Source organism: Trachypithecus francoisi, unplaced genomic scaffold (genome assembly GCF_009764315.1).
Source record: "Trachypithecus francoisi isolate TF-2019V2 unplaced genomic scaffold, Tfra_2.0 Lachesis_group10, whole genome shotgun sequence".
Lineage (NCBI taxonomy): Eukaryota > Metazoa > Chordata > Mammalia > Primates > Cercopithecidae > Trachypithecus > Trachypithecus francoisi.
Genome location: NW_022681455.1, coordinates 72,270,739 through 72,323,256, shown reverse-complemented (window position 1 = coordinate 72,323,256; position 52,518 = coordinate 72,270,739). Strand labels below are relative to the sequence as shown.

General features: G+C 38.1%; 2 protein-coding genes across 2 annotated transcripts; both read left to right on the top strand.

Moving 5' to 3' along the window:
* Positions 1–4,475: 4,475 nt before the first annotated feature.
* TMEM30A (transmembrane protein 30A) lies at positions 4,476–37,554 on the top strand. The gene is made up of 7 exons (XM_033217692.1): positions 4,476–5,031; positions 22,798–22,905; positions 25,195–25,302; positions 29,581–29,668; positions 31,014–31,157; positions 31,519–31,725; positions 34,196–37,554. The coding sequence occupies exons 1-7, from the start codon at positions 4,510–4,512 to the stop codon at positions 34,387–34,389; spliced, it is 1,371 nt and encodes a 456-aa protein (XP_033073583.1). The 5' UTR covers positions 4,476–4,509; the 3' UTR covers positions 34,390–37,554.
* Positions 37,555–46,438: 8,884 nt separating this feature from the next.
* On the top strand, positions 46,439–52,277 carry LOC117087463 (cytochrome c oxidase subunit 7A2, mitochondrial). The gene is made up of 4 exons (XM_033217693.1): positions 46,439–46,729; positions 49,124–49,213; positions 50,003–50,087; positions 52,080–52,277. The coding sequence occupies exons 1-4, from the start codon at positions 46,565–46,567 to the stop codon at positions 52,136–52,138; spliced, it is 399 nt and encodes a 132-aa protein (XP_033073584.1). The 5' UTR covers positions 46,439–46,564; the 3' UTR covers positions 52,139–52,277.
* The last annotated feature ends 241 nt before the right edge of the window (positions 52,278–52,518 follow it).

The window sequence follows — 52,518 nt, the reverse complement described above, 5'->3', positions numbered from 1 at the left end:
CACTTCATGAATATGTTGGAGTTATTTTAATGACTCAAGTGACTCAAGTGTTAAAAAAAAAAAAAATCATGATGAAATGAAATCCCTCTCACGCTGGCTTTCTAAAACTTGGAAAAATAGAAAACTATAAATTTAAATCAAGTCTAAAAATGATCCAAACATATAATTTATAAAGAATTAACGTTTTTAGGCTGGGTGTGGTGGCTCACGCCTGTAATTCCAGCACTTTGGGAGGCCAAGGTAGGCGGATCACCTGAGGTCAGGGGTTCGAGAGCAGCCTGGACAACATAGAGAAACCCCGTCTCTACTAAAAATACAAAAATTAGCTGGGCATGGTAGTGGGCACCTGTAATCCCAGCTACTCGGGAGGCTGAGGCAGGAGAATTGCTTGAACCCAGGAGGCGGAGGTAGCAATGAGCCGAGATCGTGCCATTGTACTCCAACCTGGACGACAGAGCAAGACTCTGTCTCAAAAAAAAAAAAAAGAATTAACATTTAAAAAACATCTACTTTCCTGTATCTCTTGACGATTCTCTTGGCGTAAACTAAGCCTCTTTCCTCCTCTGTTCCCCTTTTTAAAGAAATTAACTGCTATATGTGTAACAGATGTCAGTTGGCTGTTAACCTAGAGATGGCAACATCATATTTGAAAAAAAGACCTTATCTATAATTGATGGCACCTAATGAAAAAATAGGTGCCATGGGGATGTAATCAACTGAGAGATTCTATGCAGTGGAAGTCATGAAGTCTGAAGTCTTGTGAGAATTACATTCTTTAATTTAAAGTATATGATCGGCTGGGCACACCTGTAATCCCAGCACTTTGGGAAGCCAAGGCGGGTGGAGCGCCTGAGCTCAGGAGTTCAAGACCAGCTTGGGTAACATGGCAAAACCATGTCTCTACCAAAAATACAAAAATTTAGTTGGCTGTGGTGGCACATACCTGTGGTCCCACGTACTTGGCAGGCTGAGGTTGGAGAATCGCTTGAGCCTGGGAGGTGGAGGTTGCAGTGAGCCACTGCAGTCCCACTTGGGTGATAGACAGTGCCTCAAGAAAACAAAAAACCAAAATCAAAAAGTATGGAATTATGAGAAATGAAGCCTTATTTCCATCCAAAACAAAGTTCTTAGGCTGTCTACTAAAGTATTTTGGTGTAATTGCTCTTTCCTCTAATGACACTAACCATTAAAATATCTTGTTAGACTCGTATTTCTGATTACTGACTGGCTATTCAAGAACTTGCAAAATTTTCTATCACAACACCAATGACCTCAGGCTAATCAGTCAATCTCTCAGTGTGAGAACAAAGGGAGTTTCTTAAATATCTAACTGAAAGTATTCAATAAGTACACTACATAAAAATCAGGAAAAGGTCAATTTTAAAAAGTAATTTTTAAAACCCAGTTTGAATCAATATCTGATGCAATAAATACAGGAAATGAAGTTTATTATACAATTTCTACATCACTCTTTCTCCTAAAAGTCCTCTGAGATAATTAAAAATGAACATTTTGCAGTTCCACCAAGCTGCCATGGTCAACTGAAAAGGAAAAGATATTTTTTTTGTTGTTGTTCCTGCAAAAATATGACCCAGCCACTGAAAATAATTCAAACCATTTCCAGTCACTAAGAACTTTCTCTGAAACTCATGGTGGTAAAAACTATGACACATTTCTCGGCCCTCTTCAACTTTTTAAAATATCCTTGTTACAGATGTGAATGAAATAGTTTGAATATGGTTAGAAGCTAGAGAGCTACAGCAGCATCAAACATAAAAGGAACCCAACAATCAAATTTGTGTGGCAAATCTACTTTGGTTAGGCAGTGAAAAGACCAGTTGCAGTTTCCTCTTCCTTGTTCCCAGAGATACCCAATAGTTACTCTTCTGTATTTTTTCTTAGATGTTTCTGGTTACTGAATTCAGTGGCACAACACAGCAATTGAACTAAAAAATGAAAATTGTATAAAACTTCCCATCCAAAGGCTAAACATATACACCTTTTCAGATTGTTGGGCTTGCATCTGTTCTATCATTTTGGATTCACTTTTGTATTGGGGCTCGTGCATTGACTGCATACTTAGAATGTTAATCTGATAGCATTAATAAATGTCATTTAGCCACACAAATTCCACTTTTACCAAGAATCAGCACATGAACAATCATTTGAACAATATAAGTGTAATCTAAATGTACCAACATACATACACACAAACACACACCAGTCGCTCCTAGCAATCAGTTTGAAAATGTGTAAATGGTAAACCATTGTGAGAACTATTCTCTTCTGTTGCCCTAGAAATGCTGAATGATACTTTCTTTTGAAAATTCCTACTTCAGCAGATTAAATGAAAAACCACCTAGTAAGGACTATCATAAAATAATGTGACCAAGAAAATCACAAAATTGTGAGTCCCCTGAGATAATAATGTGGAGCTGAAAAAAATGTTTCAGCTGGTTAAAGATGCATATTGTGGTGGCAGAATACAGTAGTAGAAAATGAAATGGAGGGATATCAAGACATCTGGAAAAGCAATTTCATCCATCTGGACCTCATCTGAAAATGTAAGTTTTAGAGAAGAATCTCAGGAGGTTTCAGTTCTATAAATGTTTCAGTCAAAATGGAATTTCTAATAAAAAAAGAGACAAGGAATTAACTCATTTTCCTATGAACAAACAAAAATAAAGAAAAAGGAAGCAGATAAATACATCACAATCACTCAGGTCACTAGAACAAAACCAAAAAATGAAGGTAAAATGACCATTTATTCAGAGTGCTGGAATAGCAGAATATTAAAAAAAGATCAAATTTAGTGGGCATGATGATATAGGCAGAAATGGGGAGGAAAAACCTGCCTTATATGTACTTTTGCAATATGCCCATATTTTGGCATACATTTTTACCAACAGAACTTAGCAAAATAAAAGGATTCCATGCCTTCTCCATTAACTGTGATAGATTGTTTTCCATTTGAGCCTGGGGTTGAAGGTAAACTTAACAGATCAAAACAAAATATAGACCTAAGTATGTCAGCAGTGCTAAGAATTTGAGCATGAATGTCATGTAAGGGCAAACCCAAGCAAGTTGGTTATTAGAGGGCAACAAGCATTGTATCACTCTAAACTCTGCCTAGTAAATATGTGATTGGCTCACATTTTTTAGATTTGTCATTTTGAAAAAAAATTTAACTGTAAATTTTTTTTTTTTTTTGAGACGGAGTTTCACTCTTGTTGCCCAGGCTGGAGTGTAATGGCGGATCTCGGGCTCACTGCAACCTCTGCCTCCCGGGTTCAAGTGATTCTCCTGCCTCAGCTTCCCGAGTAGCTGGGATTACAAGCCCGGCCACCACACTCGGCTAATTTTGTATTTTTAGTAAAGACGGGGTTTCATCATGTTGGCCAGGCTAGTCTCGAACTCCTGACCTCAGGTGATCCACCCGCCTCCGCCTCCCAAAGTGTTGGGATTACAGGCGTGAGCCACGGTGCCCAGCCTAACTGTAAATTATGAGGACCAAGCACTCCTTATTTTCTCTTTCCTCAGTTTAACTTCTTTAAGGCATTACTGCAGACTAAGCCTAAAAGTAATTTGTTTTCAAATGATGTGACTTAATCTCTGGCCTGGATTTCAAAGATGTCAGTATAATGTGGATTGTATATAATTGTTTAAATTTTACAAATAACATACGCCTATTATAGAAATTTTGGAAAATACAGAAAAGTGCAAAGAAACAGAAAAAAAAATCCTCCATCCGGTCAACAGAGTTACCATTATTCACTTTTTAGTTCCGCTCTATATTATACTTCTACAGTCGCTACACTACTCTAATATCCTGACTTACTTTTACATCACGAGTATTTCCTTGGGTCATTAAATACCTGGCACTTTTAAAGTGTTTACGGGGTATCTCACTTTGTAGTAATGCTATATGTCCTGGTTTTTACAACAGTAAGAGAAAAAGCTACAGCCTATTACAAAACACTTCCTATATCAATGCGCAAAAGAGAAAGGTGGACACAGAAAAGGGGAAAAGTAACGTGAGAATCAGCAACAGAGGAAAAATAACTGAGAATCGCTTAATTAGAGGCAAGATAATAGGGCTAAGTCACATTATTGATTCTTGACTTTAGGACAAAAGGGGTACATGTCACGCACCTCTGTTCCAAGTTTATACTTGCACCATGAATGGCGATTTATTTAATTAAAGTTGCGGTTTTACAACCTAAGCAAATACTGCTAATTCTCCCCCGACTCAATCCCCCTTGAGGCCGCCTTTTAAATGCTCCCACTCCCTTCAGAGAAAGCCTCGAGGTAAAAAGAAAAACCTGTCTGGCAATCCAGACCTGCGGTCGCCACGATAACCAGAGTAGCAAGCAGGTGTGTGCTAACTAAAGCCACGGCCAACAGAGCGAAGATACGCCTACAGCGCAGGCGCGGAATCCCCGTAGCCCTAGGGCCGCGCATGCGCCAACGTAGCTTTGCGATCGGGTGGCTGAGCCAGTCACAGGACAGATGATCAGGGTGCGTCCGCCTTTTCCTTCCCCCTTCTCTCCTCCTCCCCTTTCCCCTCCCCTTGTCCCTCCTTCTTCTCCCTTCTCCCTCTCTCCCTCCCTCTGGCGTCTCCAGCCGACTTTCGCTTCCTGTCAGCGGCCATTGGCGGAAGAGTGTCCCGCCTCTTCCGCCTTACAGCGGAGGCGTCTGTGGCGGCGGCGGCGCTCGAGCGGTTCCTGTCAGGGTCAGCCGGCGGGCTCCCTGGGTGGTCCACCTGCAAGTCGCGGAGCGGTGCCCTGGGGATCGATGGCGATGAACTATAACGCGAAGGATGAAGTGGACGGTGGGCCCCCTTGTGCTCCGGGGGGCACCGCGAAGACTCGGAGACCGGATAACACGGCCTTCAAACAGCAACGGCTTCCAGCTTGGCAGCCCATCCTTACGGCTGGCACGGTGCTACCTATTTTCTTCATCATCGGCCTCATCTTCATTCCCATTGGCATTGGCATCTTTGTCACCTCCAACAACATCCGCGAGATCGAGGTGAGGGGAGGGAGCTGTGGTGGGAGTTGGCGTTGCTCGGGAGGACGGTCCTACGCGCCCGCCCCACTCCTTTCCCAGCGCCCTGAAGCCAGTTGACAGTTGGACCCCGCGCCGCCCCCCACCCTCTTCCATCTGTTCCTCTGTTTTTTCTTTCTCTTTCTGCGGATTTCCTGAATTTGCAGCTTTGTCCTAGCTTTGTCTTGCGATTTACGAAAGAGCAAATCGACAGAATGAGCTGAGACGGAATGAATGTTTAATGCAGAAGATGGGTCAGGTGGAGAACGCTTCTTCAGTAGGCGGTTTGTATGGTTCTGTGGGGGATTAGCGGGGGTTGTTCACCGAGGTAAAAAGAGAAGTGGGGGCGGGGGCCAATTGTAGCTAGGTAGATGCAACCCTGAGTGAATTGACAGGGTCAAAAGTGTCATTACCTTTGTGTGCATCATCCGAAGACACAGAGATGAACACCTGGGCCATTGCTGGGAAAAGAACCAGAGTCGTAGAGGTATTGACGATTCTAATGTAAAGAAGCTGTCGCATGTTATCAGGTCACGTATGAGGACTTACTACAAATGTGCATAGTACTTTTCATTTTGAGCTAATTCGATATTTTCAGTTGTAGGGCAAGATACACAGGAAAGATCACCTGAAACTTCAATTCTGGTTTTGCTTTTAGGCTACGTTTATTAATGGGCCCTACATTTGCTGGTCTTTTTTTTTTTTTTTTACAAAAAGAGCCAGTGACCACATTCACGGCGTAAATTGTCCACCGTCTACCAAACATTTTACTGATAGTAACTTTGCTGAATATGTAAGACATGACAGGAAAACTTGGGGAAACATTTCTTTGTCAGAAGCACAGGATCTTTATCTGTAGGGGTGAAGCTGGTTGATAGTACACTGTATTAATATATACTGTATAGGTGTCCAGTATTAAGCATCTCTCATCTTTTCTTGCGTATCTGAGAATGTTGTTTTCTAAATCTATTTGAAAGGGCAGGAACTAATAAGAAGTTCTCTTGATTTCTTCTGTTCTGTTTATACACACACACACATTTTAATAAATATACTTACGTATGTGATTTAATGGGACTTTGAGAGTAATTTTATTTTTAACTACTGAAATAGGGATGGGGTTCCAGTTTAATTTGCAGTGTTCTCTCTAAAAGCAAGATTGATGTGTTTTGTAATTCTACAGTGCTTACTTCAGTGTTGATGACAGTAATAAGAATAGTATCTATAGCATAACTAGTTTAAAATTTTTACTAAAAATTCATTCTCAATTTAATAAAGAGTTACAGTATTTTTTTTCAGCATGTATTTTAGTTTGTTTTATCACCTTAATCTCCCTAATAATCCTGCAAATGTAGTACTTCTTGTTCTAACCATACTAGGATCACACATTATATTAGTATATGGGCAAAGTCATGTCATGCAAGGAACATGGGCATTGGCTGGGGTCAGGCAGAGCTGGTTTTAAATTCCAGCTCAGCTACTAACCAGCTCAGTTTCTTGGAAAATTTCCTTAATCTCTGTGAGCTTCAGTTTCCTGCAAAATAGGTAGAATAATTCATATCTTCTAAGGTGTGAGAATTAGAAGCAATGTAAATAAGATGTCTATCACTAGGGATCTGTCTCCTGATCCTTAATCAGGAGATGAGAAATAGAGAGGTTGAGATTTGACAGTAAACTAGTTAAGAGTATTGTAAAAAATGAGACAGAAACTCAGGTGTCTTGATTCCCAGCTTTAAGCTTTCACCCTACACTAAGATCCTTACTGCAGTGTTAGTAAAGTAGAAGAAAATAATTTAACATCTGAAATTTGAATGATTTTATTTAAACTTCTTAAGATAATAAGATGAAAATAGCAATAATTTGGAATTGTATATAAGTATTTTCAGAGCTCAACTTCCATTAATATTTACCATAGTATAAAAATAAATGTTTAACTTTTCTTAAAATCGTTGGGTTTTGGAGTAAAATAAGGTTCTTCACACTAAGTAGTAGACAAAATAGAAATTTTTCAAATAGCTCTCATGTGTAATTCTGATTTCAAGTTGCCTGAAGAATCTGCTTGCAGCTTAGCCTGGTTAAAACGGCACTGAAGAGTCAGGGTAATTTAGGGTTGAAATCCCACCTCTGTCACTCTGTACTTTGTGATCTTAGGTATAATTTTGAGTCCAGTTTCTTTACTTGAAGAACCAAAAGATTCAGATTAAACTGCCTCTAAGAGGCTGTTCGACTCTAAAATTCTATGATTTCCAATTCAAATGTGATTTCTAAAAAGCTGGATGTGTTTAAATTGTATTGCCTTTGGAGCAAGAGGAAATGAAAACTAAGAATAATTGGGAATTTTTTACTGACACTGACATACAGTTGTGCAGACAGAATCCACATATGTATTTTTAAAGTTTGGATGCTGGATATATAGGGAAATGCTTCTGAATTGTGTCTGGAGTTATTAGAAAAACCTACGGAGATTCCCCAAACACACATACTTGTTTCCTGCTTGTTCTCTACTCTGTTAGCCACTAGCTGTAATTGTGTAATGAGAAGTTCTTACCAACATTCACTTTCATACTGTAAGTTACTCACACTTTATTTTTTATTTAAGAAAATCTTCATTGCTATATTAGTTCAAATTACTAGGGCAAAGGAGACTTGTCAAATCCAAATGCTTTTGTAATATAGTTTAAAGTGCCAAAATCAAAAACTTTTTCAAGTATAAAATCACTGGATTTTTCTCATTCCTGCAGAAATGTTACACTAAAAATTATTACTTTTGAAAAGTGTCTTGGATACCCCTGGAAAAAGATATTTTCACATTTTACTGCTTACATTTGGTAGCAGATTTCCTCTACTTGTTAGGTTTATGTATCTTGTTTAGTTGGTTTTTAGATTTTCAATAATCTAAATAAAATGAGGCTAATAGAAAATCGTAATTCATCATTCATGAGAAAATATTTTAAATATTTAATATCTTCATTTATTATTAGGAGCAAGGAATGAGGATTTCCTTTAATTTGGCAGTTGTGAGTCAGGCACATCTTTCAAAGGCACTGATTTTCTAGTCTAGGGCCCTTGTTGGTGAGACTGAGATACAGAGGTTACTTGAAAAATAGTGAGGTTATTCTTAAGTTTTGTAAAAGTGTGAAGTTACATAGTTTTAAATTTATGATTAAAGTCAGATTAGGTTGTTATTCAGATTAAATTTAAAAACTAAACATTTACTTCAAGTTAGTGTTGCCAAAAGCATTCAAAGTACATTTTCATGAAACCTTAGTGAATTAACTCCCCATTCCCCACGTTTAGTAAACTCAACTTTCTTCTTCACCTTATTATTTTATTGCCCTCGATTATTTAATCCTGATTATTTGCTGTTGTCCTAGTTTCTGATAAAAATTTTTATGTATGTTTTTACTCCTAAATTGAATTATTAGATTATAAGATTTTTAAGGAGATTACATTTCTCATCTGTATTTAGTAATGTTTGTTATACTTAGCCTTTAGCTAAGAGTCAGGGAAGAATAAGTTTCTTTGTATAAATGATTGTTAAAGATTAGGCACTTTTATGTTAAAAAGTTTGAAGTTTTAATATTCAAGTTGATTTTAGTTACTTAGAAGCCAACTTTTGGAAATTAAGGTTTGTGGTGTTGGTGTTTTAACTTGTTTCTCAAGTAATGTTAGTACTAAGAGCAAGGAATGCGAAAGTAAATATGGCCAGCTGGAATATTTTACGTGGCCCAGGAGCATTTTACAGATGAACATTTGTAATCGATTTGATGATAGGAGAGCACTAACTTTGAATCCCAATTATGAGAAATGTTTCCTCCAAAGTTTCCATTCTTCGCATTAGTATTAGTAGACATATGTTACCAAAAAATTGTACATATTATTGATGCATTTTGAATTTTATCAATAAAAATTGTTGCAAATTTGTTTTCTTTCTTGTTGCATAAGAACCTACACACCTAATATCCTGGTCCATGCTTCTGGGTCCGCAAAGACTGATGTATTTACTTTCTGGCCTCATGCAGAAAAAAATTGCCTGCCCCTGACTTGGAGTTTTAATGAATCATACCACCAAAGTTAGCATTTGCTACACAAATAGCTGTGTTTAATTTACATGATCTAGTCCTCAATAATTGTTCAAGGTAGGTGTAATGATCCCTGGCAATTGCTTAGGTTCTGTCTTTGTACAGATTCAGTAGATATAAAATTTACCATTGATCTTGGCTTAGGAACATCATTCTTCATCTCTTTGTCACAGATAAAAATCAGGCAGCCTAAAGAAAGTTGCTTTTGAAAGTTTTATTTTAGTTACCTTTTGTGTTCATTAAGGTCTCTCAAGATAAATTTTTTAGTGTGGAATAATCAGTTCAAGGGGGAGTACTTAAAATATGATTTTTAACTTAATTTGACTAATACTTAAAATGATTTACCTTATTACTCAGCATTTTGTTGAATGACCTTTTTAGGTCTTATATTGATTTCTTTTTCGACAAATTTACATTCAAAATGGAAGTTTTCCAGTCCTTTTCCTAGATAGTGTGAAAAATGCACATCCTTCAAATTCCTCCTTTCCCACTGCATTAAATTCTGAGTCTGTTTCTTACGAATAGGAGGTATTTTTAGAATTACCAAGAAGAAATGCCAGTTTGATTTGGGTGAACAATTACAGTGATAGCAAAACAAAGCTGAGAAATGTGATATCTCCTATCTGCTCATCTGCATCTGTTCTATTTTGCCTCTGGTTCTTTGTCTTGGATTTTAGCTAATGGCCAAGTCTCCAGATTATCATTGTATTTTGCACTGTGCCTTGTATGCTCTTGATGTTAGTAAGCATTAATTTTTCAAAATGAGGGAACTGTAGCTCCTCTTCCACTTGGTAGCCTCTTTTGTTTCCAAAGATAGGAACTATGTGCTTTAGTGTGAACTTTATTTTTTGAATAAAGTTGTTACAACCCATGGTAACAATTTTATTCAAAAAATAAAGGATTGTTAGGCCCAGAAGATTTTGTTAGGGTTTGGACATTATGTCTGGCTACCCTTGAATTTTAGCTGATAAAGGGTGTTGTGGTTTTATTTGATGGTGAAAACTCATAAGCTGAGTGAAATTTACAAAGGATTTTTAATCAACACTGGACATTTTCTTCATACATTTTCTTCAAAGTGCATGTCTGGGAATAGTAGGAGATAGGGAGAGTTTGGGAACGGGACTTCCCTCCCCCACTGCCATCTTTTTGGAGGAGAGGGCCTTCTTAAGGAGCTTGGCATCTTTTGGGGAAGATGAGACACAATAATAAGAAAACTACGTGTTGCTAGGTGAATGGCATAGTCAGAATATCCTTTGGTAGTTCAAAGGAGGATGCAATCACATCTATTTCTAATGACCATGGAGAGCTGTGTGGGAAGTGGGCTTTGAGCTAGTACTTGATAAATAGCACTTCTTTAGGGGAGGTTCAGATGCATTCCAAGAAAGGTGATTAATATGAACAACGATCTAGTGGCAGGAAATCAAAAAGTGTATAGATAAAATAGGAGTAAAGGCAAATTAGCTGGTGCTAGATTGTGGATAGTCTTGAGTATTTGATAATGAATATATTAAACCGGGGAAGTGACATGATTGCTACACTATCAGTTAGGAGTGGGTTCAGCAATGAGTAATTACGATTTTCATTCTCATGTGAAATGCCTTAGGAACATAGTATGAGGCAGCCGTGTGGGTTCTGTTTTACTGAGTCTTCACTTGATCGAATCATTTACTACCCAGCCATTCTTAGGAATTGGCTCTCATGTTCACAGTTTGGCATAGAGGCTAGGGTTCTAATTGCTTTTTCATGGAAGCAGTATGGAAGAAGGGGTGAACAAAGGGATAAAGGCCTTTTAAAGAAGGTTCTTGAAAACTGCCATGTACCACCTCCACTTAGTAATAAGGCCACACAAGCTGCAAGGGAGGCTGGAAAATGTTTTCATTCGGATAACAAGGTTCTCAGTAAGTGAGAGTTTTGTAGTGTGGAAGAAGGATAGCATAGAAATTGGGGTGAGGGGTTGCAGTTAGCAGTCTCTGCAACATGGTTAGAGGAAGATTTATCTGGTGGTGAAATGGTACGTCATTAGGATGAGAGCTCGAGCTCATATAGATATGAGAGTAGTAGTTTAGATGCTGGAATTAATGTTTGCATTTTTATATTGATTATAATAATATTGAATCAAACCTGATTTCATAGTAAAAGGCATTAATGTGTTTTTTTATGTGAAAAGTGAGTTAGGTATGTGGCTTTGCTGATACTTAAAAAAAAAGTTACAGGAATATTGAATATCATCATCTTCCTTTTGTTTTCTTCAACCTCTTTTTTCCATCTCTGTTCAGCATACAAATGTGTTTTGGTTTCTCCTTTAAAAACAAAAATATCCTATCTTTTTTTTTTTATTTTTATTTTTATTTTATTTTTCTTTTTTAGAGACAAGGTCTTGCTGTGTTGCCCAAGCTGCATTGCAGTGGTACAGTCATAGCGCACTGCAACCTCAAACTCCTAGGCTCAAGCAGCCCTTCCACCTCAGCCTCTTGAGTAACTAGGACTATAGGCTCATGCCACCAGGACTGGCCAATTTTTAAATTTTTAGTAGAGATGGGGGTCTCGCTTGGTTGCCCAGGCTGGTCTTGACCTCCGGACCTCAAGCAGTCCTCTTGGCATGTCCTCCCAGAGTTCTGGAATTACAGGCATTGTTAGCCATTGCACCCGGCTTTCTTTTTTTTTTTTTTTTGAGACGGAGTCTCGCTCTGTCACCCAGGCTGGAGTGCTGTGGCCAGATCTCAGCTCACTGCAAGCTCCGCCTCCCAGGTTCACGCCATTCTCCTGCCTCAGCCTCCCGGGTAGCTGGGACTACTGGCGCCGCCACCTCGCCCGGCTAGTTTTTTGTAGTTTTTAGTAGAGACGGGGTTTCACCGTGTTAGCCAGGATGGTCTCGATCTCCTGACCTCGTGATCCGCCCGTCTCGGCCTCCCAAAGTGCTGGGATTACAGGCTTGAGCCACCGCGCCCGGCGCACCCGGCTTTCTTTTAAAAAAATAGAGATGGGGTCTTGCTTTCGCCCAGGCTGGAGTGCAGTGGCATATTCATAGCTCACTGTAGCCTCAGACTCCTGTACTCAAGTGATCTTCTTGCCTCGGCTTCCTGGGTAGCTGGGATTACAGGCTCAAGCCACTGTGTCTGGCTTATCTTAATTGTATTTCATAATAAACTATTATTAATGGCTAACATTTTTTTGAGCGTTTACTCTGCTAAGAGTTTTATATACATCATGTTGGTTGATATAGTGACACTTAGCAAGGGTAACATTATTCTCTCCGTTTTGCTTTTTTTTTTTTTTGTATGAGGACGTTGAATCTGAGATTAAGCCTTCTGTTTAGTCACACAGGTGGGATTCATACTTTAGCCATCTGACCTCTTGTTTAGTTTCCTGTATTCTCTTTCCACACAATCTGTTTAAAAAGAAGGGTCCGTGCTTATTGATAATGTCCATTCCCATCTCCCTTCAACTCCTTAATTTGCTGCATTTGAAGTATGTTAAATGGTAAAAAGTCCTATGAAGAAAAATGAAGGAACGGTTGATGGTTTATAATTTTAAATAGGGAAGCCAGGGGAGGCTTCAGTAAAATGACATTTGAATAAAGAACCAAAAGAGGGAAGAGAGTGAACCATATTGATATGTGAGGGAAGAATGTTCCAAGCAGAAGAAATAGTAAGAGCATAGGTCCTGAGGAATGTGCTTAGTTAGGTGTTTCAGGAACGACAAAGAGGCCAGTATGGCTGAAGTAGAGGGGGGAGAATAGTAGAAGATGAGGGTATTGGGAAGTATTGGGGGAAATATCACATGAACCATTATAAGAACTTTTTCTTCTCAGTTTAGTGGGAAGCCATTGAAAAGTTTTGCACAGATAGGTGATATTATTTCACTTATGGTTAAAAAGAGTCACTCTGGCCTTGATGTGGAGAATATTGCCTGGCGAATAGGAGTAAATAGGGTATTTCTGATAGGAAAAAACCAAAGCATATTTCCTAGTCTCACAAACCACTCAACACATCTGACACCGTGTGTGTGGAGATTTTTCCCTACACATCATCCAGTTCTGACACCAGATTCTCTCCCACACACTGTCATGCGCGTCCATGTGAAGAGACCACCAAACAGGCTTTGTGTGAGCAGTAAAGCTTTTTAGTCACCTGGGTGCAGGCGGGCTGAGTCCAAAAAGAGAAACAGCGAAGGGAGATAAGGGTGGGGCCGTTTTATAGGATTTGGGTAGGTAAAGGAAAATTCCAGTCAAAGGGGTTGTTCTCTGGCGGGCAGGAGTGGGAGTCACAAGGTGCTCAGTGGGGGAGCATTTTGAGCCAGGATGAGCCAGGAAAAGGAATTTCACAAGGTAATGTCCTCGCTTAAGGCAAGGACCGGCCATTTTCACTTCTTTTGTGGTGGAATGTCATCAATTAAGGCGGGGCAGGGCATTTTCACTTTTTTGTGATTCTTCAGTTACTTCGGACCATCTGGGCGTATATGTGCAAGTCACAGGAGATGCGATGGCTTGGCTTGGGCTCAGAGGCCTGACACACACTAACTGGGTGTCCTATAATTTCATTAAATTCTGGCACTATCTACTAGGAGATAGTATCAGATCCCACAGGGTAAGGGCTCTGTCCCACAAGACTGCCCTTCACTTCAGATGCCAGTTGCAAGTCCCAGGCTGCAACCTGTACTTCTGGACAAATTGCTATAAACTGGTGTTCCCATGACCCCGTCCTTGAGTTTGCTTTATTTGCTAGAGCGGCTCATAAAACTCAGGTAAACACTTTACTTACGTTTACCCATTTATTATACAGGATATTACACAGGATACAGAGTAAAACCCAGGTGGAAGAGATGTAAAGGGAGATGTTTGGAGAAGGGGTTCAGAGCTTCCGTGTGCTCGCTTGTGTGCCACACTTCAGGCACCTCCATGTGTTCAGCTATCTGGAAGCTCTCTGAACCCTGTCTTTTTGAGTTTTCATGATGGCTTTATTATGTATGCATGATTGATTCAATCATTGACCATTGGTGATCAACTCAGTCTTCAGTCACTCTGCCCCCAGGGACTCAACCTTCAGTCCCTTTCTCCTTCCTACAGGTTCTATTCATGCCTTGGTCTTTCTAGTGACCAGCTTCCATCCTGAAGCTATTTACGGGGGCCCAACCACCAACTGTCTCATTAGCATATGGAAGACACTGTTATCACTCAGAGACTGTAAGAGTTTTTTTTAGGAGCTCTGTACCAGGAAACTGGGAGCAAAGATTAAATATGTATTTCTTACTGTAAATCACAGTATTACACAGGAAAACCAGTTAAGAGGCTGTTGGAAGTAATTCAAGCAGGAGATGATGGTGGTCACAGTAGAATGGTTGCAGTGAAAAACAGTTAGATTTAGAATATATTTATAAAAGTAGAGCTAGTAAAATTTTCTTATGCAATTGATATATGGGGTGTAAGAGAAAGTAAAGAATCAAAGATGACCAAGATATTTTGGTTTGTAACTGGAGGGATGGAGTTGTCATTAGACTGCAGGAAAATGAGGTTTTACGTATACAAGTAAGAGGATGTGGTGGGGGAAGTAGAATAAACAGTTCAATATTTGACTTGTTAGGATGAGATGCCATTAGACATCCAAGTTGGGAATAATGAGTAGGCGAACAAATATATGAATTTAGACTTCAAGGGGAAGGTTGAGACTAGAGTTACACATTTTGAGGGCTAATCAGCATAGATGATATATAAAGGCCTAGTTAGCATAGATGATGTATAAAGGCCTAAGATAGGATGAAATCATAAGAGTGATTTATAGGTCAAAGAAAAATGAGAAGATCCCTGAGTCACTCTAATATTTAGAGGTTGGGGAGATAAAGAGGAACTAGCAAAGAAGACTGAAAAGGAACAGCCAGTGAGGTAGGACAAAAATATGGAAACTGGTATCCTGGAATCAAAGGAAGAGCATGTGAACAACATGCCAAATGTTGTTGCTCATGGTTCACAGAAGAGCAGGACTGAGAACTGACTTTTGATTTAGTGACGTGAAAAGCAGTGGTGAACCTTACAGAGAGTGGCATCACCATCCACAGGGTTTTTCATGCCAGAAACCCTGGAAATCAACCTAAGTGTATTTGCCCTCATCCCATCTCTAGGCACTAAGTTCTGTAGATTCTACCTTCTCTTTTTTTTTTTTTTTTTTTTGAGACGGAGTCTCGCTCTGTCGCCCAGGCTGGAGTGCAGTGGCCGGATCTCAGCTCACTGCAAGCTCCGCCTCCCGGGTTTATGCCATTCTCTCGCCGCAGCCTCCCGAGTAGCTGGGACTACAGGCGCCCGCCACCTCGCCCGGCTAATTTTTTGTATTTTTTTAGTAGAGACGGGGTTTCACCGTGTTAGCCAGGATGGTCTCCATCTCCTGACCTCGTGATCCGCCCGTCTCAGCCTCCCAAAGTGCTGGGATTACAGGCTTGAGCCACCGCGCCCGGCCTTCTCTTTCTTTTGTGAAATCTGTCTTTTCTGTTCCTGCTGCCACTTTATTAGTTTAAGTTCTCAGCATTTCTCACCTGGATTATTGCAGTGGCATTCTGTCTGGCATTCTCTTTAATCTCTCTGCACATTGCTGCCACAGTGATTCTTTTTAAGAGACTAGTCTTAATGTTTCCTTTTATTTATTTAAAATTTCTCCTATGGCTGTTTCTGTCTAGCATTCAGGATACTGTTCAAACCCCTTTACATAGAGTATAATTTTCTTTTTTTTTTTTGAGACGGTGTCTCGCTCTGTCGCCCGGGCTGGAGTGCAGTGGCCGGATCTCAGCTCACTGCAAGCTCCGCCTCCCGGGTTCACGCCATTCTCCTGCCTCAGCCTCCCGAGTAGCTGGGACTACAGGCGCCCGCCACCTCGCCCGGCTAGTTTTTTGTATTTTTTAGTAGAGACGGGGTTTCACAGTGTTAGCCAGGATGGTCTCGATCTCCTGACATAGAGTATAATTTTCTTCACGATAGGCTACTTTCTTTTTTTCTAGCCTCAGCTCCTACCACTCCCCTACTTTATGCTCTAGTCATGGCAAACTACTATAGTTTCTGGAATGTGGCATGCTAATAGTTTATCTGAAATGACCTTCCTTTTCTTATTCTATCACATTTTCAAATGTAGTTCCTATTAACCTGGAAAGTCTTCCTTGATTCTCCTTTCTCCACCTTGTATATATGCTTCTCTCAGTTTCCAGAAGTACTAGCTTACAGCCTGCCTTAAAATTATGCTATCCTGTAATTATTCATAAATGTGACTTTCTGTCCCATTTGTAAATTCTTTTGTAGCATGAACAATGTATTTTTCCATTTTGTATTCTCATCCTGTAGACAGTGCCTAGCACCTAATAGGGACTCAGCTTTGAATGACTGATGGAAACTCAGTATCATCAAGACATCTTAACACAGTTTGTTGAGAGATTTTTGGTCATCTGAATGGTATTACGGGTCTGAAGCAGTTCTCGAAATTACCCAAGGAAAATATTATATACTATAAATCAAACTTCTATAACTATTATATCCATCCATATCTAAAGGCAAAACAAATTTGCCTCTTGAAGAGTAATCCAGGGAGTGCTGAAAATTTAACAAACGAGTTAATTGGCAAATGCTGCAACAAAGAGAGACAAATATGGAAACTATATCATGTTCCAAGCACCCAGTCAGGGATGTAGTCTCTCTTTGTACTGTCTCCCTGTAGAAAACATCTGCTCAGCAGCTCTCCTGGAGAAATTTGCTGACTACTAGACTAGGTTGTATTTCCATAGCAACTGTACTTTTTTTTTTTTAAATCAAAATATCTCTTCTATTTTAATATTGTTTTCTGTGTTAGATACTAAACTCCAGGAGGTGAGGTTCTGGGCTGAATCATCATTGCTGGGACCATAGAGGTACTCATAAATGTTAGGTGAATGAATGATTACATCATGATGGGCAGTCAGAAAGAAATTAAGGTCCCACTTCCTGTCTGTTTATATGCAAATATTTGATTATGTTATTCTCCTCAAAACTCTTCAGTTCCTTATTTCCTGCCGGACATTTTAACATGCAGGGTTACTTAGCTTTCTGAGGCTTTATTGTCAGCAGCAGTAACCAGCTCTGGCTAGCTTAGACAGGAAAACAAGTATTAAAGGAGGATTGGGTAACTCTCACACAAAATGGATGGGACATATAGAAATTCAGATTTGGAGACAAGTGGGAAGTAAGGGAGTTTTGAAAGTATACAGTCTGATCCAGATGCCACAGCTGCTGTTGAATTTTTCTTGCTCGACTACTGCTGTGACTGCTCATTTAATCACACCCACTCTTTGTTTCCCAGGATTCACTGGTTTATGTGGGAGTATCTGATTACTGAGTCTAGCTCTTGTACCTTTACCTTGGCTACCATGGGTTTATGGAGAGGAAGAACCCATCTCTGCGTTTGGTTTCTGAAGTGGGAGGTAGAGCCCTGCATCCTTCCAAAACTCACAGTGGACAATTCCACAAAACTTGGAAACAATTCCAACGATTGCCAGGGTAATTGTATTTTTAAAATGAGATGATGTGTGTTAGAAATAGATAATCGGTGCCATGAATAGAAGTCAGCACAGCGACAGAGGACCTCTCAGCAATTCAGTCTTTACTTTCTGCAGAAAGGGTGCTACTGACAGATGGAACAATGGCGAGAGCACACTTGAACAAGGGAAAAGCAACATATTTATCCCTTACACAATTGGGTCATCCTTACTGCTGTGTCCTGCATCCATTGACTGGAGCTGGACCTCACAGTCTTAAACTGATACCTGATTTTTAATAACCTAAAACTTTCCTAAGTAGGTAAGTGCAAGGGAGAACAAAGAAGGAGAGGAAGTTGCTTATGAAAGGTTTAAGGAAGCAATAACATTTCCAAATAAGGAAGGAGCATAAGCTATGAGCTAGGACTTGCCTGGGCCTGTCCAATCATGCCTGAGTAAGCCAAAGCAACTAACTGGGCTAAAGTGTATGAACTAATAGTTGATAGGAGGCTTTAGAGTAAGAAGCTATTATTTTTAGTGTCTATGATTTTGTTTTTAAACCAAGACAAACTTTGAAGAGGAACTTTTCTACTTTCTGCATGTGTATTAAGTACTTAGAATGCCTGGCACTTAGCATACATTCAATAAGCAGTAGTCAGTGAAATACAGTATATAGTTTTGGGTCCAGTTTACATTCTTAGCTGCCTCATTTCCTTCCAACATGAAAACGCTATAAATCCAAAATGTTTATGCTGTTGTCCTTAAATATACCTTGTGCTTTCCACCACTGTCTTCTCCATATGCCACCTCTTTCTCTCTTTTCCGTCTTTCTTTTATGGCTCTGTGCAAATCTTTGCTGATTCTCAGTAAGAAAGAAGTACTGGTCCGTCTATTTGTTATTTCTCTATGCCATCCACTTTGGCATTTAGCATTTTATGATAGTTTTCTTGGTATTTGTATGTTATCTTTGATAAAGTAGTCTGCTAGAGGGTAAAGGAGACTGATTATTTTTGGGGGAAAAACAGTTTAGTAGAAGGAACATGAAGCTTGGAGTCAGAAATCCTTGGTTCCAGCTTAGCACTAGCTATTACTACTTATGTGACCTTGGACAAGTTTCTGAATGTGTTCTTTTTTTATAAAATGGAGATAACACTATAGGATTTTGGTGAGGGTCAGATGAAATATGTATGAGAAGGAAAAGGCTGTGTAAACTGTATAACGTATGATTGCTTTTGTATGTATCTTGTACCTAATGTCATGCCTTACACATAGGCTTAATATATTAATGATAATGATTTTTTTAAACAATCATATCAGATTTTCATGGCATCAAAAGACATGTAATTTTTTTTTTTGAGACGAAGTCTTGCTCTGTCGCCAGACTGGAGTGCAGTGGTGTGATCTCGGCTCACTGCAAACTCCGTCTCCTGGGTTCACGCCATTCTCCTGCCTCAGCCTCCCGAGTAGGTGGGACTACCGGCACCCACCATCATGCTCGGCTAATTTTTTTTTTGTATTTTTAGTAAAGACAGGGTTTCACCATGTTCGCCAGGATGGTCTCGGTCTCCTGACCTCATGATCTGCCCGCCTCGGCCTCTCAAAGTGCTGGGATTACAGGTGTGAGTCACGGTGCCAGGCAAGACATGTACTTGTAGACACACTTACAAAATTGTAATCAGATTGTGATGAAAATGTTATAGCTATCTTTTATTTTGTTCATGTATAATTTAATATTCAGTAATTACTCTTGGTTCCAATAAAATGTTGTATTGTTATATTTTATACTGTAGCATAATTTATTAGATTTCAAATTCCATCAGATTATTTTTGTTCAGTTAAATAAATAATATGATTTCTCTTACAGATTTTGCCCTCAGAAACTAATTCTAAAGAGAGTGATTTGAGAGCGTTCTGTTCAAAAGCGTATAATATGGGAGTAAGTCCAGCTGGCAACTTTTTTTTTTAATGCTTAGATTAGTCTTAAAGAGGGAGAAAATGTACAGAGATTTTAAATTAGTTCGTTTTTCTGAATGGTCTTTTCTTTCCTCTCTCTAACATCATAAAACTTGGTATTTAAATGGAATATTGTGCATGAAAAGGCCCCAGATGCAAAGTTGTAGCCCAACAGGTCTAGTGAAAGATTACATAGGCTTTGCCTCTCTTCATTTAGGAGACCTGTGTTTTTAGTTTGTTTTAGTTATGTGACTAGCTCTTAGAGTTTTCAGTGAAAGAAAATTTTCTCTAAACAATTTCATCAGCAGACAAATAAGCTTTGATGGAAACCGTTTCTATAGAAGGTTATACTGGAATTTGACAAAACCAAGTTTTGTTAAGCAAATGTATGATTTTTTAAATGCAACTAAATGTTACACCTTACCAAAGAGGACTACAGTGTCTTGATCAGCTGGGTGATACCTTCCAGTGGGTGGGTTAAAAAACCAACGTTTATGTCTTGTAGATCTGGAGGCTGGGAAGTCCAAGGTCAAGGTACTGGTAGATTCAGCTCCTAGTGAGGTCTCTTTACAGGGTTGTAGATGGCTGCCTTCTTTTTTTGTCCTCAGATAATAGAGATTGAGAGAGCTGTGGTCTTTTTTCCCTGTCTTATAAGGACACTAATCCCATCGTAGGAGCTCCACCCTCATGACCTCACCTAAATCTGATTACCTCCCAAAGGTCCCTTCTCCAAATACCATCATACTGGGGTTAGAGCTTCAACATAGGACATTTAGAGGGACACAAACATTAAGTTCATAACATTCAGGTGGCAAGTGAGCATATAAAAATGCTCAACATCATATGTCAGTAGGGAATTACAAATTGCAACAACAATGACATATTACCACATACCTAGTAGGATGGTGAAAATCCAAAACCAACACCAGCAAATGCTAAGGGAGAATGTGGAGCAACAGCAATTATGATGGAATGCAAAATGGTACAGCTCCTTTGGAAGTCAGTTTGGCAGTTTCTTATAAAAGTAAACATACTCGGCTGGGTGCAGTGGCTCATGCCTGTAATCCCAGCACTTTGGGAGGCCAAGGCGGGCGGATCATGAGGTCAAGAGGTAGACACCATCCTAGCCAACATGGTGAAACCCCGCCTCTACTAAAAATACAAAAATTAGCTGGGCATGGTGGTGCACTCCTGTAGTTTGGCTACTCGGGAGTCTGAGGCAGGAGAATCGCTTGAACCCAGGAGGCAGAGGTTGCAATGAGCAGAGATTGCGGCACTGCACTCTGCCTGGCAACAGAGCGAGACTCTGTCTCAAAAAAAAAAAAAAAAAGTAAGCATACTCTTACTGTATGACCCAGCAATTGCATACCTTGTATTTACCCAAGTGGGTTGAAAACTTATGCCCACACAAAAACCTGCACATGGATGTTTAACAGCTTTATTCATAATTCCAATAACTTGGAAGCAACCAAGATGTCCTTCAGTAGGCGAACAAATCAATAAACTGTGGCACATCCAGACAGTGGATATTATTTATTGCTAAAAATAAATGAACTTGTGAACCCATGAAAAGACATATAAAATCTTAAATGAGTATAAGTGAAAGAAACCAATCTGAAAAGGGTACATAAGGTATGATTTCATATTCTGGAAAATACAAAACTGTGGAGACAGTAACAAGATGAGTCCAGGGGTTAGCAGAGAGAGGGATAAATAGAGTACAGAGGTTTCTTAGGGCAGAGAGACTATTCCCTATGATAACATAATGGTGGATACACATTATACGTTTGTCAAAACCCATGGAATATACACCAAGTGTGAACCCTAATGTGAACTGTGGGCTTTGGGTGATGGTAATGTGTCAATGTAGGTTCGTCGATTGTAGCGAATGTACCACTGTGATGTGAGATGTTGATAGTCGGGGAAGTTGTGTGTGTGTCAGAGGCAGAGGGTATATGGGAACTCTGTACTTTGTTCAGTTTTGCTGTGAACCTTAAACTATAAAAAATAGTCTATTTTTATGGCAGGAAAAAAAAAACTTTCAATTTAGCTATCAGGCCAGATCTTCTGACATCAACCAGTATACTGCAGTTCAATTCTGGAACTAACCACCCTGAATTAGTGTCAGACTCCACAAGTTTCAAGAGCGTGGTCCCCAACAGGACTGCCCCCGCTTCAGACACCAGCTGCAAGTCAAGTTCCCAGGCCACTCATACTTGTCAACTGGCTCGAAATCCAGGGGGTTCCCAAGACCCTTCTCACTACCTCGCCATAAGATTTTCCTGAATTCAGATGCCATTTGCAAGTTCAGGGATCTCCAGGTCACCCATATTTCTGACCAACTGTCTATATATTCAGAGGGGGTCCTAGAAGACACATATAGCAAGATCTCGAAGAGTCCTGAATGCAGAGTTTTTATGCCCTCTCCCTGTATACTTAGAGCACAGTTCCCTCCCAGCACATTAGTGGATTCACCAACCAGAAAGCTATTCTTCACTTCAGTGTCTAGAGTTTCTATTGGGACTTCATGATGAAGACATGATTGATTGAACACTAATTGATTGAACTAAATTTTTGGCTCCACTTTCCTCCTAAGAGGTTGGACTGGTCCGAAGGCCCCTAATCACACAATTAGTCTTTCTGGTGACTAGCTGCTATCCTGAGCCATCTTATTAACATAAACCCTGGTGTGAATCAAGGGGCTTATGAATAACAAAGATACTTTTATCACCTGGGAAATTCCAAGCATAAAGCTCCTTGCCAGGAACCCAAAACAAAGACAAATTCAGCACCAGGTGTTGAAAAAACAGTAGCTCTTGATAGCCTAATTTTTTTCAAAAGTATATCATGGAAAGCTGAGGTGATTGAAAAGTATTTAAGATTGAAAGATTTAAGAGGATCTCTATTAATCTAGTATTTTAATAGTTAGATGTTTTAGCTATGTAAATCTTTATCATGCAGTTTTGAATTTTATATATATGATTTTATGCATAAATATATTTCTTTGATAAAAAGAAGAGAGGACTTGACTTGGAAAGATCAGCCAGTAGAACAACAGAGGACCCTTTCCAGTTTTTACTACTTCACACTGTCAAACAGATGACCTTAAAAACAGTTTTTGTCTGGGCTCTAGGTCATTTCTTTGGACTTAATTTTCCTTTTAATAGCAAGTTATTTCAGAGTGTTTTAGGTATCCACTTTCTCTAAGGAAGTGCTTAGTTATATTTTTCTCTTGCAGATTGATTATACCGGAACAGAGCCTTCCAGTCCCTGCAATAAATGTTTATCTCCGGATGTGACACCTTGCATTTGTACCATTAACTTCACACTGGAAAAGTCATTTGAGGTCTGTGTTTCCAAGTAATATGCTAGAAAAGCCATGCTTTAAAAATTACTGATGTTGTACTAAATGTCTTTTACTAGGTATTTTCCTTTTATAGAGGAGTCACTTTAATTTACTGGAATTTATAGGCTTTTGAGGAAGATCGTTTTATGTGTTTGGCTGTTGGATTTTGCTGTCTGGTAATTAAATACATTTATTTGAATGGTTTATTTTAGTTCTTTGTAGACAAAATTTAAGACATTGTATTTTATCCTTTCACTAGATAATTTTATGACTGTACAAATCAATTTTTTATCAAGGTATATATACTTGTATTTTTAAAATTATTGCTCAAATTATTTTGCGTACTTACAATACTAAAGCAAGCTTTACTTTAGAAAATAATAATTCTCCCATCACTTAATTGAATTATTTTTAAGACATATGAAGCATTGTAAAAATGCAAACACTTATTAAAACCTTACTGATCATTTATGTTTTTATTAGTAGTTAGAAATCCATCTGTTTGCATTTACACTGCCATTCTGAGCACATGCTAATGGACATAAAGATTCAGAATAGGCATGTAAAGACCACTTTGTATTCTCCTGTGCCTGAAAATTGAGCTTAAAATAATTATTCTTAAGGGAGCAAAACTGCATTAATACATGCCAACTTTTTAGATTTTCTGCACTTAAGATTTTCTAAAGGTAGTGATGACTTTAATAGTCCCTAATAGTTGGTTGCCATCTAGTGGTTATAGATGTTCTTGCACTGAGATAAAGGACAGGATAATGCTGTCTTCGAATAAAACATGAAAACAAATTTTGTAGAAGAGAAATGTAATTATTTAACTTTGTTTCAGCAGAAACAAAATATACATTTAAAGCATCTTTACAAGTTCATGATTTTTCAATGTGATGGGCAGGCAATAAAGATGCAATAAGTTCTGCTTTTGTTAAAACAGGCACAATTGAAGAAATGAGAGACTAGTAGTGATATAGAAGCTCCAATATTTTTCTCTCCCATTCAGAAAACACTTCAGAACTTGTTTTTTGCAAAGGCAGTCAACCTCAAATTCAATCTCTTGTGGATTCTGTGTTTCTTCACAAGCTCAAACTTTGAATTGGACTAAACTCTTTTCAGGGAACTTCAAGTAGGTTATTTTGTCTCAGTTTTATTCAAAGAATCTCTCTTTCAGTTTGCAAATTGAATTTACTATACCGAATGTTGAGGTAATGCTTCCTTTTAAAAAAAGAATATTAATTGTCTCAATTTCTGTGATGTAATTTTGATATTCCCCCTCTTCCACAAGAAGGTTTCCATGTAAACATTTTCTTTATATAGAATGGGAAAATTTGCATGGTTTGACATTTGAAGTCAAGCATTAAATAAATGATAGTGTATATGAAAATAGCAAATCGAATGAAGTGTGCTTATAATGTTACTGAATTACTTTTAATTAAGGATAAGAATATAGAAAATAGAAGTAGCATCCAGAAATGAGAAAGTAGCTTAGTGTTGGCTACTTCTAAAAATAATCATTTAAGATGGCTTCTTAGCATCTTCTAAATACTTGTAATGTTTATAGGTTACCCTTCTTTCCCAGGTTATTTCAAAGTTTGCTCTATTAAATATATTAAAGTATTTTCTTGATTATTATAAAGTGGCTTATTATCATAGAGACTCTACTAATTTGTAGTTTATTAACTCATATAGTATCCTCTTGAGGAATTTATTACATCCCATTTCAAGTTCAGAATTCACTTGGACAAAAAAAAAATGAATGTTTCAGCTGGACATGGTGCTATAAACCTGTAGTGCATACCTCCCAGCATCTAGGGACAGAGGTGGGAGAATAGCTTGGGCCCAGGAATTAAGGGTCAGCCTGGGCAACATAGCAAGTCTCTAGTCTCTGGGATTAAAAAAAAGAAACAAGTTTGATCATTATCCCTGTGAAATGTTGATGCTAACTGGGTGAAGAACAGTTTGAATTAGAGAAAATTTTAAATTGAAGGTAGCTCAGAGTAGGCTAATAGATTCCTTGAAGATTCTTTTTTAATATAAATAGTACTTCTTTGATGTCTTTAAGGATAGTTTTAAAGTTTACTTGTGGATTTTTGTAACATACTTTCTTTAACCTTATTTACAGTTGTGCCATTTTAGATTGCTAAGTACTGGTGGAATTTACCCCACTACCTATTACAAATTGTAACCTAATAAAGTCCAAATTACGTAGCTTTTATGTACACATGAAATAAGTTTATACAGAATAGTTTTTATATGAAAATTTTTCCCTCTCTGTTTCTCTAGGGCAATGTGTTTATGTATTATGGACTATCTAATTTCTATCAAAACCATCGTCGTTACGTGAAATCTCGAGATGATAGTCAACTAAATGGAGATTCTAGTGCTTTGCTTGTAAGTAAAATGATAAATATGAAAATATGATATCTGTAAAATAAGAATATGTGGTAACTGTTCAGTTAGAATTGTTAGGATGAAATTAAAGTGTTGTCATTTATAGTTTGTATAGTGAGGATTTTTTTTTGCCCCCTGAGGCAGACTTTCACTTTGTTGCCCAGGCTGGAGTACAGTGGCACAGTTTCGGCTAACTGCAACCTCCACCTCCCAGGTTCAAGCAATTCTGCCTCAGCCTCCTGAGTAGCTGGAATTACAGGCGCATATCACCACGCCCAACTAATTTTTGTATTTTTAGTAGAGATGGGGTTTCAACATGTTGGCCAGGCTGGTCTTGAACTCCTGACCTCATGATCCGCCCACCTCGGCCTCCCACAGTGCTGGGATTACAGGCATGAGCCACTGTGCCCGGCCTGTATCATGAGGATTTTTAGTTAAAATATTTTTTCCTGGAATTTGCACAAATGCGTTGATGCCCAGACTGATTTGGAAATCTGTATGGACTAGGGGATCTTAATTTCTTTACTGTGGTTCAGTTTTTCAGTTTTCCATAGTAGTGGCTAGTGCCTAAGTATTTTTTTTTTTTGAAACAGAGTCTCACTCTGTCGCCCAGACTGGAGTGTGGTGGCCTGACCTCGGCTCACTGCAACCTCTACCTCCTGGGTTCAAGTGATTCTCCTGCCTCAGCCTCCCGAGTATCTGGGATTACAGGCGCGCACCACCAAGCCCGGCTAATTTTTGTATTTTTAGTAGGGACAGGGTTTTACCATGCTGACCAGGCTGGTCTCAAACTCTGGACCTCAGGTGATCCGCCCGCCTCGGCCTTCCAAAGTGCTGGGATTACATGGGTGAGCCATCGCCCGGCCCTAAGTATTTTATGTTACTGTTGCCAATGCAACACACATTCAGAGGCCCCGAGCGATGTAGGATTTCTTAGAATTGACGAATCTCTTAGAATACAATTTAGGACTATGTTGTGAGCAGCAGGGGCCTCCTAAACGTAAACTGTAACTGCTCTAGGTTGCCCTGATTGGTTTTATTGCTGATCATCAGTTCCTGATGTGTGGGATTTTAAGCAATACAAGTCTACTTAAAGATTCCTTGTTATACACAGGGTTCTGGTTAGGCCTATGATAGTTTGAATCTATGTGGGGTTTATTCCATAGGATCCAATCTTTAGCACTCAAATCCAGAGAAGATGATGTACTGTGAGATACACCAAGTTTCTAGACCTTTCTGAATGTGTTTTTTTGGGATTATAGATTGTGTGTGTTCCAAAACCCCAGAAATGGTGGCTGATTTACAATTATTTTATTTACACATGTGCTCTGTTCACTGAGGGTAAAGAAAACTGAAACTGATTCTTTTCTTATAAACTGCAAGCAAAGATTTCAGGCCAGACCAGGAATTGATCAACTTTTTCTGTAAAGGGCCAGATATTATGTGTAAGGCTCTTTACAATCTGGCATCAGCCTCATTATCTTATATACTATCTTTAATACATTAAACAAGGCCTGGCTGCACTGGGCCTTGTTTGCTGCTCCCTAACCATGCATTGTGACACAAGTCATCTGCTCATCTTGCCATTTAGCATTTCATTTATTTAGAATGCCATTTTTACTCTTTCCCTGGAGATCTTCTCATCTCAAGGCCTGCTATTTTTCTAAGTGTCCTTCCATGCAAAAATGTGCTTCTTTACATATTTCATTTATTTTTTTGTTCCAAGTCACTACCACGTTTTGCTTTGATAAACAAATTGTGTCTCACATCATCCAATCCTCCTCTTTTCCAGGCCATTCTCATAGCAGCTGTAGTGATGTTTTTAAAAAGTATAAATATCACTTCACTACCTAAAATCTTTTAGTGGTCATATTAGCACTTGTAGTAAAATCTCAGGATGATCTGAGCTATGCATAATCCTCTTATCTCATCACATATCATCCTCCCTCTTGGCATGCTCCAGCTACATTCACCATTACCTTCACAGAAATAAGTTCTTCTTTAGTGGCATGTGGTGTTCTCTTTGCTTCTTTACATGGCTGGCTCCTGGTCTTTTTTTATGTCTTAACTTAAATGATACCTCCTCCAGAGTCAACCTTTTCATTACCATAGATTCTAAAGCAGCTCCTCCTATCCTTTTTCCATTACATACTCACATGGCCTCTTCATAACACCTACTGTAATTTGTAATTACATATTTGCTTATCTATTATCTTTCTTTTCAGCTATACTGTAAGCTCATGAGGGCAGGGAGCATGACTTTCTTTAATCACTATTTACCAAGTGCCTGGCTAGTGCTTGCACATGGAAGGCATTTAATAAACATTTGCTGAATGAATGTAGACATCTTCATCCTGGCTCTTATTTCTTATGACAGTTGGTTTGTAAGGGTCTGCTTCCTCTGTTACATTTTGAGTTGCTTAAAAATAGGGATCGTATTCTTTTCATTTTTCTGTTTTTAGCACCTAGTATGGTACGTGCTACATATTAGGTACTCATCAAATAGCTTTGTTTTTTTTTTTTTTGAGATGGAGTCTCACTACTCTGTCACCCGGGCTGGAATGCAATGGTGTGATCTCAGCTCGCTGCAACCCCTGCCTCCCGGGTTCAAGCAGTTCTCTGCCTCAGCCTCCTGAGTAGCTGGGATTACATGCGTGCGCCACCACGCCCAGCTAATTTTTGTATTTTTAGTAGAGATGTGGTTTCACCATATTGTCCAGGCTAGTCTTGAACTCCTGACCTGGTGATACACCAACCTTGGCCTCCCAAAGTGCTGAGATTACAGGCGTGAACCACTATGACCGGCTTGTTTTTGTTTTTTTTGAGACAGGGTTGACTTTGTCACCCAGACTGGAGTATAGTGGCATGACCTCTGCCCACTGCAACCTTCGCTTCCCGGACTCAAGCAAACCACCCACCTCAGCCTCTCAAGTAGTTGGGACTAAAGGCGCACGCCACCATGCCTGGCTAATTTTTTGTATTTTTGTAGAGGTGGGGTTTCCCCATGTTTCCCAGGCTTATCTTGAACACCTGGACTCAAGGGAGCCTCCCGCCTTGGCTTCCCAAAGTGATGAAATTAGAGGCGTGAGCCACTGCACCTGACCCTCGTCAAATAGCTTTTGTAAGCCCGTTAATGCAAAGTACCTAGCATTGCTTAGTTTAGTACCTGACACATAGGTAGTAAATAATATTTTCCTTTCTTTTAAAACTTCCTTAAGAATTTAGTGGCTAGCAGATATATTTGCCCTAATGTTAATAGCTTTATCAATACAGATGGTGTAGGGACCAAATAGCTGAGAAGTCAAATATTGAAGAGACTTTATGAGATACCTGCCACAGGCTTCCTTAGCCTTCTCTTATCTTTTCCATTCACACAAGTGCTTTTTTCCAGTCTAGACATGGAGAATATAGATGCAAGTCAAGGTTAGCTGGTAATGAAATAATCCCAAGAGGTCTAATTAGGGTCTTCTTAATTTCAAATTGAGATTATCTTGGTATGTTTATGTGTTTTGAGACATAGCTTAATGTGGCGGGAGGGTCCCAGCTCAGACACCTAACCTCAGACTTGATACATCAATTTCTAGTTGAATCCCATAACTGCCACACCTCTTTAAGATCCTTAGTAGGGACTAAGTCAAAACCAAATCTGGACCACAGGCAAATGTTCTGCCTTGTAGCATTTTTGTTTTTCTTGTACCTGGATGCACAGTTTAAAGGTTGGATATATTCTAGGAATCTGCACTAGACTCCTTCCTTCCTTTCTTAGATATAGGATTTAACCCCAAATCACAAAATTTGAGATTGTATAGTTGGACATATTTATTTTGTGAAGCCCAGTTAAATTAAAGGAATTGCCCAAGGAACTAGAACTTCTAGCGTCTTTAGTTCCAGTTTAAGATTTTCTTGTTGTATCACAACTGGATTGGCAATAGACCATTTCTTAATTTTTCTTGGGCAGAAAACCCTTTGTGGTAATGTTTCTGTGATAAGAAAATCAAAAAGATGTTTATTTGATATATGCATATATGACAAAACATATGCAAGTAAAGGTTGTGTTAAAAAGGTAAGACAGTAATGTTCAGAATACATTTTGAATATTTAAATGTGGTGGTATTTATAGCCTACTTACATTACAGACCTATGTATTACAAGTGAGGAAAATATAGGTGTTGAATTCTTAATCAGTAATTTAGGGATAGCTCATAATTTAGGGATAGCTCATAGTTCTCTCAAAGGCCTGGATAATAATTTCTCTTTTCTTTTCCTTCTAAAAACCAGAACCCCAGTAAGGAATGTGAGCCTTATCGAAGAAATGAAGACAAACCAATTGCTCCTTGTGGAGCTATTGCCAACAGCATGTTTAATGGTATGATATAGATACAAATATAGACATATATAATTAGGACAGTTTGCATAATTTCATTACAGATTTGATTATTAAACATGAATGAAATTGAGAAACTCCAACATTTAAAACTAAATCGAGTATTGAATGGGGTATTATAATGCTTTGTGATTTTCTTTTGAGCATACTTACATTTTAGAATGGATTTCTGTCTCTGAGAAGAAAGAAGCAGAAACATTCTGCTAATCTTCGTATTTCATATAACTGAAAATAAAAGTCGGGCTGACCTTCCCACTGACTTTATTTTTGTCATTGAAAAGGAGCTATAATTGATCGTTTGGAGCAGCACTATCTGATAGAAAGATAATGTGAGCTGTAAATACAAGTCTTGTAGGTAATTTTACAGTTTCTTTCTTTCTTTTTTTTTTTCTTTTTCTTTTTCTGAGACAGAGTCTCGTTCTGTCACCCAGGCTGGAGTGCAGTGGCGTGATCTTGCTCGCTGTAACCTCTGCTTCCTGAGTTCAAGCATTTCTCTTGCCTCAACCTCCCCAGTAACTGGGATTACAGGCGCCCACTACCACACCTGGCTATATTTTTTGTATTTTTAGTAGAGATGGGGTTTCACCACATTGGTCAGACTGGTCTTGTACTCCTGACCTCGTGATCCACCCACCTTGGCCTCCCAACATGCTGGGATTACAGGTGTGATCCACCGCGCCTGGCCTGGTAATTTTAAATTTTCTAATAGTCCTATTTATAACTGTGAAAAGAAACAAGTGAAATTAATTTTAGTAATACATTTTATGTAACACAATATATCCAAGATACTATTATTTCAGCATGTAATGCTGTATAAAAGTTGAGATACTTCATATTCTAATCTTTTATACTAAGTCTTTGATATCTGATGTGTATTGTACACTTACAGAACATACTCATTTGGACCAACCACATTTCAAAAGACTCAGTAGCCCTGTGTGCCTAGTGGCTGTTGTATTAGACAATGCAGACGGATAAATGGATAAGCAAGAAGCAATTAGGGATGCATTATTGGAAGGAAGGAAGGAAAGGTAGATTTACCTTGCAATTATAGTTGGCTTAATATTAAAACATTTGATCTTAGTGCATGTCAGCTAGCCTATGGGTAGGTGAATTAGAACTCTGTTAAGGGAAGAGAAGTCCACCTGGCAATATAAAGTTACCATAGTTAATCCACATAGGAATAAAGAACAAATGTGAATCATATGCCTACTCTGTCACAACCACTTTTGGAAGCAAATATCAGGTCCTTATTTCTCACAGAGTTAAGCAGATGCTATGAGTTTTCAAGAGATATTTAGTAATGTCTTCCTTTTCTTGTGTTTAGATACATTAGAATTGTTTCTTATTGGCAATGATTCTTATCCTGTACCTATCACTTTGAAAAAGAAAGGTATTGCTTGGTGGACAGATAAAAATGTGAAATTCAGAAATCCCCCTGGAGGAGACAACCTGGAAGAACGATTTAAAGGTAAAACATTACTAATATCCCTTAAAAAATTAAACTAGGAGTTGTAATGAAGTATTTAAAATTTTCTGTCTTCAGAATCTTAAAGTGTATGCTTTGAAAAAAACAATTTTTCTTTCCTCACCTTCATACCAAGTTAGGTAAATGTTCTAATGTACTGAAATTCTAAAGGAAATGTATACTTTTAATTATGAATTCAGTTTCTGTGGTGTCTTATAAGCATTTCAGCTATAATATTTTAAAATTGCAGCAAAGCTTCTTTTGAATAAACCCCTATTTATTATCCAAATTTATTTGTTTCTCTGTCACTTTAATTTCACAATGTAATATTTTGTCTCCTCATCCCTTCCCCACTCCTTTTAAGGTACAACACAGCCTGTGAACTGGCTAAAACCAGTTTACATGCTGGATTCTGACCCAGATAATAATGGATTCATAAATGAGGATTTTATTGTTTGGATGCGTACTGCAGCATTACCTACTTTTCGCAAGTTGTATCGTCTTATAGAAAGGAAAAGTGATTTACACCCAACATTACCAGCTGGACGATACTCTTTGAATATCACATACAGTATCCTTTTTTGGCTGGGTATAGATTCATAGAGCTTGAAAGGAGTCTACTCCAACCTTATATGTGTTATGTGGCATGTTACCTTGGGTTTTAGTTTTGGGATCTACATTTTTACAAAAGTATGTGTGGTATATGCAAGAATGTATTTTAAAATTTATATCTTCTAGTAATGTTTTCAATTTGCATATACTTGGTACTGGGGTTTGAAGCATATTGGTAAATTACTTAAAATGTAGGTGATTGATTTATTAACAAGCTAGGTATTTTTAAAAGGGAGATTGTAATTGGGCTTAATGTAAAGGCCAATGAGAGTACCTAAAATTGGGAGTTGAGTGGTACTGGGCTGTTTTAATATGTATGTTTTTTAGGTATTAAAAATCAATGGATGTGTTAATTTGTATCAATGTAATTGTTTATAATTTTGATCTATTGGTAGTATCAAAACTCAAAACATTTTATTATTAGCTGTTTTGTTCCACATTAATAAGTTCACATTCAGTGCTGATAAATAACATTTATTCCACTCTATGTGTTAACACTGTGCTGAGTGTTCTCTGCTCATTATTTAATTCAGGCAGCAGCATATCTCCCTATTATAGACCAGAATACAGGAATATCGAGCACTTAAGTAACTTATCTGACTTTACACAGGTAATAATAATGAGTTGGGGTTCATAACCAGGCTGTTGACTCCAAAAGCCATAATTTTACTCTCAGCTACCAACATAGGCTGCATCTCCGCTAGTTCACTCAGTTACACCAACCCATATCTGCATAGATGCAGTCTTTATTAGGAGGGAAATAGTAATTTCTTTTATTCTAACCAAAGTCTTTACATCTTTTAATCTGGAGCCTATATTTTACATATACTGTGAGTGAAGAGATCTCCCAATGCTAGAATCTTAAATGTTTGCTGATCTTTGCATTTTTTATTTTCATAATCCAAATGAGTCATAATCCAAGTGGGTTTTGGTTTTAAAATGGATTAGTAAATGGTTAAATTAATAGACCCAATTTCACAATAAGGTTTTTTTTGGATTCTAGTCTCTTGATATTGCACCTGAATACACAAGTAAATATGGCCTGCTATGGCAAGCTAAAAGTGACCAAGTTTTTGAAACTAAATCCACATTGGAGCAGTTTTGGACAGACAGACCCAGTTCAAGTGCTGGTTTCTAGAACATTATCCTGAGGAGATAGTCAAACTAGAGAGCAGCTCTGTTAAAATTAGCATCCAGAAAATCTCTAGAGAGTAAGGGCACATTTAGCAACCTGTAGCCTAGGGCACAATGAAGGGAAGTCTGTGAAGCACTGAGGAATTCTTAGTTGATAGATAATTGCCACACAGGAATTCTGCAGCAGGGTCCCAACTTTGAAAGAACTATCTAAAGGAATGCATGATATACGGCAGATTGAGAAGACTTGATAAGACAGAAATTTGGACCTGCAAAACATCAAGGGTTAGTTATCAAAATTGGGCATACGGTGGGAACTGAAGACTTCTAGAATGAAGGCAGAAACCTGTTTCTTTAGGGTTGGGATACTAGAGAGAGACTAGCATGGGCAATTTGATACTGTATCCCACAGAATGTTGGGTTAGCTAGAGGTCTTAAAATCATTCCTGCCTTAGTTTAGGGTTGATTTAAGAAGTTAGCAGAACCGAACCTGCCATTGGGAGTTAGGGACCCATAGGGACCCATCTGTGGGGATGGAGAGTTGAAGAAACTAGAGAAACAGATAGGGCCTAACCCTACATTCAAAAGATGCTTTTGAAAAAGTTGTAAACTTTTTGCATGGAGACTTGGTTCTGGCTTCTTTGCTACCTTACCTCTTGCAAAATTCTACAACTGGTCCATGTAGATAATTCATCTAGTATACTGGTGCCCTATTTCCTAAATCTCCTTAACAGCCCACCCTTCACTTCCACCGTTAGCTATCAGCTGTGTCACAGAATGGGTTTTGCCATTGCTCTAAATCAGCAAGTTAAAACTTTGTTACACTTTTTGACCTTTTGCTCAGAGCCTTTTCTCTCATAACTACACTCTTGCTACATGTGCTGTTTGAGCTCACAGAGACTTCTAGTCCCTGATTTTTCCATTTTCTCCTGGTCTGTCAGTCTCCTTGTGTGGGCTTCATTGTTCACTTGAAGTATTTTTTTCACGTTGCATTCCTTTGAGGCCTTTTACCCCTTCCATGTAATGAGAGCAAAAGCACCCAAGAAACTACGTAACCTTTACATTTTGTTTGTTTTGGTAAAATATTTTGGCTTTTACTACTGACATTTAATTTGCTAAATCAGTCTTTCAAGATAATATTTTCTGTGTGTGTGTGATTTAGAACATAGGAGTAAGGTACCTGTATATCCTAGAATTACACAAATGAATTACCAACAATTAAATGGCAACTTTTAAAATTGTATTTTAAGCATCAAGTAACCAGAGATGGAAAAATCTTCCTATACCCCCTTCAGATTACCCTGTACATTATTTTGATGGACGAAAACGGATGATCTTGAGCACTATTTCATGGATGGGAGGAAAAAATCCATTTTTGGGGATTGCTTACATCGCTGTTGGATCCATCTCCTTCCTTCTGGGAGTTGTACTGCTAGTAATTAATCATAAATATAGAAACAGTAGTAATACAGCTGACATTACCATTTAATTTTATATTATGAAAGCAAATCATCTGCATGTGCATCAAGGCCAGTCCTATTCAACCTAGCTTTTGAATGCTGATGTCTGGTTAGTATGTCATTTTGAAGTTGGCACATAACTTTTCTAAAAAAAAGCAGTCTTTGTTGTTTGCTTCTTCCCTACGGATGACTTCTGAAAATATATGACGGGTATAAAAAAATTAGCTATATTGATCATATCAACACTGTAATTGCTGAAATGGCATTCTAATGTTTGCTTTTTATTGGGACAGGCCACATGATGCATAGAGCCTCTTTCATGTGACTTGTGTCTACTGCTTAAATCTTTATGCTGTGTTGATGATATTATATTGACATATGATGCTATATATGTGTATGTATTTTGTGGAGAAAGGGATTACAAGTATGAGTATAACGACTTGCTAACCTTTCAGGATTCAGAGAAAGATGAAGAAAGACCATATCTAAATAATATACTTCATCGTTTTCATGTGTATAAATGCTTAAAATACCATCTTTGTTGAGGTGGTTTATGTATCCAGTTTATCCAGTACAGTTATTTGTCAAGCTTAGCTTTGATTTCAAAGGACATGCTTACCTTATCTAGCATAAGAATTAATGCTCATGTCTGCAGTGGTTGGGTAGGTCCTGCTTAGGAGAATTAAAAAATTTCTCTTTCCATTTGGTTAAATGTTGCAGTCAGGAAAACCCCAACTCACTTGGAATGTTGTCATATGTAATCATTTCCCTTGAAGCTTATGCTTTATAAGGGAAGAAATAATTCAGGTGATATGGGAAAACTGCTTGGCAGAGCTTCATCTTCTGCCTCAACTGTAAACCACATATAAATGCTTAATGGAGACTATTTTCATTCTTGTGATATTTAACATTCAGAAAATTACTTCAGCTTTGGAAATACCTCAGGCTGTTTTTATTTTGCAGGTAAGTGTTTTGACTTAAGTACTAATATTCCAGAAATTTTTGAAAGCAGTAACCTTAATTTCCTATGTATTTCATTCTACTTTTGCATATAGGTCAAATAGCAATGTGTATGCACATTCTCTTTAGTTAATGCACCAATTGTTTTGGTTGATTTTCCTAAGACATACTTTAAAAAGATGTTCTGTAAATTTCCTAATTAAATTATGGGGATTTTGGAGTATGTACATGATAAATTATAATATGTATATGGTTGAAGTTATTTTATTTTTTACTAACTGGAATTATTTTAATATTCCTTATTGAATAAATGCTGTAACTTGTTTGCTATGGAACTTATTCTTAAAGTTCTAGTTAAAAATAATTTTTCCACATGCGTGAAAATGTATGTATTAATCAGAGGTGGCTTGATTATATTGAAATTGCTTTTTTGTTGGTTTTTTTTTTTTTACTGAAATAACTCATGTTTGTGTAGAAGAATGCCTGTTTATTCAGAGTTTATATTTTCCTTCAGTTATATTTTAAATCAAAAGGCCTGGGTAATGTATACTTTTGATTAATATATACTTTTTTAAAAAAACAAAAAGCAATGTAATGGTTAATAGTAGAAATGTGCCACACTTTTCAAGTTTTATGTAACATATGAAATTCAGTTAAAAGAATGTGTATTTCATAATGACTTTTAACTGGTAAAAATATTACTTGCACGAAGTACTTGATGTATGGTTATCCTGAAATTTTTGAGTATTTGGTGCGTTCTTTGTCTAAAAATAGTCTTTGTCAGTCCTTCAGAATGTTATTTATTCTGAAAATTGTGTCCGTCTTGCACTTGGCAGTTTATTTTCTGGGATACATTGTTGGGGGAGAGGGGTTTCGCCAGTCTTTCCAGATTGAGTCTGTGCTGTTTAAGGAGGACTACCATCCTGCAACTCTTTTTCTAATTGGGGCACAAAGAGGATGTCAGTAAAGAAAAGTTGAAGAGCCCTTTCAGCACTTTCTCATCTGTGGAGAAGATAGAATCTTAAAATACATTTGGAGTTTTATCTGTTTTACAAGTGCATTGATGGCCTAAGTTCCTCCTATTTTCTGCTGTTTGATCTCTAAGGAACTCCTGTTGCTAAATATGAAGAGTATGGAACATTCATATGATCTCTGTGAAGCATGGTGGGAGGGAAGACATTTCTTTCTCTTATAGGGTTTATGCTCAAATGTCATAGTCACCTTTCAAAGAATCATGTTGCATTTTAAATGCACCCAGCTTAAGTAGAAGGCATTGAAGGATGCATTAATTTTGAATTATGAAAAGATTCCCAGTTGAAGAAATTATTCAGTAAGTAAAAGCTAAGAAATTTCATTGAAATCATAAGGCAGTTTAAGCATAAATTGATAAAAATAGCTGTGTACTACTAATTCATAGAAAATCTTTCAACCAAGAGTCAAGTGAATATCATTTGTTTATTGGCTAGTGAGTTTCTTTGTAACCTTGATTTTATTAAGTAATATTCAGTTGGTATGTCCTATGTTAATAAAAATTAACAAAATTAATTTTGCTATGTTCAGGTGTCTTGATAAAATAACAACGCCCCAGTGTTGTTGCTTATGTTTAGCACTAAATTTTAACACAGGGTCAGTGAGTCCAGGTTTTAACTTCTTCATGCCTGGATGGGATGAAATGTAATTCATTGTTAAATTAATGCATATTTGTATTTATTAATCACTGTGACAACATTAACCATCTGTTCTTACCAGGAAGTGGTCAGATTATCATCTGAGTTACAGTTAGACTGGCTAAGTTTGGCATTAGATCAAGGGGAATGTCCGGTAAACAGAGAGGTAAGGATGATGAAAATAATGAAGTGGGGTACACAGGAAAAACCTGACTAGTGAGGAAGAGCAGCTGAGAGATAGGGTCAGTGAATGTGGTTCAGCCTGCTACCTCTCCTGTCTTCATAGAAACATTGCCTTAGAATTATTGTATGACACTTTTTTTGTTGGTTAAGCTGTAAAGTTTTGTTCTTTGTGAACATGGGTATTTTGAGGGGAGGGTGGAAGGAGTAAGGAAGTGCTCCTTTTATAAGAATTTTGATGCATGAGTGTCTGTTGTAGGGTTTGGATGATCTAGTAAAGTGTTTTAGAACCCCTTTTTATCCCATGCACCGTTCGGTAAACATAAAAATCACAATTCTGCTAATGTCATTTGGAACTTCAAAATAAATATCTTGTCTAAAAACAAATCAGACAATGGTGGCCTTATTTCCTTTTATATATCTATAAAATGTGTCAAAGTAACGTGTACACAGTTTTAAAAAATAAAATAGTAAGTTCTAAAGGCTTTATGATAAAAAATAGCAGTACCTGCCTGAACTTTCCTTCCCTCCCAGAGGCAATCACTTTGACTTCAAAAGTTGTTTCTTCTGTTATTTATCTTAGTGTATCTAAATAGTATGGCTATTATGTTGCTTGATGTTACAATTTTAGACATTAATGTCTTCTCAGTAATGTTACATGATGATTTAGCTCTCTAACACACATACTTTGCCTTCTATTATATAGTTACATCATAATATTTAGTAAACATATTAACTTATTTAATTATGACTGTATAAATATTGTATACTCTAGGGCAAATGTAACATGATTTTCTTTTGCATAATTTTATTTTTCCTGGAATTAATAATTGCCTCATTTTAAACATTTACATAACTTTCTACAAAACCTTAAAAATTATCCAACTTCTCTGTCAGGTCTGCCATGTTCCCATCACTAGTTTGAAGGGTTTTTGTACCCAAATATCAGATAAGGTCCCTGTTTTTAACCAGAGATGTCTCTGCTGCAGTTGTCCTTCTATGCCAGTCTGTATGGTTGCTCTCTTGGCCTACTATACAGTGATGATCCCATGACCTCCCTTTGTCATCCTGTGTTGGACTTCCCATTTCCTAGTTTACTTTGTTTACTAGAGCACTTCCTAAAACACTTATAGCTTCCTAAGAAATAGTATATGAAAGTTAAATTTTTTGAGGTCTTAAATGTCTAAAACACCCTTTTTCCATCCTCACATTTCATGGATAGTTTGACTACACATGCAACTTTAAATTAAAAATAAGCTCTCTCAGCGTCTTGAAGGCATTGCTCCACTCTTGTCTAGCTTCCATCGTTACTAATGAGAAATTTGAACATATCTTAATCAGATGTTGGACTTCTCCTAGATTGGTGCTTAATTTTCTTCTCTTTTTCTCCAGTTGTTTCGATGCTATTATCTCTGTTCTTTCTAGGAAAAGTACTTAATTTGATCTTGCAACATTATCTTCCTTGTATTGAATTTGTAGCACATTTCTAAAAATATTTTAATTTCTAGAACTTCTTTCATTTCCATTGTGTTTCCAAAATATCCTACTTAGTTCATAGATAAAATATCTTATTTTTCTGAGGATATAGATGTATGAATATGTATTACTACTTTTGTTTACTGCTCTATTAAAAACACCAAGGTTTTTTTGTTACTATCTGTAATTTGTAATTTGTTTTTTTTCTTGTTCATATAGGTGAATTTCCTGTTATTTTTGGCTAGTCTTGGCAATATATGAGGAGACCCAAAACACTATTTGAAAGCTTTGTGTTTGTGGGCAATACTTGAAGGGGTCTAGGGAGGTTCTATTTCTTACTGCTTTTAACTCTGCTTCTTCCTTGTCCTCCATCTCACCTCCTGATTTCCACTTCACACATACTTCCTTGTATCTGTCCCTCTCCATATTTCTTTCACTTAGTTGTCTCCCATTTATTTCTCCAGATAAAAATTCTCTGGTCTTCTACCTGTGAGAGACAGTGGTGGAAGTGAGAGATCATATTTTTATGGCTAAGAGGAGTAGGGCAGAGAACTTTGGGGATCAGGCCATTCTGTTGTATATGCTTTCAACTAGACATTTTCAGGCCTGTCCCTGCCTGCACTCTTTGCTGTAACTTTTACCTCCAAATCTGAGCTGCTCAGGGACTGTGGAATCAGTCAGCATGCTTCTCACTGGTATCCACCTTGTAGTCCCTCTAGATTGCAGCTTTCTCTGTTCAGCTCAGTCATATTCCATCTGCTTTCAGTTTTCCAGAAATTTGTTGAAATCATTTGTCTGTTGCTGCCTCCTCTCTTTCAAATTTTGGGCTCATATCTTTTTAAAATTGTTTTCCAGATTATCGTATGGTAAATTTTACTTCTGTTCTGGTAGCATAGTTTTTTGAGTTTTAACACCAGAGATAAAGTACCATCACTCACTCCCCAAAAAACTCCTCATACTATTCCTTTGTAATCATTCACCCTTCCCCCCACTCATAACCCTCAATTTGTTTTCTATCCCCATAGTTTTTTCTTCTAGAAAGTTCTAAATAGGAGCAATGCCATATGTAACCTTTGAAACAGCCTTCTTTTCTTTAGCATAATGGCCCTGAGATTCATCCAAGATAATGTGTCTTATCAATAATTTTTCTCATATTTTTCAAATTTATTTCATTTTACTATAGTGGGATGGAGGAGAGATAAACTCGGGGGGCCAATCTACTATCTTAAATCAGAAATACCTTGAAGCAAATATATCTTTCACTTTTTGTTGATTTTATAATGTTTTAAAAAAAATCTTAAAAGATAAACTTGTTATTTAAGTGGTATTAATAGGAGCTTGTCTGTTCGTATATCACAAGCTTTTCTATACAGGGTAATGTGGAAAAAGATTGAACTCCCCTTACATCCATTTCAAGCTTATTATGCCATTTTGTTTCAAGCACAGAATTGCAGACAATAGCTTTACAAATATTTGTCAAATTGCAGTATCAGTGGTGTAAAGTAACCCCAGGGCATGTTGTCTTGCCTTTTCACAACAAACTTTGTGAAACAGTATGTCCTTTATATTTTCTTGTCATCTTCTTCAGTCAGGGTCAGGCCTTCACCTCAAGATTATACTGTTTGTACTCTGTTGACTGTCACCTATGTCTGAAAGATTCAGTAGAAACAGTATGGGTTTCAGAAGTAGGCTGATACGGCTCCTATACTTACAAACTGTACCTTGCAATTGCTTAAATCTTCTAAGCCATTTACCTTTCCTTGTCTGTAAAATAGAGATTTCAATACCCATTTGGCAGATTTTGTTTTGAGCAATAAGGAAAGTGACAGATAAAAAGCATTTAGCACAAAGCATAGAAAAATAGATATTCAATGAACAATTCCCATTCTTTTCTGTCAAATCAAGTGAACTCACCCTTATATTTTTTTGCTCCATTATATCTTTTTGCTCCATTTGATAGGCATTTTCCTTCCCTCTCCTTTAGGATGTGGCTTCTGTGAATGACTCTCCTGATTTTTTTCCCCTTATCTGTTCCTTAGTCTCCTTTGTATATTCCTTAATTATACTAACCATATAAAATGTTGGGAGTTCTTTGAGATTGTGTTCTATGCCTTTAAGTTACGCATTCTCCCTGAACAATGTTAAGTACCTTATTATTTCTGTTGTCTTTACACTGACTGACTTCTCTATCTTTTCTTGTGCCTTGACATCTGTCTTGAGCTCTAGATTTTTCATTATTAATCTCTCGAGAAATGAAGGTTAATAATGAATTAACCTAAGTTAATAAGGCCCAAGCAGCAATCATTCCACACAAGCCTTGGTTTAATAAGGTCAAAACAGGAATAATCTCACACCAATCTGAGATTTACATTCCTCGTTATTGTGAATGGTATAGCCAACCACCTTGAGGTAAGCCAGAAACCCTAGCTCTCTTCTCCAGCTGCCCAATCACTGTATTGTGTTGAGTTTTGAATGTTCTTCCTTTTAGTTGGGTCTCTCATCCCTCCCCTTATCTACATCTCTCTTGATTATTTAGTTTAGGTTTTCCTTCCTCCTTGGATTACTATGAGAGCTTTCTGACAGACTCTCTGACCCTAATAACTCATGTCCAATCCAGCCTTTCATTACTAGAATGATCTTGAAATAGAGCTCTGATTTTAACAGTTTGCTATTTGAACCTCTAAGTAGCCCTTCAGGATGTTTAATTCATCCCTGAAATCAGCCTTCTACTATTACCTCAATTCTTCATTTGTTCTGCAAACCAAACCATTTGCAATTCCCCAAGACACCTGGCCACCCTGTCTTCTTTGCCTTTGCAAATGTTACAGCTTTTGCCTAGATTTTTCTTCTTACCCAACCTTTCCTCCCATCATAGTTTTTGAGTTATTTTAACAGCCACCCAATGATGATGCATACTATCATCTCCATTTTAAGATAAGAGAAACTGAGGTATAAATAGATTATGTATCTTGCCTTCAGTCATGTCATTACCACTAAATGGCAGATTCAGGATCTGTCTGACTTTCAAGTTCTTAACAACAGTATTTTTTTTTTCTCTTTTCACTCCATCTAGGCCTCTGTTTTTACAGTTCCTGCAGCGCATCAATGCTTGATTCCAAATTCAGATTGTTAATCATGTTCTTGTCCTAAGTCTGGAATGACTTTTAATTTCTGCTCCATTTATTCTACCAGACCTTGCCAAAATTGTCTTTTTTTTTTTTTTTGAGACAGAGTCTCACTGTGTCACCAGGCCAGAGTGCAGTGGCGCAATCTCGGCTCACTACAACCTCTACCTCCCGAGTTCAAGCGATTCTCCTGCCTCAGCCTCCCGAGTATCTGGGACTACAGGCTAATTTTTGTATTTTTAGTAGAGATGGGGTTTCACCATGTTGGCCAGGATGGTCTCGATCTCTTGACTTGTGATCCGCCCACCTCGGCCTCCCAAAGTGCTGGGATTACGGGGTTGAGGCTGTAATCCACGCCCAGCCCCAAATTCTGTCTTTTTACAACCATAGCCCACTACTTTCTTTGAATTTCTCATACAGCTCTTTTTGTACCAGTTACTTGGAGAGTCATTTATGTCTGCATCAAATTTACTGTTATGTATGATATTCCTAATTAGATCATATTCTCCAGAAGGTCAGAGACTTTAAAACAATATTCCCTTGAGTGTATTACAAAGCGTTACATTCATAGTAGGTAGCTGGTAGATTATTGTTCAATGGAGAGTGACTCATGTTCATGTTGATGAAAATAGTCAAACTCTATAAAATATTTTAAGAGATTTATTCTGAGCCAAATATGAGTGACCATGGCCTGTGACACAGCCCTCAGGAGATCCTGGGAACATGTGCCCAGGGTGGTTGGGATACAGCTTGGTTTTATATATTTTTGGGAGGCATGAGACATCAATCAAATACATTTAGGAAATAGATTGGTTTGGTTCAGAAAGGCGGGGCAACTCAAAACGGGGGGGAGGGGGGACTTCCAGGCTATAGGTAGATTTAAACATTTTCTGGTTGGCAACTGGTTGAGTTTATCTGGAATCAACAGAAGTGTTTAGGTTAAGATAAAGGATTAAGTTTTATTGTGCAGACGAAACTCTCAGATAGCAGACTGCAGAGAGAGCAGGTTATAAAATGTGTCTTACCAGACTTAAAAGAATGCCTGGCTCTTAGTTGATTATCTCCTGGATCTGGAAAGGAAAGAAAGAAAACACAAGGGAAAGGGGATTCTCTATAGAATGTGGATTTTTCCCACAAGAAACTTTGCAGGGCAATTTCAAGATTTGGCAGAGAAACATGTTTTTGGGGTAAAACATTTTGATTTTCTTCCTCGTTATGCCAGTCAGATGGGAAAGTAAGTCATAATATACAGGGTTAATTAAAACCCATCTGATGAGAATTTGTGGTTTGTAGGGCAGGACTCCCCAGACCCCTTAGATAGGAATTTGGGCAAGATAAAAAAAAAAAAAAAATCAGAGCTTAGTTCTCATTTATGAAATTGTTTATCATAAGGACTTTAGAGTTAGAGAAAAAGATCATCAGGAGTTAGTCCAACTACTTAAGTTTAATGATGAAAAGACTGAGGCTTGCAATTAGATGAAGTATTTAATAATTAACTAATACAGCGACTAAGACAGCAACTGTTTCCTGATTTCCAAAGGTGACTCAGAATGTGATAAAGTATGGAATTATATTGAAATTTATCTTTTACCTAACCAGTAGTTTGTAACATTAAAGTTCACATGAAACTGTTCTATATTTTTATAAAATTGGAAGTGGATTAAGCATGGTTCTAGAATTAACAGATGTGTGTACGCACACACATCCAAATCACAGAAAACTATTCTGGCTTCCCTCTGTTTTTGTTATTTATAGATTCTATAGGCAGGATCATAGTCAGGGTTATCTTGTCTGCTTTTTAAAGGAAAAAAAATGATTGGGTAACTGCTTTGGTAATTTTGCATCAGTAATTATGAGATATTTTCACTTAGTACTTTCGCATCTGATGTCCATCTTACTGGCAAGACTTAAACCATGACCTACGTCAGGTTTCCGACATATTTCCCACATATTCCCCCTGCCAATTCTGTCATACTGTTACAAAACCCTCTGGAGTAAGTGTTTTCCAAAGGAACCATTTTCTAATTTTCTAACATTACAAAAGAGCAAGGATAAAAGAACCCCAAACTGATGTTTTGGAAGCAATCTATTTTGAAAGTAACTTCTGGTTCAGAGGATGAATTTTTAAAAGTGGTAATGTTTCTAGTGTGCCTAGGAAGATCCAGTAAAGTTTGTTAGGTACCCAGGCAAATTTCAGTCATTTGTATGTCAGGATAATCACAACTTACAGAAAAGGAGCAAGGCGATAATGAATGAGGAACCCTGGGACTGAAAACTTTTGGAGGGAGTACAAGTACTAAGACATGTTTTGAATTTTTATACTCAATAATCCATTCTTTTGTGCAGGATACAGTTCATTCATTTAACCAATGTATATTGAGCATTTTCTGTGTGCCAATTACTATTCTAGATGCCAGGGATACATAAGTAAACACAACCGAGTTTAGAGCAGAGTCATATGATCCCACTTAAGTTCTTAAAAGAATCATTGCTGTGTGGAAGATAGTGGAAGAGTGGAAACAGGGAAACCCGTTAAAAAGGCTTTTGACATAATCGGAACAAGAGATGATGATGGCTTGGCCAGTAGTAGTAGTAGTGTTGGAGATAATGAGAAGTGGTTCAATTCAGATTATATTTTGAAGGTGCAGCCAATGGAAATTTTAAATAAATTGATTTATAGAGTATGACAGAAAACAAAGTTTAAGGCTTGAAATAAGGAAAATTGCAGAGGACAAAGTTTGGGAATAAGGAGTGGAAAGTAGAATTCAGTTTTGTTTGTAAGTTTGAGATGCACGTTAGCCATCTAGGTGGAGATGTCTTAAGTTAATGGGAAAGGCCAAGCAGGAGATAGGTGAGAGTTGTCAGCACATGAATAGTTTTTCTTTCCTAAAAAAATTCTTTTTCTTCATACAATCTACAGGAAGTGGGAGTAGTAGTTCAATGTTAGATGAAATCACAAAAGGGATGAATGTAGAAAAAAGGTGAGAAACAGAAATTTTAGAGGTTAAGAGGACGAGGATCCAGGAAAGGAAACTAAAAGGAGCAGCCGCTAAAACAGGAGAACCACTGAAGGAGTACTATGGAAGCCACTTTAAGACCATGCTTCAAACTATCATATTCTTTCTTACTTGTATGCTTTACCTCCAAATTAAAAAGTAAAAGTATATGGTGAGGGACGGATTCGCTATGTTAAATGCTGCTAATAGACGGAGAAGGTGAAAATTGAGCCTCACAATGTATTTAGCAACCTGGAAGCTATTGGTGATTCTAAACAAAAGCAGTAAAAGCCTGCCCAAAATGGGACCAAAAAAAGCTTAGGAGGAGGAGAAGGAGAGACAAGTGTAAAGAAGTCTATAGGATGGTAATGGAAATCAAAGGAGTTTGTTTGCTTTTAATATGGGAACGTGTTAATAGATGGAATGATCCAGTAAAGGGGGAAATTGTACTGAATAACATGAATATAAGAATCTGTGTCTACTTCAGGATCTATTTAATGTGAATTCATGGCTTTTTGGACAGAGTCATAAGCTGCTTAGATCTGTCACCCAATGTAATTAATTCATGTATTAGTGAATACTCCCTTTAGCAGTGCTAGCGGATTGGTAAGAAATCCACATAATCTCTGTGCTTGAGAAATTTACAATCTAGAGTTGGCTAACTGGAGAAAACATAAGAGAGTGCATACAACTAACAAATTCAGGTTACGGACAATGTATTTAAACCCCCACGCCCTAGCTATTGGCACGTGGTAATTTTGTCCAGAGTTTTGGTTACATGCATAATCCAGAGGGGTGTAGAAAATCAGGTCCTTTCAGTCGCAATCTAAGGAAGACATGAATTGGGGTGTTTATAAGCCTTGGGGAGGAAGAGAATTTTAACTGGGACTGGTAACTTGGTGGGCCCACTGACATACAGTAGAGTGTGAAGAAGAAAACCCCAAGGATTACAAAGAATAGTTTTAATATTACTAATTTTTATCATTTGCTGAGCCTATGGGTTTCTTATTTGAAATGGCAATCAAATAATTTGTAAGAGTTTGTAGAAAGGTGGAAAGATTATTGTAATACAGGGTAGATATTTGCGTTTGTACACACTTGAGGGTAAGCACAAGAAATAAACACTTATAATGGGGATTACTTAAGCGAAATGGATGACACCGACAGCCTTTCTGTACAACAAATAATTGCTGTGCTTAACTCCAGTAATGAATGTAGTGCCCTGCTGGATCTGGGACAGCAAGACTTTTGAGTCCAGATGCGCCATCTCATTTCTTGTCCCCCAACGTTTCCTCAGAAGCGAGCGAGCCGCTTCCACAATATGCGACACTGGAAGAGCTTCTTGCTTGGGGAGTTCTGCAGCAGTCGAAGGTACAAGATAAAAATTGTTACCTCGACCTAGCTCTTACAGCATATTCTCAACACAAGGAACAGTAATGTCCCGTAGCAATTCCTTCGGTGGAAAAAACTATCCGTGTTTTGTATTTTATGAGGCCTCACAGCTGTATTTCGGCCAATCCAGTCTTTGTTCACTTTCTAGCGGCTTAAAGGTTGCCCAGTTTTACGCCTTCTCGCTCAAAACAGACACTAGCTTTCTTTGATAGCCTGGTCCCACACTGACTTCATCTAAGCTTATTACATTCGTCTCACAAATCGTTTGCTTTTTCCCCAGCCTTAGCTCCAGGGATCAGCCGACTGAACTTCCTCGAAAACCTCAGGAACGAGATCACGGGACTGAGACGGCGAGCCGGCTAGAGCGGATAGGGCCGCACTGCCGCTCTAGTTTTTCTTTTGCTCTCTATGGTTAGGAGCGCAAGGGTCTCTTCGGCCCGGAAAGATTTACGTTCCCGAATGCTTACGCAAGTCTCGGAGGTAGTTCCGGTTCCGGCGTGGCCATTTTCGTTGCTGGTGTTAAGTTGTGGTGGTTGCTGGTCAGTAACAGCCAAGATGCTGCGGAATCTGCTGGTGAGGAGCTTCTCGTCTTGCATTCATGATGGGGGCGAGGGAGTGGAGAGAAGGCTGAGGCACCATGACAGAAAACCCTCACCTGGGAGGGGTGCAGAAGGCGGCTAATGAAGTCACCTTGATTTGTGTCCTTTTCCCCTGACCTTACTTTCCCTTCAGTCTATTCTTCTCGCCCCAGGCCGTTTCTGGGTAGATGTAAGGAGTGTAGAGGCTGGAGAAGTGAACAGAGACTTGTGGGTTAGACCCGTCTTGGGTTCTTAGGCACCACCCCTAACCCTGTCGGTCACTGATGAGGTTAGTAGCTCCGATCTGAGTAAAACCAAGGACCAGGTGGGGAATGTCTGACACCAAGCAGAAAGGTGTTCTTCTGGTACCGAAAGGCTTTAAGTTTCAATGGTTTTGAGCTTTGCCAGCTTGAGAAGGCAGCTTAAAAACCAAGCCATTCATTTTGGGTGGAACTTTAGGAATAGTCATGGCTGAAGTGCAGCGTTACTTCCGTCAGGCTATTGTGCATTTTCCTTCACCCCTCCACCGACTTTGAGCATGTGAAATATTTCCCCAAATTTTGAAAAAGAAAAAAATGCGACAATGAGTATTTTATCTTTTAAATTATTTAATGGAGTTTTGCTTCATTAAAATCCTCAATGTAATTTATTTTTAAAAATCGAGAGCACATTTGTTTCATTATTTAATTCAACTGGATATTTAATGCAAGTCTCTTTAAAAGATGTGTACCCTATTTAAAATTTTTTAGGAAAAACGTAATGAAAGAAGCATTTTAATTGAGAATAATCATGCCAGTCTATTTGCTGTCAAGTAATAGGTTTTTTTTTTTTTTTTTTTTGAGGCATAGTCTTACTCTATTGCCCAGGCTGGAGTGCGGTGGCACGATCTTGGCTCACTGCAATTTCCATCTCCCAGGTTCGAGCGATTCTCCTGCCTCAGCCTCCCAACTAACTGGGATTACAGGCGCTAGCCACCAAGCCCGACTAATTTTTGTATTATTAATAGAGACGAGGTTTCACCAAGTTGGCCAGGCTGGTCTCCAATCCTTGACCTCAAGTGATCCGCCCACCTCAGCCTCCCAAAGCGCTGGTATTTCAGGCATGAGCCACCGCGCCCGGCCCCCTTTTTTTTTTTTTTTTGAGCGGAGTTCGTTCTTGTGGCCCAGGCTGGAGTGCAGTGGCGTAGTTTGGGCTCACTGCAACTTGCGCCTCCTGGGTTCAAGCCATTCTCCTGCCTCAGCCTCCTTAGTAGCTGGAATTACAGACGCACGCCCCCACGCCCGGCTCATTTTTGTATTTTTAATAGAGATGAGGTTTCACCATGTTGGCCAGCTGGGTCTCAAACTCCTTACCTCAGGTGATCCACCCACCTCGGACTCCCAAAATGCTGGGATTACAGGCGTGAGCCACCGCGCCTGGCCAAGTAATAGATTTTTTCTTTTCTTTTTTTTTTTTTTGAGATGGAGTTTCACTCCTTTTGCCCAGGCTGTAGTGCAGTGGGACGATCTTGGCTCACCGCAACCTCTGCCTCCCGGGTTGAAGCGATTCTCCTGCCTCAGCCTCCCGAGTAGCTGGGATTACAGGCATTTGCCACCGTGCCCGGCTAATTTTGTATTTTTGGTAGAGACAGGGTTTCTCCATGTTGCTCCGGCTGCCCTTGGACTCCAGATCTCAGGTGATCCGCCCGCCTGGTAATAGATTTTTTTTGTTTTTTGAAACGGAGTTTTGGTCTTGTTGCCCAAGCTGGAGTGCAATGGCCTGATCTCGGCTCACCACAACCTCCGCCTCTCAGGTTCAAGCGATTCTCCTGCTTCAGCCTCCCAAGTACCTGGGATTACAGGCATGTGCCACCACGCCCGGCTAATTTTGTATTTTTAGTAGAGACAGGGTTTCTAATGTTGATCAGGCTGGTCTTGAACTCCTGATCTCAGGTGATCCGCCCGCCCCTGCCTCCCAAAGTGCTGGGATTACAGGCGTGAGCCACCACGCCCAGCAGATGTTTGATAATATGGTACTATATTATGAAAATATTTGAGCTTAGTGTATTTTGGTTAAGCACTATTTTTGTAATATGTGTATGTCAATATGTTTGCATCAAAGATTATAAAATGTTACTGGTTCTGTTCAGGTAAAGATCATGATTTTATTTTTTGGTTAGAATCTGTATGAATTGTTTCTTGAGTATGTTGTTTGGAGACTGCAGAATGTAATTCGAAGGCCAGAGGATGGATGACAAATTGAAAAGCCTGGATGCTCTTCCATGACTTTGCTACTGACAAATCAGATATGCTTCAAGTCTCAATTTACTTTTTCTATAATATGAAGGACTGAAAATGGTTTTGAAGGTTTCTTTAGGCTCTAAGTCTGTTTAATAATATTTTCATTTTAGGCTCTCCGTCAGATTGGACAGAGAACCATAAGCACTACTTCCCGCAGGCATTTTAAAAATAAAGTTCCAGAGAAACAAAAACTGTTCCAGGTACTGAAGTATTTTATAGGAGCTTGTTACTTGTAATAATTAGATTACCAAAAGGTAGAGTGAGGATAAACAAGTATGTGTATAAATTAGATCATATGACAATATAAACATTACAAAATAAGTCAAGGACATGTGCCATACTCCTAATAGTGGTTGTCTCTTGGGGAAAGACCTGGTGGAGCAGAGCAATTTACCTTTATAAGTAGTTTGATTATGAGTGATTTTTGTTTTATTATGGTTTCTAGCTTTTCCCAAATAAAACTTCAAGTGATTAAAAATACTTGTATCATATGTACATAAAAATAAATACTTTACTGGACAGATGTACTAAATAGCTACTTTATGCTGGATTAGATGCTAGGGATATAATTTAGGGTTATAAACCAAAATCCCTTCCCCACTTTTTAGGGAAAAAAAGGTTCCTATGACTAAATCTAATGTGTAGCAATTATTGATTCTTTTATATTTCAGTTATATTAAAGTTGTTGAGATCAGTGTGTATGTTTTATAGCTTTAATGTTTATGTATTCTTTGGAAAGACCATCATTAATGGATCTCAAATTAACGGTAAAAGAAAAATGCTGACTTTTAGTAAGAGTTCTTATTTTAAAAGTAGTACGAGTAGAGACAGAATAAAGAAAATTGTAGGTCTTATAAATTTTAATACTTAAAATACTTTAATTATAGGGATTTAAGGAGCTATATCATTTTATATGCCTGTTCTTTTGAAACTTAGTTGGAAATGAGTGAGGCATCTATTATTGTCTTTTTTTTCTTTTTTTAATCTAGGAGGATGATGAAATTCCACTGTATCTAAAGGGTGGGATCGCTGATGTCCTCCTGTATAGAGCCACCATGGTTCTTACAATTGGTGGTAAGGCCTTTGGAATGTTTGAAGGTTTATAGAAAAGTAATAGTAATGATAACTGATAACTTTATTGCTTTTGCTATGCCAGTATTTTAATGCAGGCAGTCTGTCTGCAGAATTTGATATCTTACTATGTCTCATAATGATTCAAGAGGATGACTGATACATACTGTATAAGAGCATTTTGATGTCTTTTTTTGGAAACGGAATTTTGCTCTTGTTACCCAGGCTGGATTGCAATGGTGTGATCTCAGCTCACTGTGACCTCTGCTTCCCAAGTTCAAGCGATTCTCCTGCCTCAGCCTCCCGAGTAGCTGGGATTACAGGCATGCACCACCCCGCCTGGCTAATTTTGTAGTTTTAGTAGAGATGGAGTTTCTCCATGTTGGTCAGGTTGGTCTGGAACTCGCGACCTCAGGTGATCTGCCCACTACGGCCTCCCAAAGTGCTGGGATTACAGGCATGAGCCACTGCACCTGGCCTTAATAAAAAAATAGCACCAATAAGATTTGATGATTATCTTGTGATAGAGTTGGCTTTCTGAGTACCATTGATGGTAGTGAAGGCTATAGTTCAGTCAAAAACATCCATTATATCCCACCTCTTATAGCAAGGGTCTTAAAACATTTTGACTGTGATGCAAAATAAAAGCACACTTTACATCTAAACTCTGTACAGATATATTTATGACAAACAAAATTTATATGGAACAATACTTTTACTGGAAGGTAAAGAGAAGGGAATCTATATTTGAGTGATTATTTTGTACCCATCATATTCATAGGAATGCCACATACTTGAATTTCTGTAAATCTTGCATGAAGTCTATAATATGTCTTCATTTTAAAGATGAGGAAACTATGTTAATTACCTGTTTGGGAAACTCTGCTCTCACATCACAACAATCAACATGGAAGACCTCTATTGCCAAATGTGTGGGGGTTTTTCCCTACACGCCATGTAATGGACACCAGCTAGGTGTCCTCCAATTCAGTTTCCACACTCTCTACTGTGAGATAGCATCAGATTCCACAGGTTGATGGCAGAAGACTGTCTCCTCCTTCCCACCAGTTACAAGTTTGGGTCTCTGGAACTTCTGACTGACTGACTTTAAGTTGGGGTTCCCACAATCCCCTCACTGGGGGAACACATTTACCAGTTTATTATAAAAGGTATTGTAGGTGGGTGTGGTGGCTCACGCCTGTAATCCCAGCACTTTGGGAGGCTGAGGCTGGCAGATCACCTGAGGTCAGGAGTTCAAGACTAGCCAGGCCCACATGGTGAAGCCCTGTCTCTACTAAAAACACAAAAATGAGCCGGGTGTGGTGGCACACACTTGTAATCCCAGCTACTCGTGAAGCTGAGTCAGGAAGATTGCTTTAACCGGTAGGCGGAGGTTGCGGTGAGCTGAGATTGTGCCACTGCACTCCAGCCTGGGCAACAGAGGGAGACTGTCTCAAAAAAAAAAAAAAAAGATAAAGTCCTAAATTCCTTTTGGCCAATGTGGCCATTTCTTAGACATTCTGGTAAATAGTTTTTAAAATGAGATTCCAGTTATCAGCTATTTTTTACATTACATTTGATTACTTTAAAATTATATCACTCTTCCTTTTTTTACATTCACTTTAGGGAAGGCTTGCATATTTTGAAGTCATTTTTTTCTTTGCAATTTGAATTATCCTTAATCATCCTTAGCATTTCTCAGGCAATCTTGGGTTAATATGGAAATAACGTTTGTTTATGTTCTTAATCTTATTTTTAAAAATTTTTGCATTTTATGTTGACAAATATATTATTGTGCCATACTTTGTTAAAACTACATTAAATATATTTTACATATATTTATTTAAAATTTTGCCAACACCTATCAAAATACTTTTTTGTGTTCTAAGTAAGGTAGTCTTAATGCAAACTTACAACTTTTAAACTGGAATATTAAATTTATACACTTAGATCTCAGAATTTCTGGTTAGGTTCTTTTTTGTTTTTTTTTTTTAGGAACAGCATATGCCATGTATCAGCTGGCTGTAGCTGCATTTCCCAAGAAGCAGGAGTGACTCCAATCATCCCAGCAATCACTTGGTTCAGTTTCATTCCGCTCTCTATGGACCAGTAATCTGATAACCGAGCTCTTCTCTGGGGATCAATATTTATTGACTTGTAGTAAGTGCTGCCAATAAAGCAGTCTTTACCATGCTTTGTCTGATTTTATCATTTTTATGCCAATAATTTCAACTTTTGGTCAGCCTTGTAAATCTTAGGTAAGGATCAAAGAAATGATTCTTTTGCCACAAAACATATACAAAAATGTATAAAGCAACATTATTGTGATATTATTTTAGTGAAATTTTACTTTTAACAGCTCAAAATTAGAGTCTCAATTTCTGCCTCTACTTAACATTTGAATGCATATTGCTTTTTCCCCCTACCCACTCCA

Coding starts and splice junctions, on each gene's coding strand:
- TMEM30A (XM_033217692.1), top strand. CDS start 4,510: ATGATCAGGGTGCGTCCGCCTTTTCCTTCCCCCTTCTCTCCTCCTCCC. Junction 5,032..22,797: donor ACAACATCCGCGAGATCGAG/GTGAGGGGAGGG, acceptor TTTCTCTTGCAG/ATTGATTATACCGGAACAGA. Junction 22,906..25,194: donor CACTGGAAAAGTCATTTGAG/GTCTGTGTTTCC, acceptor CTGTTTCTCTAG/GGCAATGTGTTTATGTATTA.
- LOC117087463 (XM_033217693.1), top strand. CDS start 46,565: ATGGTTAGGAGCGCAAGGGTCTCTTCGGCCCGGAAAGATTTACGTTCC. Junction 46,730..49,123: donor AGATGCTGCGGAATCTGCTG/GTGAGGAGCTTC, acceptor TTTTCATTTTAG/GCTCTCCGTCAGATTGGACA. Junction 50,088..52,079: donor CATGGTTCTTACAATTGGTG/GTAAGGCCTTTG, acceptor TTTTTTTTTTAG/GAACAGCATATGCCATGTAT.